General features: G+C 44.7%; 7 protein-coding genes across 7 annotated transcripts; 4 read left to right on the top strand and 3 right to left on the bottom strand.

Annotated features, from left to right (window-relative positions):
• Positions 1-2,641: 2,641 nt before the first annotated feature.
• ints6l (integrator complex subunit 6 like) lies at positions 2,642-12,931 on the top strand. The gene is made up of 19 exons (XM_068740227.1): positions 2,642-2,854; positions 2,991-3,068; positions 5,298-5,447; positions 6,308-6,397; positions 6,487-6,670; positions 6,796-6,924; positions 7,269-7,432; positions 7,525-7,677; positions 8,484-8,616; positions 8,730-8,824; positions 8,918-9,028; positions 9,388-9,603; positions 9,684-9,810; positions 10,452-10,594; positions 10,683-10,914; positions 11,031-11,330; positions 11,416-11,509; positions 11,579-11,668; positions 12,629-12,931. Exons 1-19 carry the CDS (start codon positions 2,744-2,746, stop codon positions 12,687-12,689), a joined length of 2,661 nt encoding a protein of 886 aa, XP_068596328.1. The 5' UTR covers positions 2,642-2,743; the 3' UTR covers positions 12,690-12,931.
• A 589-nt stretch (positions 12,932-13,520) lies between these two features.
• Positions 13,521-15,611, bottom strand: mmgt1 (membrane magnesium transporter 1). Its single transcript, XM_068740503.1, has 4 exons — positions 15,520-15,611; positions 15,139-15,191; positions 14,940-15,043; positions 13,521-14,376 (listed from the first exon to the last, which is right to left on the bottom strand). The coding sequence occupies exons 1-4, from the start codon at positions 15,596-15,598 to the stop codon at positions 14,220-14,222; spliced, it is 393 nt and encodes a 130-aa protein (XP_068596604.1). The 5' UTR covers positions 15,599-15,611; the 3' UTR covers positions 13,521-14,219.
• Positions 15,612-15,910: 299 nt separating this feature from the next.
• Positions 15,911-17,611, top strand: pfdn6 (prefoldin subunit 6). The gene is made up of 4 exons (XM_068740470.1): positions 15,911-16,082; positions 16,269-16,339; positions 16,426-16,550; positions 17,405-17,611. The coding sequence occupies exons 1-4, from the start codon at positions 16,019-16,021 to the stop codon at positions 17,511-17,513; spliced, it is 369 nt and encodes a 122-aa protein (XP_068596571.1). The 5' UTR covers positions 15,911-16,018; the 3' UTR covers positions 17,514-17,611.
• A 2,816-nt stretch (positions 17,612-20,427) lies between these two features.
• On the bottom strand, positions 20,428-21,125 carry her5 (hairy-related 5). Its single transcript, XM_068740103.1, has 3 exons — positions 21,078-21,125; positions 20,904-20,999; positions 20,428-20,832 (listed from the first exon to the last, which is right to left on the bottom strand). Exons 1-3 carry the CDS (start codon positions 21,123-21,125, stop codon positions 20,428-20,430), a joined length of 549 nt encoding a protein of 182 aa, XP_068596204.1.
• A 2,409-nt stretch (positions 21,126-23,534) lies between these two features.
• On the top strand, positions 23,535-24,895 carry her11 (hairy-related 11). Its single transcript, XM_068740102.1, has 5 exons — positions 23,535-23,588; positions 23,774-23,869; positions 23,981-24,074; positions 24,231-24,413; positions 24,495-24,895. The coding sequence occupies exons 1-5, from the start codon at positions 23,535-23,537 to the stop codon at positions 24,893-24,895; spliced, it is 828 nt and encodes a 275-aa protein (XP_068596203.1).
• A 24,743-nt stretch (positions 24,896-49,638) lies between these two features.
• Positions 49,639-50,655, bottom strand: fgf20b (fibroblast growth factor 20b). The gene is made up of 3 exons (XM_068740403.1): positions 50,367-50,655; positions 50,062-50,165; positions 49,639-49,884 (listed from the first exon to the last, which is right to left on the bottom strand). Exons 1-3 carry the CDS (start codon positions 50,653-50,655, stop codon positions 49,639-49,641), a joined length of 639 nt encoding a protein of 212 aa, XP_068596504.1.
• A 587-nt stretch (positions 50,656-51,242) lies between these two features.
• Positions 51,243-67,978, top strand: micu3b (mitochondrial calcium uptake family, member 3b). Its single transcript, XM_068740244.1, has 15 exons — positions 51,243-51,527; positions 53,120-53,267; positions 54,922-54,953; positions 55,071-55,149; positions 57,859-57,906; positions 57,993-58,075; positions 58,169-58,240; positions 60,002-60,043; positions 61,860-61,955; positions 62,428-62,516; positions 62,733-62,904; positions 64,655-64,763; positions 65,272-65,429; positions 65,800-65,868; positions 67,238-67,978. The coding sequence occupies exons 1-14, from the start codon at positions 51,270-51,272 to the stop codon at positions 65,866-65,868; spliced, it is 1,455 nt and encodes a 484-aa protein (XP_068596345.1). The 5' UTR covers positions 51,243-51,269; the 3' UTR covers positions 67,238-67,978.
• The last annotated feature ends 788 nt before the right edge of the window (positions 67,979-68,766 follow it).

The raw sequence follows: 68,766 nt of genomic DNA, 5'->3' as shown, positions 1-68,766 counted from the left end.
TCTTATCTCACAATGCCCTATGTCTTCTAGGGAAAGGTGTCATCTAGTGTAAGATGATTGATTAAATGTTAAAATGTTACATTCAAAGCAATGCTGCCTTCAAAAGGTGTAGTCAGAGCCAGCAGTACAGGCAGCATCTCTACAGCACTTCTATCAAAGGGTAGCTTGTGAAATGGACGTTCCTACTCCTGTATTTGCGCTAACGTTGGCCCTGTTAAATATTTGCGAATATCGTTTTGTACGTCTCAAACATGAAATGGGTGTTTCTTTTGTCCAAAACCTGATTCATATAGTTATAAACAATGTCTGGCTTTTTTAGTTACTGGGTTAGCCCGCGTAACTACACGTGTTCTTGCTGTGTTACAAGCGTTAAGTCAGAGGGATTCATCCTTTACGGCGCTACAAAAGCAACAAGAACAGAGATAGGATACCTATAATGCATGGGAGGGGAGCGAATAGTAGGTAATATTAATTATATCACATCTGTGGAGTCATTTATCTTTATTTTATTGGTATTGTTAAATGTCGATGATTTATGTACGAAGGACTTTCAACTGAAACAAGACCACAAGGGCTTTTTTGAAATGCTCCTCTTAGACAGGATGTTTGACTGTATTTGTACTGTAATACATGCTACTGTGTGACTGTACTTGTACTGTAATACATGCTACTGTGTGACTGTACTTGTACTGTAATACATGCTACTCTTTGACTGTACTTGTACTGTAATACATGCTACTGTGTGACTGTACTTGTACTGTAATACATGTTACTGTGTGACTGTACTTGTACTGTAATACATGCTACTCTTTGACTGTACTTGTACTGTAATACATGCTACTGTGTGACTGTACTTGTACTGTAATACATGCTACTCTTTGACTGTACTTGTACTGTAATACATGCTACTGTGTGACTGTACTTGTACTGTAATACATGCTACTCTTTGACTGTACTTGTACTGTAATACATGCTACTGTGTGACTGTACTTGTACTGTAATACATGCTACTCTTTGACTGTACTTGTACTCTAACATTCTATCTAATAAATATATTCAACATCATCATCATATGCGTGTGTGTGCGAGAGAGAGAGAGAGAGAGAGAGAGAGAGCATACTTTTAAATAAACATCATAAACGAAACAAGAGAAAGCGGAAGCAAATCATCTGCGCCTCGTCATACGCGCTTTGTAATGAAAGGGGCGTGGCCAGTGGACTCCCGGCTCAGCCAATGGCGTGTCGATGTGGGGAACGGGGCGTTCCCCTCGGTTGGGAACAGAAGTTGAACAGCGCGAGCTAACCCAGAGCATTAGTGATGGGAACTATGATTCTTTTTACTGAATCGGGTTTGAATGAATCACTCACTAAAGTGAATCGATTCATTTGAGTCATTTGAGTCACTGAGTCAGTTACCCAGAAGGTACATAGAAATATACTGTGAATACAAGTTTCACCTGCTACCAATTGATGCTGCTAAAATGGCTGATTGAAACAGGGAAATAATAAATGTCATTGAGGGAAAAGAGGGAAAGATCAGGAGTTCTGAAAGGGAAAAAACATATTTCTTTTTTGTTCTCTGCATAAATTAAATATAAATACAAAAGCAAAAAATGTGTTCAAACAGTGCAGCATTAGACTAAAAATACGTATAGTATGCAATACACTTGTGCAAAAGCATTAAATAAAAACGTTTTACATCTTTTTATTTATTGTTTCCGCCAATATTCCAAAAATATATTTTTTAATTTTAATTATATACTGTAATAAAAAGGCGACATTAAATAGTTTCTGTTAAGTCCGGACACTAAAGTTTATCTTCAGAATAATCAGTGGACTCACTGACTGAATATCGATTTTACTTTCGTCTCTTATTGATCCTTGTGAGACAAACAGAACGGGCGGGGCAGCAGCCCCTCGGCTCCAGTGAGGAAGGGCCCCCCCAGGCTCGAGTCGAGTGGCTGCTGCCGCTGAAAGCGGGTTAGTGAGTCCGGACTCAGTGACTCGGATGCGCGTTTTGGCTCAGTGACTCATACGTGAGTCCGGTTCAGTGACTCGTTGTATGTGCTGCAGGGAGGGAGGGGTGAGCGACTCAGTGACTCGGATGCGCGTTTTGGCTCCGCGATTCATTTCGTACGTGAGTGTTTCCGGTTCAGTGACTCGTTGTGCTGCGGGGAGGGGGTGAGCGGTTCATGACTCGTTGTGCTGCGGGGAGGGGGGGGTGAGCGGTTCAGTGAACCACTCTCTTGTTGTGAGCGCAGCTGAGCTGATGCTAGCTTGTAGCGAGTGGGACGGTTCACCAGGGGAATTGGTAGTTCATTAAAAAAACATGAATCGATGCTTTTCTCACAGTTACAGTGATTAACTCGACATGTTTCTACAAGGTATGTTAGGACAGCAGTAATATACTGATTGGTGTCCTCAGTTAGCTGTGCAGCTAACTAGCGGTAGCAGGGACGAGTCACTGAATGACTCAGTGGGGAAGAAGAATCATGACTCATGATTCAGTAAAGTGAATCACGGGTTTTGAACGATTCGTTCAGGAATCGCACAACACTACAGAGCATTAAAGGCAGCTCAGGGACGTAACCGAGGCGGCGGCCCTCTTGTGGCCGGGTGGCGGGGGGGGGGGACTTATTATAACAAATATATATACACATGTGTGAACTGCTCTGCCGCGATATAGCTCATGTATGGATAACAGTTATTTTAGAAAAGCATAAAGTCGCGGCTTTACATTTAAAATGCCTATTTTACTCTTCCTGCTAGACACGTCTGCCTCTATGAATCAGCGCACTTATTTGGGTACGACGTATCTGGACGTTGCTAAAGGCGCGGTTGAGGTCTTTATGAAGGTAAAGAATGATTTTACCCCCGACTTTTCCAGGAAGTGTGCACCTTTTAGAGCGCCTCGGGTTCCTTTGAGCAGAAGGTTGGTCGAAATTAATACATGTTGTTTTGGTTTTCTTTTTTTTTTCTTTTTTTTGACAGCTGCGCGCTCGAGACCCGGCTAGTAGAGGCGACAGGTACATGCTAGTTACGTTCGATGAGCCGCCATACGGAGTGAAGGTAATTAGAAACTGATTTTCTCCTGTCAGAGCGGCTTTTATTGTCCTTTCGCTTTGTAGTCGGTGTTTGGGCAGCTTCCCGGAAGTGGAGAATGATTTGTTTTTTTTGCTCCAAACATCCGCAGACCTGGAGAATCATAGCCTCCGACACGTCCAGCAGACATTTTGCTTTTGTGTTGAGGAAACGTCTCCGGCGCTGAGATGGAGGCGGGGCCATTAATTAATCATCGCTGACGTTGCTCTTTTTTTTTTTTTTTTTTTTGAATGTACAATGATTCTATTGGTCAACAAGCCTGTCCACTCGTTCTCGACTCCTCCCTTTGCACCACTCCCACGCAACCATTGGCCAGGCCGGAATGAAAGTTGGCGAGCCCCGCCCCCTTCACCCACAGGCACTCTGACTGCTGCTTCTGTGAAGGAGAATAAGAACTATTCTTGTTTGTCATTCCTCCAGCGTGGCTGCAGTAAACAGTCCGGTTTTTATCCACACGAAACAAAAGCAGACAACGTGTGAATCACTCTCATCGTTTCAGTGGTTTCGTCTCATCAAAACTGTCCTCATTACGGTGTTTTATGAGCTGGCCCACATCTCTCTGCCCAATAAATGCAGCCCTTTAGTGTCCATTATCATTCCCTTAAGTCCCTGATCTGCTCTCGGAGCGTAGCGTGCGTTTAGAAACATGTCGGTGTGCCTAACTTTGTTTACAGACAACGTTCACCTACTCCCATCACAATAATAATCTAAAAACTTCGAGGCGATACTTCTCACTAGTTACATCGTGTATTACTTTTAGGCATGAGATTCTTTTAAATCAACAAATCCACATCCACATAAAACCGGAGCAGAATAATTGTCAGATGATCGGGCTCTTTTATTTCATTTGCCACTTTTTGGGTCATGGTTATCCTGTCGTTCTGTTGCTGCAGTGGTGTGTGTGTGGAATTAGGCTTGTTACAAAATGTTGCAGGTGGATGATGTCATTCGTGCCGCTTTCATATCTCCCTCAGTCCTTGACCTTGAAGTACCGCAGGCCGGATCATTCATGTTTCCAGATGAAATATTCAGATGACATCATTGACAAGTAATCCAGCCTCGTTTTCTCGTCCTTATAATCGGGTTTCCGTATTAAGTTTTGCCAGGAACAATTTATAACCTTTTGGTGATGATCCACAAAAGAGCCTGGATTCTGGATCCCTTTGAAATATTTGGTAACATTACAGTAAATGGAGCTTCTTAATCTGTTCCTCAATATCTCGGTTGATTATTGACCGATGTTTATGAAATTAGGCACAGTCATGTAGGGTGGGGGCCTCTATCTCACCACCGAATTTGATAGGGATCGGGTCCGGAATGCGGATACTATCGCGATCCAGATTTCCCCATTTACTTATAATGGAGGCTTTTTCAAAAAAAAAAAAAATCACATCTTGTAAAATATGCATTCAATTCACTCACCAATAATCACAGTCGTAACGGGTCTGATATGCACCATCGTGCGAAATGTCTTCTGGATTTGATCCAGAATGACATCAAGAAAAAAAATCTTACATTTTCATTTCATTTTCATTTTTTCATTTTATTCCTGTGCACAATAATAAACATAAACAAAACATTACAAAGGCAAATAATAGTGCAGGAGAGGAAAAGAGGCCGAATGGGCTTATATAAAAATCCTCCCCTCAAGTTCAAATTAAAAATTTAACATTTTAACATTAAAACCCCATTAATGAGGGTTGCTATGGTGACGTGAAGCTTCGAAAGCTCTGGATCTAGATCCAGAAGAAACTTTAGGTCTTCCTCAGATTAAAGTTTGAAGCTGCAGCAGTAAAGTGCGTGACTCCGCTGGAGAAAAGTCCAGGGGCATTTCCACAGCCTCATCATCTCCCGCGGGGGGGGGGGGGGGGGGGTAATCTGTCAGGAGAGGACGGGCTGCTATGGGATGGTGTATTTTTGGATGTTTGTCATGTGTGAAATGAGACTCTTCATTAAACAGCAGCTTCCAGCTCACTGTGGGAGCGTACTTCACCAACAGAATCCTCTATTTCCAGCGCTTGACACAGACAGACTTGAGCCGGTGGCTCGCTCGGACTCAAGCTGCTTTTACCAAAAGGTGGCGGTTGTATATTCGACTGTGAGCAAACATCTCATGCAGGTTCCCTGTCTGCGTGAGTTTGCTTTGGTGTGGGACTGTCAGCCTGCTGTTGTCACTAGTCCCGGTTTGTGTTTCAGGCGGGGTGGAAGGAGAATCATGCCTCCTTCATGTGCGAGCTGAAGAACCTCCAGGCATCTGGGCTGACTACTTTAGGCCACGCTCTCCGCACCGCCTTCGACCTGCTTAACCTCAACCGCCTCGTCTCGGGCATCGACAACTACGGACAGGTATTTAGAGCTGGCGTCCTGCTAACCTTTGGCAGCAGTCGCATCTGTTGTTATCACAGATAAAACTAGAAAACGACAATCAGAGATTGCAGACACCGCCTCCAATCGACTATTCAATCTTGTGAGACAGTAAACAGGGCTTCCGGATCAGAGGGGCCAAACCTGCTCTAGCTTGCTGCTCCGGAACGGGAGAAGATACAACTACAACTGTAACATATATGAAACTAGAATGAACTATGAGTGTTCACACCAAATCTGAAGTCTCTAGCTCCAGAATTGAGGTCAGGATGGACTCCTGAAAAATGCCGATTTTAGAACGAAAATTAGCTCTCAGATCCGGATTGTGATCTGAATCCGGCCGACATTAGTCATGGTCATAGACCTTTAAGGAGTACTTATGTGTGATTTTTTTCAGATCTATACCGCCATATGTTTTGAAGAAATTAAGAAAAATGTCAAAAAAATGTCAAAAAGTGTCCGATCTCGCAATGTTGAAGAATCCTTTAAAAAATTCTAGAATCTGGATCCAGATCCGGATCAACGCCATTCTCGGGGAGGACCAAGCCACGGACAGAACCTTGCTTGTGTAAAGATTTCAAGTCGATTGGGTTACTAGTTTTTGAGTTATGCGCTCGGACAGACAAACAAACAAGCAAACAAAAGACAAACAGACAAACAAACAGACAAACAAACAAACGGACCCAATTGCAATACCCTCGCCTCCCCTTCGGCGAGGGTAACGATATCTCTTCGAGACACAGACCCCCCCCCCCTAAACAAAGTTATTGGGCAGAACCATTAAGAAAGCTGAGAATCATCAGGCGCACGCTTTCTGAGCTTTGCTTCTGTCTCCCTCTCAGGGTCGTAACCCCTTTTTCCTCGAGCCATCTGTGATCATCACCATCACCGATGGGAACAAGCTTACATACAGCTCTGGGGTGCCCGATGAGGTGAGGACACGGACATACGGCGGTGCTACCATGTGCCGTGTGTGTGGACTTTGTTCATTGTGGTTCTCCCTTCGCTGCCTGTCCTCCAGCTGCACCTGCCTCTAAACTCTCCGTTGGCTGGCAGCGAGCTGACCAAAGAGCCCTTTCGCTGGGATCAGCGGCTCTTTGCGTTGGTGCTGCGGCTGCCGGGAGCGGCCGCGCCAGACAACGAGCAGCTCGGCAGCGTGCCCACGGACGAGTCCTCCATCGCCCAGATGTGTGAGGTCACTGGAGGTTTGCTGCTTTCCTACAATGGCACGCCAATCTGTCGGACACCTCGGCTCCCTTTTTCTGTTTTAATGGTTTCTAACTCTAATCCGAATTCATTCAGTCGTATCAGATGCGCCTCCTGTTTCCAGGGCGATCGTATTGTGTGCGGACGCAGAGGATGTTAAACCAATGCCTCGAGTCTCTGGTCCAAAAGGTTCAAAGTGGTGTCGTGATTCATTTTGAGAAGACCGGCCCGGATCCACCTCCCATTGGGGAAGGTGAGTTTTTGGAGGGGGAGGGGGGGGGGGGGGGGGGCGCTTAGTGGACGCGTTCCTTTCCAGAATAGTTATGTTTGCATTCATGAACGTGGACATAAGGAGGACACGGAGAAGTTTACAAACTAAGACGTGTAAAGAAAACTGCTGAACTCATTTGAATGAAATAAGAGACGGAGATTTTTTATTTCTTATTTTAATCAACTCAAAGTTTCTAAACAGGAAATGTAAAGTACGGTGCTTCTTTAGCAGTGATTCTTTTGTGATTCCCATTCGTGGTTAGCGTTGGTCAGGATGTGATTAAATGCTACGCGCCGTTCTGCCCGATGCGGTTCGTCCATTCTCAGAAAGCTCTCTGGAGCCGAGTCGTCCCGTTTCGTCCTTCAGCCAGCAGCCGTGGCACAGTTGCCACAAGCTCATCTACGTACGACCAAACCCGAAGACGGGCGTTCCGCTGGGGCACTGGCCCATTCCAGAGTCCTTCTGGCCGGACCAGAACTCCCCTACGCTGGTGAGTCTGCAGGCCACCTCTCAATGATCTGGGTTTACACGCGTTTTTACGTCCAGCTCTTCCTTCCTTGACCCCCCCCCCCCCCCTCCCAGCCGCCTCGCTCTGCACATCCAGTGGTGCGTTTCTCTTGTATTGACTGTGAGCCCATGGTGATCGACAAGCTGCCGTTCGACAAGTACGAACTGGAGCCATCTCCACTCACCCAGTACGTTTTGGAAAGGAAGTCTCCACACATGTGCTGGCAGGTACGCTCGATATTCACACATTGTTTGCTTGATTCTAACTCTCACCCGTGTTGCCTCCGGGGCTTTTCTGCAAAACCAGAAACAACAAGAGACAATCAGAGATTGCAGACCCTCGCCTCCGATAGACTATTCGATCTTGTGAGACAGTAAACAGGGCTTCCGGATCAGAGGGGCCAAACCTGCGCTAGCTTGCTGCTCCGGAACGGAAAAAGATACAACTACAACTGTAACATATATGAAACTAGAATGAATTATGAGTGTGCACACCAAATCTGAAGTCTCTAGCTCCAAAGAGAACGAAAATTAGAACGAAAATTAGCTCTCAGATCCGGATTGTGATCCGGATCCGGCCGAAATTAGTCATGGTCATAGACCTTTAAGGAGTACTTATGTGTGCTTTTTTTCAGATCCAAACTGCCATGCGTTTTGAAGAAATTAAGAAAAATGTCAAAAAGTGCTCTATCTCGCAATGTTAAAGAATCCTTTAAAAAATTCTAGAATCTGGATCCAGATCCGGATCAACTCCATTCTTGGGGAGAACCTTGCTTGTGTAAAAATTTCAAGTCGATTGGGTTACTAGTTTTTGAGTTATGCGCGCGGACAGACAGACAAACAGACAAACAAACAAACAGACCCAATTGCGTTACCCTCGCCTCCCCTTCGGCGAGGGTAACGAGGCTGCTGTGAAAGAACTAGTTACTATTTGCACTTTATGTTCGCTGGGGCATGCATCTAACAAAAGGTTTTCTGAAGTCTCATTTTGGGGACTCGGTAAAGAAGGTGATGTTGACTTGATCATTTTGCAGGTGTTTATCAGCAGCAGCGCGAAACAAAATGACCTGGGACAGCCGTTCGGCTACCTGAAGGCCAGCACCGCTCTCACCTGCGTCAACCTGTTCGTCATGCCGTACAACTATCCAGCCGTTCTCCCCCTCCTTGGTAAGACAGTCGGTGTCAGAGGTCATATAAATATTAACGGCAGAGTTCATCTTAAATAATGCTGTGCAACAAAGACAACCCGGACGAGTGATTCCTTTCTCTTTCTCATTCAGACGATTTATTTAAAGTGCACAAACTAAAACCCAACCTCAAGTGGCGGCAGGCCTTTGAGGCGTACCTGAAGACGATGCCTCCATACTTCCTCATGGTAAACCAGCAGTTCGTCTCCACATCGCCTGGATTGATGTTGTTTTGCTACGTAACTAGCATCAACTGTTTCTGCTTTGCTTTCTTCTGACAGCCCTTCAAAAAGGCGTTGAGGATGATGGGAGCGCCTAATCTCATTGCTGACACGCTGGACTGTGGCCTGAGCTACAGCGTTATCTCTCACCTGAAAAAGCTCAGCCAGCAGGTAAAGAGTCCCCCCTTCCAGATATCAGGACACCAGATGGAAACGCTGAAACACACAAAGACAGCCACTCAAAGCAACAGCGAATCTTAGATTTGAACGTTTTCACCGGCTGCAAAGTCTGAGCCACGAAGACCAGAAAATAGCCTCAAAGCGCCCCCCATGAAGAAAACAGAGATTTACCTTTTGTCTTAAGGATTCGTTGAATACGTACAATATTTATACCGATGTAGTCAGAATGCGTGGCTGCATAAAGAAACATTATTTATTCACAAAAGGGCACAAATCAGAAAAAAAGTAGCACGAATTGTTTGACGTCGATAAACTCCATCCTAAAAGCATCGTATTTCTCCTCCACGAAGGCAAAGATGGAGTCGGATCGTCTGATTGTGTCTGTGGGGAAGAAGGCTCCCCAGGAAACTGGTATAAAGGTGAAGAACCACTCCAGCTCGCTCTCTCTCGCCCGCCGGCGGGACTTCAAGGAGCTGCTGCAGGGACTCACCGGGGAGAGACCCCTCCGCCTGGGCGACATCAATTTGAAAGAGTTTGCCGGTTTCCAGATCGCCCTCCTCACCAAGGTGAGTCGGGACATCTCTGAAACGCTCAACAGGCGTCGTGTTGGCGGGAGAGTCAAAGGTCGTTTCTCTGACGTTCACAGGAAGTGAAAGCTCAAGCTTATCGAAACGCCTACGACATCCCGCGGCGGAACCTTCTGGACCAACTCACCCGGATGCGCTCCAATTTACTGCGGACCGCGCAGAAACTGATCCGAGGGCAAGACGAAGGTAGAAACTCCTTCAGTTAACGAGGAGCTGGTTTTATTTATGAAAGCAGGAGAAGGGAAGGAAAAACGGTTTCACTGGAACGTGTCCGACGTGCAATAAAAAATAAGAAGTTATAGACACATGTACAAAAAGGAGATTCCAGCGTGAGTGTGTTGTCCAGGAGTCTGGAAACAGATTGGCTAGTTTTTACGTAGCAGAATATTCTTTTGGGTCTGTGTTTTGTTGGTGTTCCACCTTTCAAAAACAGTGTTAGTCGCATTTTGCTGTGTCGCTTGTTGCAACAAGTGTCCGCGCGCAATACGATCGCCCTGGAAACGGGAGGCTACGCTTGAAACAAGCACTTCCAATATACAGAGATGTCCCACCAGTAAAATAGCAGCACTAATTATATAACCACAATAACAAAAGAAAAAAATCTCTCAGATGTTATTTCCTGCTCAGTTTCCAGACCGTAATCCTCCAGCGATGAATGTGTTTGTTTTCCTCCGTGCTCCCACTCTTTTTTTCCCTTCATCTTTCCAGCAGCTCAGGAAAACGGACGTGAATCTGAATGTATCCGTATTGCACATGAAGTACTTCAACACGATACACAATGTATTCGATCACGTGTCGGTGTTCTCATAGCATGCTCCGTGTGTCAGATTATCTTCACAGCATCCCCGTGGCTCAGATGGGAAATTACCAAGAGTACCTAAAAATGATGGCGTCTCCTCTGAGAGAGATCGACCCCGACCAGCCTAAACGCCTGCACACGTTCGGGAACCCTTTCAAGCAGGATAAGAAGGTAGCGGCTCGTCCAGACAACGTCGCGGTCGATGCGTTGAGCTGCGAGGCGGCTTCCTGGGTCCTTCATGCTGCCGCGTTTGACACAGGGGATGATGATCGATGAGGCCGACGAGTTCGTTGCAGGCCCTCAAAGCAAGAAAAGAGGAAACTCCGGCGATCCCAACTCGGGTTTGACTGTGAAGAGAAGGCGGATTATGTCCCCGTTGCTGCGGCGACCGCCGACTCCACCCGCGAGCACAAACCACGTGATGGTGGGAAAGAGCCCAGGGGCCATTCAAGGGCCGCAGCACCTCCTGAAGTCCGTCCCACAGCACAAAGGTTAGCTTCGTTAGATGTATCTGAGCGTAACCGTCCCAATCTGTGTGGATCAATATACACGTATTGAGTAAACTAAATTTGAATGAGTCATTTCAGATTGCTTGTTACGCACACAGGAGCAGAGTGCAACAGCACGACGGTCGCCGAGAGCAACGGTGACGGGATCCTCGGGCCTGAGTCGGGGGACCCGTGGTCCTCTGGGCTGGACTCTGGAGCAGGAAACCCATCCTCACCGAGCATCGCTGGGCAGCTGGAGGAGGAGAAGCTCAGCTGTGGGCGACTGAGTCCACCGAACCAGCTGGACGACTCGGAAGACGTCCCCGCGGTGCCGGAGACCGTGTTCATAGCCCCGCTCGACGGCGGCCAGGCCGAGCTGAAGAGTTGCGTCATCAAGGAAGTCCGCAAACCCGGGCAGAGTCAGTACGAGGCCTCAGAGCGGCGCACGGCACTCCACGGACGCGCCCCTCGGCTCCGGTTTCACCTGTGTCCGTGTTTCCACAGACTACGAGGCGATATCCAGACTCCTGCAGCAGGTGAAGGGATCGGTTAACGTTCAGAAGTATTTCATCCAGCTCGCTATTAAAGAGGCTGTCAGGTAAGAACCAGGGACTGGGGTGGGGGGGGGGGGCAGAGAGATCTTTAATGTCCTTTACCTTCCCGACAGGTTCAAGAAGCGGGGGCTGGTCCAGAGGTTGGAGTTGGCCCTCGCGGAGGTGGAGGAGACGTGCACGCCATCTTTACCGTTTCCCACCGGGTACCACAGTCTGTGATAAACAGAGCTTTGCTTTGCTAGAAGGGGGGGGGGGGGTGGGGGGGGGTGGTAAATGCACTGATAGGAAACGCTCCCGCTGTCCCTGCTGTTGCGTCACAGCCTGTCCGAGGTGGAGGGTGGGGGCTTCAGGACAGACTCACTCTGGATTAGTGAAGAGACTTTAATGACAGATGCCTTAAACATCCACATGGCTTTTGTCTTTACCGACACACACACACACACGCACACACACACGCACACGCACACGCACACGCACACACACTCGCTCTGAAATATACAGTAAGATGATTCATTCCTTATTATTCTTCAATCTTTCTTCAGCTGGTCTGAAAAGTGTAAGACTCCGACCATTATAATAAAAAGGTTACGCGTTCCTGCAGGTTTATGGTTAACAGGGACCCCCCCCCCACCTTCCGTCTTTCATGCTGATTGCAGTTGCAATAAAGGGTGACAGTGATGCATTTCATACATGAGCAAGTGACAATTTTATATTACAGTAGAAAGATATATATTGTAACATGCTGATGTTTCTTAAATTCAATTAAAATGATCGAACGCTTCAAACTTTAACCATGTTAAAATGTCTATACTTGACTAAACCAGTCAAGAAACGTTAAGGTACTGCATCACATTGATGCAAGTATATCTAATGCGTGTACTAAAGGTACTAAAGGTACCTCAGTTTAGTTGGTGTCGAACGTCAAATCAGTGAACCCCAGGGAGAGTCGTCATAGCGATAAGGCCAGTCGCAGCCGTCTCAACCCAGTTAACCGACTTTAAATGTCGGGCCAATGCTAATTTAATTTGACGTTTGTATTAATATTAACAGATTTAATAAACGAACACGAGAAGAATAAAGATGTTCGACTCGTGCAAGAAATGTCTTCCAAAGGACGGTTGTGTTTACTGATTTTTATTTACTGCCTTTTCCTGCCATTACAGCAATAGAAGTCCTGAAAATGCAGCGTTCAGATTTATTCCTCCGACAGACGGATTCCTGTAGATCTTCCTCCACAACCACTCCATTCATTCTCAGAGCCACGACTTAATTCTGAGGAATGGAATTAAGAGATGTTGAGCTCGAGCAGCTGGTGATCTGCCCTCACACTCCTTCGTTTTCTGACAGACTTTCTAACGTTCAGAAGTAACAGAGATTATTTTTTGTCAATTTGTTTATTTCAGAGTAAAATAAATATTTTGAATTCAATCTTTTAAAATCAATTTTGTATGCTGTTAAATAAAAACCTGAAATAAATTTATGAAATTCAAAATATGCATTCTGTTGACTGGTCTGTTTTGTGTGTCTCCACAAACAGTGATATTACAGAGTATTACAAAGTCTTAACGTATTCAAAAACGGTTTGTTTTCTGCTCCAACAGGAGTTTAAAGTATCCGGATTCTCCACCAGTAATTTAGAACTGAAGACGCCTGCTGGATCAGAGCAGAAACGTCTTAAATCTAACTCGGAACAAGTCCAGCTGATTTTTTGTGATGAACCAGAAAAGTCTGTTTAACAATATTTGTCAGTATCAAAAGCCATCCAACAGAAATCACCAAAATTCGTTTTATTATAGATCATTAGCCTCTGTTAAATTTCAATGCAGGTTGAAAGCTTAGCTTCTGCTGCCACCTACAGGTCAAACATGAGAAGTTGCTCTGACTGCAACGTCACGCAGGTTGTTCTCATTTTCATTCGTTTTGTAGTTTTGTCTCCCAGAGGAATAAAAAGTTACCGTAACTTATCAGTACCTCAACATTCACAGCTAAGATCTGACCCCTCTTCTAGCCTTTGAACATAAGATAAAGAAAAAACAAGACATGAACGCAGACACCTTATAAAATTAGTATGTATTTTATTAAATTAAAATTCAGCATTTTACAAATCTTAAAATGTCAAATGAAGGTAAAACAGACTTCACCCAAGTGAATGTACCATTTCTCTGTTTCATCTTGTGTTCACAGTACTAGAACGCCTGCCTAATGGTGTTCGTTCCCCCCCCCCACCCCTTGAAGTGATGATTTCAAGTCATGCAAAAGCTCTTTGATTCATACACAATGTAGAAATGAACTTTTATTCTTTCCAGGAAATCATAAAATGAATAAATGGTCCAAAATTCACAAATGAAAACGTATTTCAGTTGACAAAATCTTGACCCGATAGCTGCTGAAGACTGACGTGTTGGTGAAGCGGAACTAATTCAGAAGACTCGCTTACGTCCCCCACACGAAGACGCTCAAGGATGGGACATCTCAAATCAGTCCAGACAGGACAAAACAAATGGTGGACGTGTATCTTAAGACTCTGGAGTTGTTATATAATCTATATACAAAACAAATTTGCTTGAACTATTGAAGGGTTGGCACGGTTAGCGTTCAACATGGTGGTACCCACTTCAAAGGAGATGGCCGACTGGACAGCGCATTAGTTCATTTACAAATAAAAAGTAGAGGAAGATGAATGCTCGCTTTGTCCCCTCTCGCTAACAGAAACACGTCCGACGTTCTCTACGTTACGGGCAGCAAAGCCCAGTCTCAGTGCAGATGCTCCAGTTTACGTAGCCTCATGGGATTAGGAAGCGCTTGCTGGTTGCGTGCAGAGGAAGGCTCCTCCTCCGGCGTGCGGAATAGCACACGACCGCGGTGGTTGAAAAGGTAAAATGATGGGTGGTTCCTCAGCGTATCAAACGTCCTGGGGGGGGAATAAACAACAGGATAAAGTCATAGCTAATATTTCACATTCTCAACATAGCTGCGTAGAAACAGTATCTGCTTTAAACAGTTTGAACAATGAAATTCGTTCTACAAGACAAATTATCTATTTTTTTTTAATGCCTGCCCTTTCTTTGATGTTTAATATGTACCGTTCTAAATATGGACTCGAATAATGACCTGCTGAGCTCAGGGCACTTCAAGCACATATTCTCTGGGTGGAGGATTTTATACAGGATCTTTTACTAAAGTGAAAAATGTTCATTTTTTTCATTCTAATTTCTGCACAATGTATTTATAAGGCAATCTGTAGAGCCTAATGCAGCCATTAGTCTCACGCTGCATACACTGGAAGCTGAATATCGGCACTGAACTTGTGAGTTCAGATGCAAATGTGATATTTATAGATTTCTCATTCATTGTTGCGAGAATAAATCCTTCAACACTGCTACGATGCATGTGATCTCTCACACTACTTCCAACGCGACGGAGGAGACAATCGTTTATCCATGGAGCGAGGATCTGAACAGGAACGCGGCTTACTTGTTTTTCAGCTCAGAGGAGGCGTCCATGTCTCTGAACTCCCCTGCAATGTGCACAATTCCATAACAGGTCATCACAAACGATAACAGGGTCTGTAATACGATCTGCAAAGAGAAAGAGACACCGGTGAAGAAAGTGATGTTTACAGGGGGTTGTTGTGAAGATTAAAAGCGACTTCAAGACGTTGACTGTAACTTACATCAATTGGTAGTGTCTCGTTTTCCTTCTCTGTGAGGCGCATATATGACCGATCTGGGGGGGGGGGGGGGGGCGAAGGGGGGATAAATGTATGTTAGCCAGCAATTAACTGTATATCATTTCCTTGTGTGTGGTGTTAGCTAAGATGCAAAAACACACGAATCTACAGGAGCCCGTCTTTAAAATACAATCCCACACAGCAAGATCATGTTTGAAAACGAATGAATGTGGACGGGGCGAAGCTAAGCTAGCGCCCGGTTGGCTAGAAAGGCAAGGCCCAACCTCCGGTGCCGCCAACCCGCTCCGCGATAAATGAGTCCCGTTCGAATAAAAAAAAAAGACACCGAGATGTGTTTTTGTCACTCCCCAAGATTAAACTTACGCTGCGCCGCTGAAAAGGCCGCATGAGCTAAAGCAAAAAGTCCTACGCCGACAACACCTTTCCAGAACGACGACGCCATCTTGAATCAGAAGAATTAGCAAGTAAAGCGCCGTAAAACGATGTCGTAAAAACAGTGGTGACAGTCACAACAATCAGAGTCGGAACACGTCGCACCAATCAAATAAAACAGGCAAATACATATTAATGCACATGTACTATATATATACTGAATACTGTATACATACAGCAAGTAAATTGCAAATGAATGTGAAATACACATACTGCGTGCTAGTATGAATGCTCGCTTTATTTCGTGTTCCTCAACTGTGTTGGAATGACTTGAGCTCTTATTTTGAAGGGGTCAGACAAGAGCTGTTGCAGAGCTTCCGTTTCCTTTCAGCTGAGCTAACGCGGAGCCTTCGTGTCATGCTACGTTTAGCATCTTATTTTTTGTCGAAATATTATTCCGTCTGAAACGTTTAACTGATAGAACACAAACATGGCGGACGCCGTTCAAAAGAAACTGAAAGCAGAGTTAGAAAAATATACACTGATTCAAAAAGGTACGTGTCAGACATCAGAGCGTGGTTCTACCTGACCATATGAGGAGAGCTAGCCAAAGGCTAAATGAACGTTTCATCCGTAATGTGTGCTATTCGAGTGTTATTTCTGCTTTCCAAAAAAAGTTGTCATATTGTAAAAGATAAATAGTGAATGTATTGTCTCCTCTCCTCTCTAATAATACTTAGATGTTAGCAAAAGCATGTCAGCCAGACAGAAGCTGGAGGCGCAGCTGGCAGAGAACAACATCGTTAAGGAGGTACAAACATGTCGGGTTCCTTTTTAAAAGGCGCCGTTAGCTTCTTTCAGAGCGTTCTGTGTTCAATATGTTGTCTGTCTTCACAGGAGTTGGACGTGCTGGACAACTCAAACACAGTTTATAAACTCATTGGCCCAGTATTGGTGAAACAGGACCTGGAGGAGGCTAAAGCCACAGTCACTAAGCGGCTGGAGTACATCAATGGAGAGATGTGAGTCAGAAAAGCTGCGGATCAGGCTTCTGTCCGAACAATCTCTGCTCAGTGTGGGACAGCGTGTGTTCACGTATACGCAACATATCATTTTTCATTTTCATTTTATTCATGTGCACAATAATAAACATAAACAAAACATTACAAAGGCAAATAATAGTGCAGGAGAGGAAAAGAAGCCCAAAGGGCTTATATAACAATCCTCCCCTCAAGTTCAAATTAACTAAATAAAATCAATCAATATATATATATATATATATATAAAGCAAAAAAAAAGGAAGTTAAATAAAAGCTGAAAAGGAAAAGATACACGGGAAAAACCCAGCAAACAAAGTGAGCAAAAGAAAGAAAGAGAATATAGAAAATAAAATAAAATAAAAACAATTTTAAAAATAAAACCCAAAATCAAAACAAACAAAAAAACAAGAACAAAGATCATACAAACTACAAATTAATTTCAAAATACTATACATGCCTGGACAGAATATACTTCACCAAATTAGACTTAAACATTGTGTACATAGATAATATTTTTAACGGCTTGTCTAAAGAGTTCCAAAGTTGAGGAAGTTTGATAAAGAATTTATGACTCGATGTACGACAAAGCGATAAATATCCTATCCATAAGGCCGATTGGTGTGGTTCAGTCTCAGATTTAATCATTGCTCAGTACCGTGATAAACTTAATGGTGACGCACAGCTGTAGTTTTTGGTACCTTTGTGTTGTAGTCAGAGTTAAATTATCAATGGGGAAAACATCTCTTCCTCATTCTCCTTTCTGAAACTTGAATGTCTCGGTGTTTGTTTGTTTCGCTTTGTCAAAGCATTCTTTTTTTTTTCTCCTCTTACGACAGACAAAGGTACGAAACGGTCCTGAAAGACATGAACAAGAAGTCGGAGCATCAACGAGAAGTCTTGTCCAGTTTACAGCAGGAGTATCAGAAAGCTCAGGGCAAAGTCTGACCGCGCGATCCGGCGGCACCGAAACACACAGATGAACATTGAATGATGACGTCACAACGTCAACCCGAATACTCCATTAAATTCTGCTGGTATCGTGGGGGGGGGGGGGGGTCATTTACAGTGTTATTACTGTGACTTTGCTCTTGTTACTAATAAACATGTTTTTCATGAAAGTCATCCTGCAGCCTTGTTTTTAATTAAAGCTGTGTGTGCCAGTTGAGGATTTAGGCAATATGAATAATCAGGTTCAGATTACAGTGGAAGCATTAAAGATCACGTATTACTGTATACTCTAAATACTAAGTACTTAAGTACTAAATACTTTTTATTGATTTGTCCCTCGGAGGGCAATTTGGTTTACAGCAGTTACAGAGTAACCGGAGTCTGCTGCTGGTCGCCGTGTGCGCAGGCGCTCTTTTTATTCCCCCACAAGTTAACGTGTTTCCCAGGCCCTTGTATGAAATATTTGTGACAGTTTTTGGTCAAAATAGCAAACAGATGCTGCAGGACAGCGTCCCTCTTTTCTGTCTCAAACAGATGCTGCAGGACAGCGTCCCTCTTTTCTGTCTCAAACAGATGCTGCAGGACGGCGTCCCTCTTTTCTGTCTCAAACAGATGCTGCAGGACGGCGTCCCTCTTTTCTGTCTCAAACAGATGCTGCAGGACGGCGTCCCTCTTTTCTGTCTCAAGCAGGTGCTGCAGGACAGCGTCCCTCATTTCTGTCTCAAACAGATGCTGCAGGACAGCGTCCCTCATTTCTGTCTCAAACAGATGCTGCAGGACAGCGTCCCTCTTTTCTGTGTCAAACAGATGCTGCAGGACAGCGTCCCTCTTTTCTGTCTCAAACAGATGCTGCAGGACAGCGTCCCTCATTTCTGTGTCAAACAGATGCTGCAGGACAGCGTCCCTCTTTTCTATCAGAAAAGCCTCTGAAAACGCAACTAAGTTCATGCATGGGCACGTTCCCCCTTCTGTGACGTCACAGGGGGAGAGATTTCTGCCAGAGGCGTTTCAGTAGGTGATTACAGAACTATGCAGGATTTACTCCACCTTAATAGTGTAGAAACACGAAGAGTGAGTTTTCCCTAATATGTCTCCTTTCAGATTTGCTGCTCAGATAAACCGGTAGTTTTATTTTTATAACGCCGTCAAAGTAAGATGAGAACAAAAATGATTTTCTTCATTTCAAAAGGAAAATTCTGTTTTCCAAGATGTCTGGGCGACGTGAGAGAATAAATAATGACAGGCAACGTTAAATAATTTACACGTGACGTCACGCATTCGTTGCAATGGCTGAGATATTTTGTTTCAGATCATCAGACCCTAGACCAAATACAAGTGTGTTCTTCACACGAATAACTCCGTACACGCGCAATAAAAACACCGTTTCTTCCACGAGCCTGTCCCTTCTGGCGCACGGATAGCGTCAAACGCGTTAACGCCTGAGGTGTGACGCGATCACGGCCCGAAAGCACGTGGCTGCCCGGAGCGTCCAGAATACGGGATGAAATAATCTGACAAAACCGAAAAAGAAAGGAAGTAAAATAATAAAATAACTTCCCGGGAAATTGCTAACGAATAAAACGAAAGTTACTGCGTCACATGTTTTACCGGTTGGAGCAAAAGGCGATTGATCACTTTGTGTTTATGACGCAGGCGCAGATGTGACGAAACCAACAGTTGCGAAAACAACTTCCGCTTTAAATATTTAGCAGCAGCCTGAACAAAACATCTTTCAGTTTAAATTAATTCTACAATTATCCGGGACTGTTTTTAATGACTTTTTTGTATTTCATTAAACAGATCCAATCTAATTTACACAGATCTGACTCTTCACCAGTTTAATCTGCAGTGTGATCTCAGATTAAACCCTAATCTGATTTGTACTTTCAGACCAGTGGAAGGAATTCACCAGCAGGACCGTCCAAACTTTCACAAGAATTAATCGGCACATCGGGATTTATATTCTCATTAAACATTTTCACGTACAGTATATGAACAACGGCAGCCGGTTTGCTTCTTCTTCCGCATCCTCTTAATATTAAATCAAAAAGCATTCTTTTTTTTTTTTTCTGGATATGCAAATTGAGAATTTCACCGAGGAGAACTTTGTTCCACATCAACAAGTTCGTTTTCTGCAATATGAAAACACAGAAGAGTTCATTTCTGAATTTGACTGACTCTGCAGTAGGCTTTTATTTTTGGGGGGGGTTAGTTAACTATTTAACCTGCTAGTAAAACCTGGTATCTCCCTCCCTGCAGAATCGGTGTCCCTAAAATCAGCATGGATTCAGTGATGGGGGGGTTCTTTAAATACCCCCCCACCCAACCCAGACACTCGTCCAGTCTGAAAAGCCTTTTTTGTTGTCTTCCTATTGGCCCATCAGTCTCACTACACACGTCGCCAGATCGGTTTCCACTCCACGCATGGGGGGGGGGGGGGGTGTCTGTCTCACGGCTGAGCTGCGGTCACGCCGAGCAGTCTGATGCTATACAGTGTGTTAATGAGCAGCAGTTCAGCAGACGACCCCCCCCCCGCGTCGTCAATTCAATAACTGTTATCAAGGGCGATAAAGTACGTGCTAACAACCCCGTGGACCCCCCCAGCGCGGCTTTAGAGACGCCTTTCACGTGGCCGATTGGCCACTCTGCATGCGTGAATGATGCAGGAGCCAGATAAGGGTCGGGTAAACTTTTATTTTAATTCCTCATGAACAGGCTCGAGAAACGCACAGCAAAAGAAAAAAAAACTGTTTTACGCAATGCGTAATGCGTAAAACGCAATTGTTTTACGCAATGCGGACAGATCGAAACAAGAAAAAAAATGATGGTGGTGGAGATATGTCCTCTGTATAAACCAGGATAATAATAAAATATAATACATTTCTACAGTCCTTCATTTATACAACGCGCGTCACTGCGGCCAGGGCCTCCAGGGACCGCTGGGGGGCGAGGGGGCTGCCATCCTGTGGGGGTCGTTCACCTGGCTCAGGTAGGAATGGCCGCTCCTGTTCTGTTGGGTCAGACCCGGAGGAGCCGGAATCAGCGGCCCGCGGGCGGACACGGAGGGCGACGGGCGGGCCTGACCCGCATCACCGCCGGGTCCCGTTAACTCCTTGGTGGCGATGAACCGACTAACGCGCAGCATGCAGGACTCCATGCCTTCCCGGTAGCGGTCCCCGCTGGCGCGCGTGGGGCTCGGTTCCGTGGGCCTCGGTTCCGTGGGCTGGCCTCCCTTGTCCGTCTTCAGGAATTGAACCACGCTCTCCAGGATCTCCGCCTTGCCCACTTTTGGGTTCTTCATGTTCAGCCGTGTCGCCTGTGTGACCATTAAGGGGTGTTTTTTACGCGAGCTTTAGCCGATTTGAATGCGTGACGCGCGGCTCTTACCTCGTCGTGCGTGCCGTCCGCCATCAGGAGTCGTAACTTCTCCAGACTGTGGTTGATCCGATCTCGTCTGCGTTTCTCCATCTGAGGTTTGGACACCTGGAAGTTCAAAACAAAAAGATATCACAACGTTCCTCCATCCATGGTGACGTCACGGGGATCTTGGAGCAGCTTGACCTTTCTCACGGTGCGTCTTGGACGCGACTCCGAAGGTAAAGTTTTCATCGTAAAATAAAAAAGTTTCCTGGAGGGGGGATCTTATTAGGATAAACCCCACATCAAAATGGAACAGCTGCGTCCTCGCGGCAATCTGCTAACGCGCGTGCGGTTAGCCCCGCCCCCCGCGGGACACGCCTCCCATTCATTCCGCAGCAAGCGCGGCCTTGACGCCGAGGAGCGTCTGGCTTCCACAAGACGTGCTCCGCGATGTAACGAGGGAACGTGTCAGTTACAATATAATTGTTTTAAATCTACTCAAATCACGAAAATCTATTTCAATTATCTACATTAATTTTTTTTTTAATCTTTCACTTGAAGAAAGCAAATATTAAAAAAATAAAATAAAACACAAATCAACTTTCCATGAACACAAAGACGCGGGCCTGTTTTCAGCTTCGTGACGTCATGACGTTAGCACAAACGTTCCAAATTACAGATTTGTAAAAACGTGATTTTCCTGGAGCCAAACGGGATGGACATTGAAAGCTGGTAAATCGGTCCAGTTGTCAAATGTCGTGGAATAAAAGATGTAATATTTCTCACACCGGAGTGGAGTGGAGTGGATTTTGTTTTTGTTTAAACGCATTTCATTTCCATTTCCGGGGGTATAACAAAGGCAAGGAGTAAAACCTCATATCCGTGTATTTTATTGCTTTTGTTGTCTAAGATAATTTATATTTTAATGGCACCTTTACAGAAAATGGTAAAGTTAAGGAATAATCAAATAATTAATGAATTCAACATCTGTAGGATAAGAGAGACTTGTCAATGCGCTACAGGGATGATCAATAGACTATCTGTAACTGTTTGAACCCACTTCTCACAGACACGCACGCACGCACACACACACACACACACACACCGATCATTCTCCCTCATCGCCTGTTGTTGGAGCCACATTGCGCCATTCACACCTGAGCGCCTCATGCTGGGAATAAGAAGCTCCTTAATATTCAGTGGGCGTGGTTTCACGCAAGACGCACAAGGCCCACGGGAGCGCGTGAGATTGACCCCATTTCTATGCAAGAGTCCAAAGTTGGAGTGGGAGTGGGAGTCTCCGCTTGCCTTTATGGATCAGCCTGATCCCCGTAATAGGCTCACGTGTGGCGATAACGCTGGGATGATCGGATCACGGGGATCCTGCATAGATTAAGCCTTTCAGAGGCAATGATACTTCCGTTTCAAAGAAAGGGTGATTAGAGGAGGCTTAAAGATCACTCGTGTAACCATGGCAACTCACTTTAGTGCTTCTTACGCAGCCTTAAGTTTCCATCGTGGTCCCATTGCAGGAATGTGATGACATTTTAAGTAAAAAAAAAAACATGTTTTACTTTGGTAAATGTTATATGTTATAGTCTCTCCATCCCTCTCTCCTTTGTAATTGTGTGTGCGTGGAATTTAAGCCACGTGGACCCGCCCCGCAAATAAATCCTATATAATGTGTTCGCCTGAGCCCCGTGAAGGAAACTAATTAGCGGCGAAGAAGCGAACCGTGCCCGTCTAATATCGTGCCTCGTCGGGGCGTGTCGTCCACACAAAGACTGAAACGTGTTGAATGCAAAAGGCCTGACGGGGTTGGAAGCAGGGGAACCACCAACTGGGCCGGTTTTTAGAGAGGGGGGGGGGGTCCCGTGTGAAGCCCAAACAACAGAATCAGCGCACACTTAACACCCAGATGTAATAATCATCCTCACACTCCATCCCATCCCACGCAGGAGCGAGCAGCCCCGTTTGCTCCAATGTAAACCCCGCATTTAGATGGTTTAAAAACGCGTTTCATGCGTTTTATGCACGCGAGATGCGCTTCATAACAAAAATCTGTTTGCGCGCATTGGACGTGAAGCGATAGAAATGACGTTTGGTCTTTTTTCCACACACGTAGCAGAAGAAGCTCACACATCATAAAAGTCTTCATCTGCTCAATTTCTCACTTCACTTCTGTTTCCCACGAGAAAAAGAGAAGTTTCCCATCGTCTCACCTCCGTGGGCTTTCTCTTGAGAGGAGTGGGGCGTCGTGGAAGCGCTTTTCTCATCCAGCCGAATGAAATTGATGATGCGCCAGATTAACGCAAGAGAATACAGATCCATACTTTTACGCTCACTGAGATGCGGCTGATGCAAAAAAATAAATAAATAGGAAGACGTGATGTTGGATAAACTGCAAGAGTTCAGTGAAAACATTTATGAAAGATAAGTTCAAAACCATTTCTACACTGATTTATTTCGCACGTCATTACCTTTATTTTGTATTTTTTTTAAATATATTTTCAACTGTGTTAGTTCTGATAATAAAACTAAAGTCACTTGTCGTCACTCACACCTGCCAGCCAATCAGAGGCAGGGCGCAGTCTCCTATATAAAAGCCGACGAGCCACTGGAGGTTGTTCACTGTGCTGCGGTGGGGGACTCGACACCATGACAAGGAGACTGCAAGATCCGAGCCTGGAAGATGGTAGGAGGAGAAAAAGGGTAAGATTTTAATTTTTTTTTTAATTTATTCAGGACCATTTAAATCAGGCACAATTTGAAGCTGCCCTCTGAGGAATGAATTACAATGTTTTCAACTGTAAACATGACAAAGAGGATGTGTGTGTCACAGTTTTTACGCTTATCTTTACACTGCAAAAAAATGGATATTATATCTCTTTCTATAGCATCTGAAACCAGTTGTGGAGAAAAAGAGAAGAGATCGAATAAATCACAGTCTTGCAGACCTGAGAAGTCTGTTGTTGAAACTTACGTCTGACCCAGTGAGTCACGTGTAAAGAAAATCCCACCCAGCTTCTCCACCTATACTAAGAGGACCGCAACCTTAAAATGATGGGATGCATTTCTCCCCGTTTCACTGCTTTCATCCACAGCGGCTACAGAACCCTAAAATTGAGAAAGCAGAGATCCTTGACTTGGCTGTTGAATATCTCCAAAAGTGGGCAGATGGGGAAAACCTGAACGGAGGTGAGTCTGAGAAATGATCTCCCACTCGCTTGAAACATCCCGTTTTCACCTGTTTTAGTCCAACGCTCTTCATCCCTGGCCCCGGACTCTTCTCATTCCTCGCAGGCTCTACCGATACTTACGTGAAGACGCACGCTCCGGTGGTAAGCCACCCAGCGTCCGGCGCTGCTTCTCTCGTCACCGTGGAGAGTGCAGGATTTCACCAGTGTGTGGCCCGGCTGTCCAACTACATGCACAGAATCGCACCGGCACAGAGGACCAGCCTGATGGAGGGGCTGAAGCATCACACGGAGAGCCTTTCATCAAATAATAGGAAGCCAGACTTCACCCAGAAGGCGGCTGCGTCTGCGTCTGCGTCTGCGTCTGCGTCTGCGTCTGCGTCTGCGGCCGCAGCCGAGGCTGAGGCGGCTAAACGGCTGCATGCGGCTGCTGCAGATCTGATTTACACATCTGAGAGGAGAGAAGAGTCTCCAAAGTCGCTTTTCCCGTCACACTCCCCGTTTCAGCCTCACGCTTGTTCCACACCGTGCCACGACTATCTGTCTCCTCCTCCCTCTCCTTGGCTCTCTCCCACTTTCTCCACGTATGCCACCTCTCCTTCCTTCCCATCATTTGCCTCTCACTTCTCCTTCCCCCCCAGCCTGTCGCCTCTGTCTTCCAACACCTCCTTCTTGAGTTTCTCACCCACTCTCCTTCACTCTGGCCCTCCCGCCCTCCCCTGCCCACCTCTCAGCGTGTCGAGAACTCCTCCGCAACACCCCGCACAGAGGGGGGGGTCACCATCAAACTCTTCTTCAGCCACGTGGAGGCCTTGGATTTGATTTGGATGACCAGCGAGACAATGTGGGAGCAGCGGCGCCCCTGGTGGGAGGCAGTGTCTGGAGAGGATGAAAAGCTTGCCCAGCAGGGATGTATAGTGTACATATCATTCAAATGTTTATATTTTTCATTCGGCGTGTAATAAAATGCATTTTTTAACTGAAGCTCTGCACATTTATCATCTTTATTTCTGTTGTCATGCAATAACCTTCAATCATAGACCTCCCGGATACAAACGCATGAAAAGAAAAGAAAAAGAAAGCTCCGTCAGCATCTTGCATACAGTCCACGCCCCTTTTTCACAAGGTAGATTCTGAAAGTCAGGATGAATAGGAGAATCTCAGAGCCGTAAATATATTCCAGTTCTAATAGAATACCCAACCCCATAACCGTGTCTTCTATGGCGTTCTCAGAGGCCCGGGCTGAAGTCAAGCTCCTCGGTGGCTGGACGAGATCCGCCCTGAGTATCTTAAGTCTCTGGATGTGCAGGGACTGTCTTGTTTGACACGTCTCAGTAAGACCGCATGGCGGTCGGGGACAGTGCTTCTGGACTGGTAGACCGGGGGCGGTGGTTCCCCTTTTCAAGAAGGCGAACCAAAGGGTGTCCTCCAACTACAATAGAGTAAAACTAACAAAACAGAAAATCACCACAGAATATCCTCCCCGAGTTCGATATACTATTCTGGCCATTGCTCCCGTGGTCCCAATCATTGGGTGCATGTACCCCCAGGGCGATGCAGAGGTACTACACGGGGTATTTGAGAAAAAGGGGAAGGGGAAATCATCAATGGCTCGACTCACTGAAATGTACGGTATTAGATCGATCTGCTTGGGAGGCCCTAATTGCAACTTCTTGACTTCTTCTCTTATCATTTATAATATTCTAATAAGGATTATCATGATAATTAATTCATACAGTAAGCTGCGGTATTTATATTACTGTTTGCCATCACCATGTTACAGATCAGTCGTTAGCACTGTCGGCTCACCACAATAGGTTTTGGGTTCGATCCCTTTCTGTGCAAGTTTTTGTATGCGTGGTTTCTCCCCCCCTCCGGGTTCCCCAGCTTCCTCCCATCTCCAAAAACGTTGCTTCGGTGATGTGATAACTCCAAATCATTCAGCTACTTCTCAATCTGGGGCCCATGACCCACCTTCTTCCTGGACATTTTGCTAGCCTAAAATGGCTCACTGTACTCATCTGGATCGAGCTCTATATATACATGTTTGGCAGCATTCACCTGTCAGGTAACCAAACACACGGTTTGATTGGTTACCTGAAACTCCTGAAACTTCACCACATTGTGTGTGTGTGGAGCCATGCATAGTACATACGTAGTACATGCATAGTACATACGTAGTACATACGTAGTACATACGTAGTAATGAAATTTTGGTTTCTAAAACTTAGCCAAACCAATGGAGAAAAAACAGCAACAAATCCAGTGGGGTGACGTAAATTGATCTTCTTTTTTATGCGGTTGCCATGGTGAATCGTAGCATCGGGGCTCCATTGATGATGGCTGTTTATTGTCATCACATCGCATGGAGAACACACTTAGAGCCGATTGAACTAACTCATGTCGTCTGTTCTGGAACCAAAGACTCTGAGTTTCTAATCTCAGGGTGAGACTCCGGCTTTTTGGAGCGGAACCAGCCCACTAGCTCTGAACACACAGCGTCACAAACGCTGTCCTCTCCCTGAGACAGCCGATCTCCAGATGAGTTGAGTTAGCATTGACAGAATTTGCTTCAGAGTATCATGAAGGTCTGTATTTTGTGTGTGTTTAAAGTATTATTTGCCAGCCCAGGATTAATTCAATATTACTATGAATTAATCTTCATTCATTCATTCATTTTCCAACCGCTTCGTCCGTTATCGGGTCGCTGGTCGGATTCGAACCCGCAACCTCCTTGTTGTGAGGCAACAGCGCTTACCACTGGGATCACCGGGCCACCTCTGAATTAATCTTATATTTCTTTAAAGTTGGTTTACAGCTCTGATTGCTACATTAGTAACTCTGCATTATACACCAGCTTTACTGAGGCGACATGTATTTGTTATTTTATTTATAGACAAGTGTCTGTAAATCTGTGGTACTTTACTGGATCATTTACTCACTATGTCTTTTTACGATTCCACTTCTGCACTTTATTTATTTTAACATTGAAGTTACTTAGTAAATCCAGATTAGCAATACAAAATACAAACAACAAACACAAAGCAGCATACATGATACAAGGAACATGTGTGCAGGCATTATTCTGTGTACTCGTTACTCGTTATTTTTTACACTGTCGTGTTTCTCTCTTTTTCTTTTTTAACGTGAGAAACAGGTCAGGGTACTTTTACTGCCTCTGATAATGAGTTCATGTGTGGAAGCTAACATAAAGGCTCATTATGAGAGGTGTTACCAGAAGTCTTTTGGTTGTGAGCGGTAGGATCTGTCTTTGGCCAGCAGGGGGCTGCATTGAGCCAGTAAAGCTGCTCTCACTGCTATCTGTGTGGAATGGGAAGCTCCTGATGATGATCAAAGCGCTCCACTTCTCCCTCTGATGATCGATAGTGCGTGCCTCTGAATATTTGAGCAGTGAGGCACCAAAAGATTTATCACATGATAGAACCTGTCTGGGGGGTAATGGATATTTTTCTTCTTCCTTTGTGCTCTAAAGAACTTCTCCCTTACGAGTGTCATTATTTATGATGTGTCCATTGTTCTCTGTCAGAGAAATGAGAGGGCAGGTCCCATCACTGCGAGCTGAATCCTCCGCGCTGTCTCCCCCTGAAATGTTTTCGATGGAAAGCATGAAAGCAGAGTCGCTCCAGCTGGAGAGGAAGATTGCTGCGGCACGGCACATAATGAATGGGGAAAGGGATCATTGGAGCGAGCTGACAGTGGCTGAAACACTCCTTGTGATGTTCTCAGATCCAGTTACTCTCTTTAAGAAGTCTGTTTTCGTTTGCCCACGAACGAGCCCAAAGTGTTGCATTCTCCAATTTTTCAAAAATTCAAATTTGGGGGGGGGTGAGGGGGTGAATCCACGGAGCTGCAAGACAAATATCTCCAGTTTTTATTGATTTATTCAGCTAAACTTGTCCTGATTCAGTCAATGGCGACAGAAATAAATGTGACATGCCTATATGACATTTTCCAAGTCTCTTCCTCTTTCAATGTCTTGATAATATATTAAGCACTAACATTAATTCCAACCCTTAAACCTAAAGTGTTAGATTCGAGTAGAGCGGACATGATTCACATTCTCATGTGTCAAATGCAAAAAAAAAAAAGAAAATTCTCACATGACAAACTGACAAAACGCTTTCCTATAAGCCTTGAAACAATAGGAAGAGCATTTTTCCGTCTGTTTGTACAGGAGTCGCTGTGAATTCTTCTGGAGTCGAGTCAGTGTGTTTGACCGGGCTCTATTTCGGAGGACAGGCCATGGGCACAGCGTTTGTTATCAGTCCGATTGAAGGATTGCAGGAGGAGAGGAGGACTCCTCACTCAGATCGCATGTCAATACTCAAGAATGCAGATCTGTCACTACCCACAACCAAATATCATTTTTCCTCCCTTTCATTTCTTTCTCCTGCCCTCTCTTTGAAGTCATCGTGAAAGGATCCCAGACTGTAGCAAAATTACCCGAGGATTGAAACATTTTTGACATAAAGTCCTGAGAGACGGGACAAGCCACTTTTCCTGGCGGCCCCTTTGGCGTTTTTAATCTGGGGCTGAGGGAGACATCGGCGCTGACAGAATGATGGGACAGCTGGACATGCTTCCAGGGCAACAGCACCGGGCAAAAGACAAGGCAAAAGACAAGCCAGGAGAAGGGCCACTGCAGGGGTCCCCCCCACCCACCCCCCCACCCCATGGAGCCAGCCGCTCGGGACAGACGACCAAGACATGGCTGAGCAAGACAAGTGTTCAAGGGAGGCACCGCCTCGTGCATCTCCGTCCTGATTGGACAGCGAAAAATGTGGATGACATTTTCAAAATTCGTAAAAGCCGCAGGATGAATGTTCATATTTTGCACACCTGTAAACGGCCACGGAGGACGCCTGACGCTCGCCTTAAGCTAGAATGGATTGAAATGAACTCCAGTGCAGCTTGTTACAGTGTTTTGATCCTCTACCTCATCACCTTGGCAACTAGGCCTAACCGGTGGCAGGTTGGGACAGTTGCTCTTCCTGTCGCCTCACAGTAAGAAGGGTTTCAATCCACTTTCCTGCGTTTGCCCTCATGTTGCCCCTCCGGGTTCTTTGGCTTTAAACCCTCACCCCATCGCGTGCTTTGTGACGGAAAGCAGAAGATTGCAGCTACAAGCAGGCTAAGCGAGCTCCTGCCTGGGCTGCCTGAGGTAGGAGGAGGCGAGAAGACCCCAGGATGGACCCGGCCGTCTCATGAAGCCATAATGGATCGTTCATCTAGACGGGGAAACACCTCCGGATCGCCCAGGATGGGCTGTGAAGTTTAACGGGAGAGATGGATGGAGGGATGGATGGATGGATGGATGGATGGATCATTCCTCTACTGATTTGAGTGGTATGGTTCTGATAGTGATGCTCAGATAAAAGTTGAAGAATAGAGGTATTAAAATATTGAAAATGATTTTGGGTGGCTCTTTAGAAATTCAGTTTGACTTCAACTAAAGAAATAAAACAAAATATGAATGAGGAAGTCACGGAGTGAATCCAGGGCTTCGGTGAGACAAACACGGTTGAAGCAGACGGTTTGGTAACGTGAGCCCGAACGGGAGGAACCAAGTCAGACATTGCTCGCCGTGCTTTTCACGGCACAACGATTATATTTGACACAAGGCGCTTTTCACTCACGCTTCAGTGCTCTCCGTTTTCACGGGCTCCTCTCAATATCCAGCGGTTGGCCTTCCTTCCACAAACGCATTTATCGCCTTTATCTTTTAAACCTTTAAATGAAAGCGGTTCTGAAACTCTTTGTTTTACAGAAATCAGAGCTTCCTTGCCCATCTGCCAGTGTTTTCCTGTGTTTTGTGTTTGTGCTCTGGAGCTATCTACTTCTTCTCTGGGAACATGCATCCAGCCTTTGTGACCTCGTCCCCCCCCACCCCCCCGTGGGTGGGCTTTGACCCCAAAAATCCTGCAGCTACTGCAAGTCTCAAACGCTCGCCCTGGAGCACTTGTAATCCAGGGGATGCACTTCGGTATACTTTATGCTCTTTGGCCCTTTCTCGCAGAACCTCGCAGGTCACAGGTCGTTGCAAACCAAACAGAAGCTGCAGATAAAAATAGTAACTGATACATAGGTCATCTAAAAATACGAGCTGCTGTCCATTCTCATTTAGAAAACCATTTCCTTTGTCGGCAATCTTTCGGGAGCTTTTTGACATTTTGTCCCGAGTTAAAAGTTGTTTTGTTCAAAGAAAAGGAGACTTGATGATGTAGACGTCCTTTTTCCTCGTATGTAACTTCATACTGCTGAGAAAATGTCAGAGTGCAGGATAGGGAGCGTGGACATCAGATTCTCCCGGCCCTTAAGGGGCCCCCCCTGCACTGACAAATAGAGCGGCCTGTCCTTATCTTTCCCATGTAAGAATTCCACCACTGCTGCCGGAGACTGCAGCGTCTGAAGTCGCCATGTGACCGATGGAGATCACGCTTAAAACAATTAGTCCCGTCTGTAGTTGTGTTTCGCTCTTTGTAGAAGTTTACATTTAACGGGGGGGGGGGGGTTAGACATTGTTAGACATTTAGCACTCCTCTTCCTCATAATTAATTATGCAGATTATTATGCCCCAACAAAACCCATTGTTTATCCAGCTAAATATATTCAAATTCAACGACTCAGTCCATCTCAACACAGCTGTGGTTATGTTTAGGGTTCACAATAAAAAGCTCCCTGACTGTATCCAAGAAAGGTTCAACCCCAGAGAGACCTGGAAAAGAGAAGCGAGAACAAACAACAAATGCGGATCCATCTCAGTCAGAGGAGTAGATTTATGGAATGACACATTAAAGAACTCTACAACAGTAAAGGCATTTAAGAAAATGTTTAAATCTAATGTTGTTAGGGGTTACGCAGTACTAAAACTAAACAACATCTAAACTCTGTCTGTTTCGCGGTTTTTGCTTTTTTTGCTTTTTTTTTACATCATGATTGATTGGAGCAAAATCTACTGAAGAAATGTGAGTAAAACTAAAATGAATTCATTTTGTAAAAACATTGAGCTTTAAAGAATATATATATATAGTTTGTTTATTATCTTGCTGATTGTTGCAAATGCCGTACATCCGGAGCTTTTAATCACGGTGGCGCAGTGGTTGAGAGGGTAGTCCTATGATTGGGAGGTTGGTGGTTCGATCCCCGGCTCAGGCACATGCGTACACTGTTGTCGTGTCCTTGGGCAAGACACTTCACCCACATTGCCCGGGCGCGTGCACGCTGCAACCCACGTTGCCCGGGTGCGTGCACGCTGTGACCGGCAGCAGGCTACGGTTAGAAAGTGTACCTGCTGTAAACCAGATTGCCCTCCGAGGGACAAATCGACAAAAAGTATTAGTATTTATTTTTGAGTTAACATACTGACTGAAATACAATTACTACTACTACTTTTGTACATATCTATAATCAGAAGCTACATTTCTTGTGCAGCCAAAAACAATGAACAATCAAATCAGCGTTCAGATTATTCGTAGACTTTTCACTGCAGCATTGCAGGGAAGGGAAAAACATGTTGTTTTATTACGCTGTCACAAGTCGACACCTGGCGCTCCAGTTGCAGAGGAGCGACGCTGGCTCCCGTGTGGAGAGTTGGAGTTTCCCCGCTGCAGCTCCATGCACGAACAGGCACCAAGCAAGAAGTACAATAAAAGAGGAAATTACATACCGTCACTGCCAAATACCTGCAGCCCTCCCTGTTCTGGTCGCAGCATCAGCAGCGCTGGTTACACAGGCTGCTGGGTCTAATTCTGCTTCATTGTTATGAGAACGTGCGTGATCCCCAGAGGATGAATCCCAACGACTCAGGTGTACTGAGACCAAAGATTATTCATTCATTCATCTTCCTGAACCGCTTTGGTCCTTCACCGGGTCGCGGGTCGTGCTGGAGCCTATCCCAGCAGACAACGGGCGAGAGGCGGGGTTACACCCTGGACAAGCCGCCAGTTGATCACAGGGCCACACACAGACAGACAATCATTCACACCTATGCAGTGTTGGGCAAGTTACTCAAGATCAGTAATATATTACTTATTACTAGTTACTTGCTGGAAAAAGTAATTACATTACTTTACTTATTACTCCCTGCCAAAAGTAACTGGTTACTTATTACTTTAAGTTACTTTTTTTCTGCTCGCCTGCAATAATTGCATCCTTTCTCCCCTAAAGTCTCACTTTGCATGTTCAACATTACCGGATGTTTCTTCATTGTAACTTCTCATTGTTGGTTTAACTCCAAACCGGTTCCTGAACACACGACATGATGAGTCCTGAGTCAGTCTGGACCCTCATTTGAATTAAGTGAACACAAACACTTTTACTTTGTAAGAATTCATAAATTGCTGACTAAATGAAACCACATCTGGACTCAAACTGATAATGAAACACACTTTTTGAACAATTTCAGTTGTTTATTAAAGCAGGCAACACTCCGGCGCAGCCATGACGACAGTGCTTCCTTATGTTTCTTTTGGCTGGTGAGGGATTTTATTCTTGACTTGTCCTGCTGAGACTCGGTATCGAAGCAAGAGAGCCGACATGCTGCATTCAACCACCGACGTTAAAGTTTCATTCAGTTTGCTGAGCAAATTTAAAAAGGGACAGCTACCAGCATTGCTTTCTGCACTGAAGGTAAGGGTTGGATTCAGTATCAACTTTAAAACCAAGTTCCCTTGAATCCTAAATGAAAACAAAATATAAAAAATATATCTCTGGGATTGTTTTTATCTAAATGATGCTGCTCCGGCTGCTTCATTGACCCAGAATCCCCAAATGAAACAAAAATGAGTCTTTATCAGGACAACAACCGTCATGCTGATGCCTCTGGGTGTGACAACGTGCAGTCAAATCTAACATGCGTGTTGAGTCTGATTGACAAAGCGCACCTTCTGCACCACAGCGGTTGTCGTAATCTGAGCAGCACTGCTTGAACTTCATGCACTGAGCATCGCAGCTGCACCTCCGACCTCTTTTGAAGGCTTCCCCGCATCTTTATTTATTTATTTATTTATTTCTGGTTTATTTGAATATGGACAAAGACAAAACATAGACACACGTAGCACAAGTATCTGATGCCTGCATTATAGCGCTTATAGCTGAAGCTAATTTGCAGCACCTGTCCACAGATGGGACAGGTGCTTTACACGAGTTTCCTGTTGCACACAAACACGTCTGAGGACCAAAGACGACAAATATTTTATTATTACATAGATCCAGATGGCATCTGAGAGTTGGCTCTCTGATGGTGAAAATCAGTGCAGAGCATTTCTATTAGTACCAAGGTATCAGCATCTACACTGTTGACTCTGTTTTTCTACACCGAGTGGCATTATTCAAGATTCAAGATTCAAGATTCAAGATTCAAGATACTTTATTGTCATTATGCAAGCATAATAAAATCGTGAGAAGGCCCACGGCTTATTCGTACGTCAGGAGAGAAAAGGTCTCAGTGGTGCTGCATTGAGCTGCGTAGTCCTTGCAGCACTCACCATAAACCAGGCAGTTGTGTCACACGGGCACATGAAGCTCCTGGAGAACGCCGCACCACAGCGTCCTTTGCAGCTTGTTGTTAATGACAAACAACATAAACTGTATCTTTAAAAATGTCATACATTTTTAACTTAATAATTCATGTATGTTTTCCAAAAAATAATTGCATAAAAGTAATATAAGGAAGTGCGTTTTGTGTTTGTTACACGGGTACAAAATGGTAGTAGCAACCAAAGGTAACAAATAGCTTAGTGCTTTAATCTTTTCCTTTGCTGTTGGGAGACATTAAAGCAGGCCCCTGCTTTGATCTAGGCCGAGGTATAAAAGCAAGTGCTTTGTGGTGCAGGATTCAGACCTTGAGCAAATGACAGCAGTGAAAGATTGGATGAACAAGAACCCTCAAATGAAGCCACAGCGTGAGACTGAGACCCAGCGGACCTCCGACTCTGACCGCAATCTCTTCAGACAACTGCGGGAGATGGCTGCAGAGAAGCAGGCGCTGGAGTTGAAGCTGAAACAGGAGAGATTGGAGAACCAGGCGCTGCGCATGGCGTACCAGAAGCTGGAAGAGGAGCACATCGAACAGCAGGAACAGAATTCGGACACTGTGGAATGGCTGCAGGCGTCCAGGGAAGCAGACCTTCAGAGAGCCAGCAAAGGGATCGATAAACTCCGTGCTGCTCTCAAATCATCGGAAGATGATTGTAACCGGCTCCAGCTGGAGAAATGCGCTCTCTTAGGAGAGGCAGAGGATGCCAGAATTCACCATGAACATGAGAAGGTAGGCATTACAATACTGCCCCCCCAAGGGTGGGGTCATTTATTGGTATTTTATTGGTACTGTTAAACTATTGGGACTACCATAAATTGTAGTCCCAATAATTACTTCTGTCCTTCATGGTTTTTTGTTTCATAAATTCCACATTCTTGTCATTTAATCCGGGTTCTTGTCTTTTATTCCGGGTTCTGGTCTCAATGTGCCGAAGCAGGTTTGAACCCTTCATTGCTCGTTAACGGAGCGAATCAGCTGTTAATACCCGAGTTTTAAGTCTTAGTCCTGGTTTCTCTTCTTGGAGGTTCTCACCTCCTCTTCTTCCTCCTCTTCTTCCTCCTCAGTAGGACTTTTCTCCTTAGCAAAGAAGCTCTCCAAAGACTTTTGTTTCTTTTTGTTAATTTTCGTTAATGTTCATGGCTGTTTTTTTTTCGCAACGTATCAAGACGCGATTGTTACGTTGGAGAAAATCCGGCCGTTTTTCAAAATAAAACACCTTTTAGACGCTAATAATCGATACAACGGAAATTGTATACATTAGTTATTCTTTCTTTGCGGCCCGATAAAAAATGCCTCACGGACCGGTACCGGGCCGCGGCCCGGTGGTTGGGGACCCCTGCTGTAATACATACTACTGTTTGACTGTACTTGTAGTAATACATGCTACTGTTTGATTGTACTTGTACTGTAATACATACTACTGTTTGACTGTACTTGTAGTAATACATGCTACTGTTTGACTGTACGTGTACTGTAATACATGCTACTGTTTGACTGTACGCGTAGTAATACATACTACTGTTTGATTGTACTTGTACTGTGATACATACTACTGTGTGACTGTACTTGTACTGTAATACATGCTACTGCGTGACTGTACGTGTACTGTGATACATGCTACTGTGTGACTGTACTTGTACTGTAATACATGCTACTGTTTGACTGTATGTGTACTGTGATACATACTACTGTTTGACTGTACTTGTACTCTAACATTCTATCTCATACATATATTCATCATATTCTTCATCATCAGGTGACGCTGGCTCAAGAAGCGACCGTTGCCAAGGCAGCGCTAAAGGAGCTCCAGCTTCGCTCGACGAAGAATCACGAGATGAAGCAGGAACACCACGAGCACCACGATACGGAGGCTGTGGAAAAGCTGCAGGCGGAGAAGCAAGCAGAGTTTGAGCGGTTCACTGCATCGATCGCTAACCTCCGAGCTGCTCTCAAGTCATCGGACGATGAATGTAACCGGCTCCACGAGGAGAGTTGGCGTCTCTTAGAAGAGGCAGAGAATGCCAGAGTTCAGCACGAAAATGAGAAGGTAGGCATTACAATACTGCCCCCCAAGGGTGGAGCTGTTTGACTCCTGCCCTCAAAGCATGCACCTCTTTGGCCTCCTTCAAAACGCATCTGTGGAGTAATTTATTGGTATTTCATTGGTATTGTTAAATGTCGATGATTAAGGACTTTCAATGGAAACAAGACGGCAAGGGCCTTTTTGGAACGCTCCTCTTAGACAGGATGTTTGACTATACTTGTACTGTAATACATGCTACTGTTTAACTGTACTTGTACTTAACATTCTATCTCATAAATATATTCATCATCAGGTGAAGCTGTCTCAAGAAGTGACCGTCACCAAGGCAGCGCTGACGGAGCTCCAGCAAGATTTCAGGAGACAGGAGAGCCACAATACGGAGGCCGTGGAAAGGCTGCAGGCGGCCAAGGAAGCAGAGTTTCAGAGATACCGCAAATCGATCGCTAAACTCCGTGCTGCTCTCAAATCATCGGACGATGATCTTAACCGGCTCCAGCAGGAGAAATGCTCTCTCGTAGAAGAGCCAGAGAAGGCAAAAAGTTTTGACGTCCAGGCGCTGCATATGGCGCACCAGAAGCTCAAGCACGAGCACATGAGACAGGAGCAGCGGAATAAGGAGGCTGTGGAAAGGCTGCAGGCGGCCAAGCAAGCAGAGTTTGAGCGATACAGCAAAGGGATGGCTAACCTCCGTGCTGCTCTCAAATCATCGGACAATGACTGTAAGCGGCTCCAGCTGGAGAACCGCTACCTCTTACAAGAGGCAAAGAGCGCAAAAACCAGAGCCTGTTACTGAACTATATAGCTTTCTGGATTTATTTCTTATTCATTCCTATTTCTTATTCTATATATGTTATTGTTGTGTGTGTGTGTGTGTGTGTGTGTGTGTGTGTGTGTGTGTGTGTGTCCTTGTGCTGATAAAGGTGCCTATAAATAAATTTTTTGGTTATTATTATTATATTTTGTGTGTTTGTTTTCTTGTTTTTCGATAGTTTGAGGAGCAACATCTTTGCATTAAGCCTATAGCTCTGACACTGCTTATTGACAGCTCTGTGAATTCCCCTCTCCACCAATCGCATCGTCTCCATGCTGAACTGATCACTAATCAATAGCCTGTTGGTGTAAATACTCCCTGTTCAGCACAGCGACGTTCTCACAAAGGATTGATCCTGCTATTCATGGATGCTGCAGGTGCTCTTTCCAACATGGAGCCCTTGTTTATCTCTTCTCCTTAGCGGTGGACTGAGGGAAAACTTTTTTATATTCCTCTCTGAAATAGCTGAATAGTTATAGTCAGTGAACAGCCTTGTAGCTAAGAGGAAGGGAGATCTCATATTCTTTGCTTGCTGAGACACAGATAGAGACACAGATAGAGACACAGTTAGAGACACAGTTAGAGACACAGTTAGAGACACAGTTAGAGACACAGTTAGAGAGAGACACAGATAGAAACACAGTTAGAGACACAGATAGAGACACAGATAGAGACACAGTTAGAGACACAGTTAGAGAGAGACACAGATAGAGACACAGATAGAGACACAGATAGAGACACAGTTAGAGACACAGATAGAGACACAGATAGAGACACAGTTAGAGACACAGATAGAGACACAGATAGAGACACAGATAGAGACACAGATAGAGACACAGTTAGAGACACAGTTAGAGACACAGATAGAGACACAGTTAGAGACACAGATAGAGACACAGATAGAGACACAGATAGAGACACAGTTAGAGACACAGATAGAGACACAGTTAGAGACATAGATAGAGACACAGTTAGAGACACAGATAGAGACACAGATAGAGACACAGATAGAGACACAGTTAGAGACACAGTTAGAGACACAGATAGAGACACAGATAGAGACACAGTTAGAGACACAGTTAGAGACACAGTTAGAGACACAGTTAGAGACACAGATAGAGACACAGATAGAGACACAGTTAGAGACACAGATAGAGACACAGTTAGAGACACAGATAGAGACACAGATAGAGACACAGATAGAGACACAGATAGAGACACAGATAGAGACACAGTCAGAGACACAGATAGAGACACAGTTAGAGACACAGATAGAGACACAGATAGAGACACAGTTAGAGACACAGATAGAGACACAGTTAGAGACACAGATAGAGACACAGATAGAGACACAGTTAGAGACACAGATAGAGACACAGATAGAGACACAGTTAGAGACACAGTTAGAGACACAGATAGAGACACAGTTAGAGACACAGTTAGAGACACAGTTAGAGACACAGATAGAGACACAGTTAGAGACACAGATAGAGACACAGATAGAGACACAGATAGAGACACAGTTAGAGACACAGATAGAGACACAGTTAGAGACACAGATAGAGACACAGATAGAGACACAGTTAGAGACACAGATAGAGACACAGATAGAGACACAGTTAGCGCGTCGTCAGTGAGACGGTGCAGGACGAGAGAGCGATGCGTCTTCAGCTCCATCTCTGTCGTCCAAAGGATTGTTCCCTTGTCTCTCCTGGTGTTAAATTCTCCCTGGTCATGTGTTTGTGTGTTTGTTTGTTTCCCCCCTTTATATGAACGATCACTCTGGGGGTGGGGTGGGGGGGGTCCCTCTTGACTTCCTCCTCGAGCTTCAGGGACGTGGCGAGAGCAGCACGCTATCTCCGCCCGGGAAGTGTCGCGTGAGACGATGTGTGTGCAGTTTATCAGAGCGTTTGACCCTTTCCTTTCATCCAGGTCCTCACAAAACACAGAAATGTCCTCTTGAATGAGACCAGGCTTATCTGCCTTCTCGACTCCCGCTCCTCGTTCACTGTTCTCTGCACGCGTGGACCACCAACCTCCCGTCTCCCCCTGAGCACTCAAAGCAGGAAGACTTGATGACTTGATGTGCAAAGCTGCGGGACCTGGTGGTACTTTGTCTCGCCCATCTACGTCGACCCCGATAAGGTGACGAGATAAGAAACATGAAAGCATCCTGTCATCAGCTTCTTCCTTCTCTGCTTTTCTGCCTCAGAACATCACGGCGGGTAGAAAGCTGCGCGGCGTGGAGGAGAGACAATGGCTTCGCATGTTGTTGTTGTTTTTTTTTGGAGGCTAAATAGAAAGATGCTGGTTTTAAACAAGCCAGGGAGGCTGTGCAGGCATCTGCTCCCGTGTTAGCCGTGTTAGCCGTGTTAGCCGTACTAGATTCAGAGGTTCCAGTCTCTGGATCCGCCATGCCAGGACGGCCACATCCAGTCGACTAAAGTTTTCCCCACTATCCCAATTAAAAAGACACAAAATGGTTGTTATATATGTAAATATATATATATATATATTGTTATAGATAAATAGGTAGCTAGATAAATGGATGGATAGGTGATAAGACTTCACTGATTGTCTAACAGAGTTTTGCAAACTAACTCACAGTACATAAATAAATATATTTAATCTTTAAATACACATGTAATTATTATTATTACCCTACATTTACCAGCTGCAGTATTAAAGTTCTGTAGAGCCGCAGCAGTAATCATAATTGAAATGTATATGAAAGCAATATTGTGAAAGGTGGCATTCTGAAAACCTTTATCTTTTGAACTTCTGGTGTGTTTTCATGTTAACATTTCGCACGCATGACTTCTGCCTGCCTCGTCCCATGAGGTGTGATTGAGCTTCCTCTCTGCTCAGACGTACAATGACAGGAAAAGACACTCAGCGGGCAGCCGTTCTCGCCTCGGCGGCCGCTCGCCGTCCTCAGGAACCCGGTTCTGAAGACCTTCTTCAGCTGCACCTTCAAATCAGAATAGAGCGTCTTGTGCTGCTTTGTGTTTCGCTTTTCTTGGACGTGCTTGAAATGAAGATAACACGCTGGCAGCTCGCTTGTTGACACAGCAGAGGCTGAGTGAAGGTGCAACGTCTCTTCTCCTATCAATGCTTCTGTGATTACACACGACATCCCTCTGGGTCCGACCAAAAGGAATGAGGCGGTCTTTCTAAAAATAAACATTACCTGCAAAAAAAAAATGTATGACTCCTGATTGTAGACCCTCCAGCAATGACAACATAAACCCTCACCTAGCTCCCTTCAGGGCTCGGGATTGGAGCTGCTGTCATGATTGGTCACCACTGGTGAGGTGTGTTGAAGGCAGCATGCCTCCCCCCCCCCCCAGAAAACTGTCTTTGTTTGCCTCTGACAGGGGGAATGTGTGGCTGAGCATCTATGTGGCACGTTGAGCGCCTGAGATGAGTCCCCTATAGTTTCCGAACGTGCACAGAGGAGCCCGCTGATCCCTTTGAGCAGGAGGTGTCAGCTGTCTCCGAGGAGGTGCTGCAGCGCCTCCTGCTCATTCCTCCAACAGATAACATCGAATCCAGTTTTCAACTCAGTAACTTGGTTACATTCACAGTCTGCAGTCGCCTGGACTGAAGCTAATCAGATCATGTTTGATCCAGATTGTTTTACTTCCCCAATCCGACGTTTCCACCACAATGAAACCACACAAGTGTCTCAGAGAGGTTGAATTGCTTGGTCGGCTGCTATCCCCCCCCCCGCCCCCCCCCCCCCCGATGTCCTCACTGATAAACTTGAAACCCATAAACACACACCTGGTTTAGTCAAGGGTTAGAGCCGATCAGGCTGCATGAATGGTCCTCCAGTCAAACCGAGAGCGGTTTCGATTCCCCGAAAGCAATCTGCAAAGTCTCCAGCTTTTCACGTGTGATTTTTTTTTTGCCAACTGAGGCACACAATGCTGGTATCTTCTTGTTTGAGGCACGGGAAATGAAATTGGGAAGCACAGGTGAAACTCTAGAACCCTTGAATATGATATTTCCTGTGTTCAGCCACTCTATTCTTGGCCAGATCTCTGCGATGATTAGTTGCTGGGATGTGGAGAGGTATGCGTATACCTTATCAGTAGGAGGAAGAGGAGGAGAAGGCCATAGCCTCACACAAACCCCTGTGTCTTACCACTGCTAATCCGCGTGTGCTAGTTATAGCGGGCACTGGGCTGTGAAGCTTTCCGCTCAGGCCTTATGCAGAATAAATCGCTGTCATTCTTCTCATGGAAGGGGCCAGAGGTGTTTCCGTGTAATTTACAACAGCAAATGTCTACATAAAGGACAAGTGCTGCTGACGCGATGAAGAAAGAGTTCACATTTATAACGATTAGAGGTAAAAATACTTTACTTCTCAAATTATTTTATTCCAATGAGGTGAGATTTAATCTCTTATAGACAGAAGCACCCCCCCCCCCCCACACACACACACACACACCCATCACTACCGCGCCAGCCTTACTAAAGCCATTCAAGGAAGGCTTTTTATTTTTTTTATCCATCTTCCACTGCTGTGATGATGATTTAGATGTCACACATTTACATCCACGGAGGATTATTTCACTGTGACTCATGCGTTCTTCTTCTTCTTCTTCTGTGTGGCTGTTTTTAGTTTCCCAGGAACTGTACTCACTTTGGTAATCATAGCTGTTTCATTGAGCTCCACAATCAAGGTAAAACATTTGAGGGATAACGCTACATTTTCATCACGTACCTAGAAAAAATAGCGTTGCCTGCATCAACTGTACTTTGTGGTTGGTGCTAATTAGCATGCCAGCTCTGCAAAACCAGACGTTTACCTGCCGGGGTGATCTTGGCTCCAGCAGACCCCCCCCCCCCCCCCACCCCCGGGCGAGGAAGGATCAGCCAGGAGGTGTCCAAACTAGTAATAATCAGCTGACGCACAGCAGCTTGAAGGAGGCACACTTAGGGGGTCCTCGGGTGGTTTGGGTTGCTCTTCATGGGAGGTTTTGAAGCACTTTATCGTTGTCTTTTTTTTTTTTAATATGCCAAACTGAATGGCTATTCAAAGCTGGTTTGCGTCTCCTGATGATGCACCCTTGATAAATATAAGGATTAACAGCATTAGTACGGCTTTGACATTTAACTCAAAGCACTGCCTGCACAGCCTCACAGCAGAGGAGAATCCATATCCGGAGCTGATCGCTAATCATTAGGCCTACGGCTATAAGAATAGATGATGCTAAATGCTATTCAATTCTTTAACATTTCCTTGAGACAAAAGTATTTGTGTCAAAAGGTTTCCTTGGTAGGGTGAATCCATTTTTTCTTTTCCCCCTGCAGCTGCTTGCTCTGGTTTTCTGCCTTTGAACTGGCAGCCACTGAAAGAATAAATGTCTGTTGAAGGTGTGAGTGATTAATCGGTGATAAGGGAAATTGGCCGTCGTCGGCAGCGTGTGTGGGTGTGGAACTATGTGAAGCCTGTGCAGACTGGGCAGGGCTTTCAATGTGCACATGTTGACACTGTCGTTTTAGGTTGTTGACGTGAACCTGGAGTCCGGTCAGTTCTGTCTGTACTGGAACAGCGACCGATAATCTGTCGCTCTTATTTCTTCCAGTGTTTTTATTTTATTTTTTATTAATGAGAGGTAATCTTTGGGGGACAACAATTATTTGTCCCACAAAATGTTTGACTGAAAACTGGATTTTAAAGCGCCACACCACCCGGCTTGTTGCCTCTGGAGTGGAATGATGGGTCTTTCCTGGCCAGGGGATTTCCTTCTTCAGGCAGTACTCAAGGTTCTTACTGTGGAGGAGGATCCGAGCTGTGCTGGAAAGTCTGTTTGATGTGCCCCCCCACACACACACAACATCTCGCACTACTAACACACCCAGAAATCGCACCACGGGCTCTGAAAGTTGATCCAATCTCCTCCTGCTACTTTGTAAAGATCCATTCTGAAGTTAATCTGAGATTACAGTCATCATCAGAGTTGTGTAACCCGTCTGATTGTCATTTCATTCACCTTTAACACACATTCTTATACGTACAGGCGATGCAGTCAGAGATCTATAAATGGAGGATTCGATCAGTAGCAGGTCTATTGATACGCACTGATTCCTCACGATCGGCTGTCTGTTTTGGCACCGTCTCGTTTTCTGCTCTCCAGAACGACTTGGACTCGGCTGGCACACTTGTATTATGCTTCGCAACTCGCCGGGACTTGTTCGCGTTTAGGATTGTGATTTTTACACAGTAACTGTGGAAGAAGAGCTACAGATTAAAGTGCCATAAGAAAAGGACTTGTTTAAACTAATCTGTGCTGTGATCTTGTGATAGGACGCACCGTGTTCTAATCACGCTCCCGTGGAAGGGAAATGAAAAGGATCTTTTTGATGATTTGTCAGATTTACGGATTACTTAAGAAGAAGTGCAGCTTCCAATTGATGCTGTGCAACAAAGAAACTAGTTCTTTAATCACCGCCGTTGTCTGTTAGAAAGATAACTCAAAATGTTCTGGATGGAAATTTTCAGGAAATGTTAAGAATGTTACCGGGGGAACAGATTATTATTGGTGATGATCCAGAAGAGATCCTGGATTCAGGATCACTTTGGAATCATTGATGTCAGTGGAGCTTCAGAATGTGTCCCTCAACATCTCGGTTGATTATTGACCGATGTTTATGGAATTTCACACAGTCATGTAGGGTGGGGAGCTCTTATCTTATCACAGAATTTCATCCGGATCGGATCCAGAATGATGCCAGGAAGAAATATTACATTTTAACATTGAAAACGCCGTTTACGTATTCCAAAATCAGTTAAAAATACACATAAACTCTGATTCACTTTTACTTTTCATGGTTGGTGTATAAAGATACCAAGAACAATTTAGAACAGGCATGGGCAAACTAAGGCCCGGGGGCCATATGCGGCCCATTGGGCTATTTAATCCGGCCCGCCGAACTTGTCCAAATTATATCATTAAATTAAGTTTTATTATAATTAAACCCCAATCTTTGACCTTTTCCCTGTAATGCTACCTGTAAAAGGCCAAATCCTTTCATGTAATGACTTTTACATGTCATTTATATTAGTTCACACAAACACTCCATCCATCTGTTCCTGGCCCCGCCCCTCTGGCTAATTTTAGAACCCATTGTGGCCCGCAAGTCAAAAAGTTTGCCCACCCCTGATTTAGAACCTTTTGGTGATGATCCAGATCACCATGTGGACGGTGTAAATCCAATTAGGAGGGGAATGAGCTGCTTGGCGGAGGTCTGCGCTCTCGGAGTGCTTTTCTAGTTGATGATGAATACATCTAATTTTATTTAACTCAACACACTCAAGGCTTTTACCACTGGCTTGAAATGACTTTTACTGGAAGGTTTTAACACATATTGTCATCTAACTGTCTCTGTTCGTCTTTACATTACCAATGCACCGTATTTAAACCCTTAAATGTTGCTATAAAGTAAAAGAATATGCTAACACGCTGCAGGTTCAGAACCAGTGTGGTGGTGCAGGTATGTCATGGTATCAGAATGTATGTCATACCCAGTTTACAATTATATTATAAAAGGTGTAGCAAGGATCCATGTTTAATGATGATGCCTAACCCAGCTACTATTATTATATACTCTATATGTATATGCACTCTATATACAGTATGTACTGAGGTCCCATCAAGCGTTCAATCATGCTGTGAAAATGTTTTTGTTCCCTTAAACGACGCAGTTGCTGCTTTAAAAGAAAGGAAACAAAAACAAAATAACATCCTTTACCACCTGTAAGAATGTTCAGTGGTCAGAGACGGGAATAATTAGTGGAATTCTCCAGGTTTGGACGTCGGCCAGAATCCGAATTTCCTCTGCCACTGTCTGCTGAACTTATATTGGGTTCAAATAAGCTGAAATGGCCAAACGTCGTGCAAGGTTTCACGGCAAATTCTTCTAGCGTATCGTTTTTCTCCCTCCTGTCTTTAAGTCGCTCACTCTAAACCTGCCTTTCTCTCTCCCTCCCCCCTGTTTTGTTGTTTTACCTTGAGGTGGCAGGTGTGAAAAGGTGAGGCTGTGGAAAAACAGCGGATTCCGTAGACTTGTCATGAAGGAATCCGTCGACTGACCTTTGCATCTCGGAACACAATGACAAATGGATTTATAATTTTTCCACCTGACTGAAGGGCAACAAAGCACATTTCTACTTTGGCCAGGATGCAGCAGTTCCCCTTTGCCGTGTTCTTTAAACGGGTCGCACATAGCTTCACTTCAGTGTACGCAGCTCTGTGGTCAGCGAGGTCGTCTGTTGACTTAAGTCACATTTTAATATATTTTATTTAAAAAAACACACACACAAAAAAAAATATCAGCGTTTGTCATGATTCTGTTTTCATCATTCATAGATTTTCTTGATTTGTGGATCTGATGTGTTTTTGATGATATATTTTGTTATTAAAATGAAAATACTTTTCATTTATGTGTACGTCATGAAAACCACGTAAAAAAAAAGTCAAAGCAATAAAAAGAAAACTATGAAGCGGTCATGGAACTCCTTTTATAGCTCCACTCATATACAAATTATTTCAAATTCTCATCACTTTTTTTTCTATAACATTCAATCTTGGCAGTAAACATTACAACCGTTAAATGCAATGACGTCTGTCTCCGTGTTGCGGTTCTACGTGGGATATTCCGTCCTGTTTATGAGTGAGCTGCGTCGTTAACCACGGCTGCTAACCACTGTTTGCACTGCTGATTGAATTGCTTCCAAAGCCTACAAGAATGTTTAAAGTAGAAGCTATGGAAATGAACCAATTGACCTTGTCTCTGACCTTCAGGTTCTCCACGCCCCTGTGGGAGCAGAAACTATCGGTCGGCACCGGAGTTAGGAAATCAAAGGACCGATTATTAGTGCAGCCACTGCTCACGTTCACATCTGTCACACAGCCATCGTGCAAAATGTTCATTTAGTTCCATGATGAGAACATATTTTAATCCTTTCTTGATTTAGTAATTATTTCTAGAACATCTTACCACGGTGTTTGTCGTGTCTTGGCTAGATTACAATCAAAATGAATACTGACTGTTGTGTGCGTGTGTGTGTGTGTGTGTGCGTGTGTGTGTGTGCGTGTGTGTGTGCGTGTGTGTGTGTGTGTTTGGGGCAGGGCAGTACAGCAGGTTGGTTATGTCCTGTAGGGATAACCTGTCATGTTGCTGAGAGTCTAATTGATGCCTCATGCTTTTCAGGGGGTAATTATAGCACCCAAATGTCAAGGCCTAATTTGTGACTTCGTGAAGTGGACACATGGAGGGGGGGGGGGGGGGTTGGTCAGCAGATGTGAGGGGCAGAGGAGGGGGGCGTAGTCAGAGTTAACTTGACTTAAAGCAATTCAGCAACGTAATGAAGCAATAAAAGTACCAGTTATCACAGATGCTTCCTCTCAGGTTGTCTTATTGCATGTTGAACAAACATTTAGTGTCTTTCAGCAGCTTGTTTTGGTTCGACTTGACTTCAAATAGATGCTTATGTTGATGCTGACACATTTGCCACGATGGCTTTGAAAGGTTTTACATGTAACGGCCTTTCAATGTTGTTGGTGAATTTGGTGCTAATTTAAGCTACTTTGAATACTCCTGAGTAAGATCTTCAAAAACATCATATTATTGTATTTGTCAAAAGAATGATGCGTTATCTATTTACAGGCTTTATCATTAAAGTAATGGGCAGCTACACTTAGCAAATCATTGTAGTGGAGAAAAAAGTCAGACAGACAGGTAGACAGACAGACCGACAGACAGACAGACAGACAGATAGATAGATAGATAGATAGATAGATAGAGAGAGATAGATAGATAGATAGATATACAGATAGATAGATAGATAGATAGATAGATAGATAGATAGATAGATAGATAGATAGATAGATAGATAGATAGATAGATAGATAGATAGACAGATAGATAGATAGATAGATAGATAGATAGATAGATAGATAGATAGATAGATAGATAGATAGATATACAGATAGATAGATAGATAGATAGATAGATAGATAGATAGATAGATAGATAGATAGATAGATAGATAGATAGATAGACATATAGATAGATAAATAGACAGACAGACAGACAGACAGACAGACAGACAGACAGACTTCCCTGCACGATGATAAAACATGTTCAGTTTCAGGTGAAACACCGTCGTCACCCTGTCATCGTGAAAAGTGCATGTTTTGCTGTATCGTATGTCGTGTAATTACGAACATACCCCGTTCGCCGCCTGTTGACCCGTCCCTGTATCTGCGTGTTGCACTGGCAGCGCTTTCATCCTCCTCCAGGTACTGTTGTGTGTTCAGATGCTCCCAGTTCTGACTGGCAGGCTCTCCAGACACACCACAGCCTTGTTCATTGTGTGAGCCTGAACAACGCTGAAATGACAGCGCCCTGGAATTGTCTTCATCTCCTTACCCACATCACCAAAAACTTTATTGTTTTCTGCCAACATCTCCACGGAGATGCAAACAGAGGGGCTTGTTTTCCACTCTCTCTGACAGCTTGCGATGTGCAGTGTCAGTAAATCTCGTACGCTGATCTAATTGCTGTTTTTTGGAAGGTCGACTGCAAATTCCTCTTAGCTATGGCACACAAAAAAAATATATTTGTTTCCTCAGGCTACACTACATGAATATTTAAAGGTCAGATGGATGTTATGTGGGACCGTCGTCTGCAGATTCATCTTCTCTTTCTGGGCTGGCTATCAAGTGGACAACTCTATACTTAAACCTCTGCTTTAATCCCTGTAAACACGCACGCAGCTCATAATTTGTGCGCACGGCAATTTACTAGGGAATGAACAAACAACAAAGAGCCTGAAATAAATAGTTTGCAGTTTTCAAATGACACAAAGGTGCAGACGCCATCTCTGCTCAAATGCACTCTTGGAAGAGGCCACGGCTTTAAAGCAACAGGTGAGCTTCTGGGAACCTCCCGTCTTCCTCCCCGACACAGCCTGCTGAATATAGAGATTATGCTCTCTGATAATCGGGGGGGGGGGCAAAGATAAAATCCAGCTCTGCTTCCAGCCCCCTGCCTCTACGCTCATACGCTGAGATCAGAGCGTGAGATGGCGAGCGCTGAGGGAACACGTGCGCTGTGAAGATAGACGCAGAATATCACTAACGTTCACACCTGCCGTGGATCACAGACCACCTGGACGAGGCAGAGTGTGTGTGTGTGTGTGTGGGGGGGGGGGTCAAACGCACCCATCCCATGACCGGGCCGATTCTAAAAATAATGGTCAAAACAAGCGCCACAGGTATCAAACGTCAGGATCCCCAGGTGGGCGGGGTTACGCACATTTTCCCACGTCCTTTACATTTCATGTCGATAAGTGAGGAATTTCAATGGCAAAAAAAAAAAGCTGCAGGTAAATGTCAAGGTTGTCTTTGCGACAGATGGGATGGATTAAAACACGCCCGTCCATCAATTTCAAACGTCAGCAAAACACGTTGGAATAGGCTTTTACGTGCGTCTGTCCAGCGGACTGGGGGTGTCCACATGCAGGGACGTTGTAAGACACTCAGGGACGCTGTCTTTAATGGAAGACAGGAGCGTGTTGATGTTCAAGGTGTACAAGATGGGAAAGTCCCAGTGCCCCCCCCCCCCCCACTGTCCCACCCACACCCACACACACACACACCAAGATCACAGGATGAGGTTTCATGCTTGAACACAGAACTCCCCCCCCCCCCCCCCCCCACCATGGAGGAAACGGCACAACACAGCGGCGCTGTTCACCATCGAGCTAACCAACGCTAGCTCGGCAGCAGAACAGTCTTTACACTTTTTAGCACAACACTAATAGCGTTGTAAACATATATTTTGTCCTTGCATTATTTCCCGAGGCACCTCGTGGAGCTTTCAGAGGTTACTTCATCCTGATTGCTCTGACCTCCACTTTTAGGTGCTGGGCCCAAGCTAAAGGTCACATTTTATTTGGGCCCCCGATGGTGTTGTTGCGCAGCCGCGACTATACGATTCAAGAGGGAGCCTTTGAAGTTTTATGTAAGCATCAGGTATACGACTCATCTCTCAGCATAGTGGCGTCCATAAAGAAAGACAACATTAGTCTCGTAAGGAGGTTTATATGCGTAAAGCCTAAAAGACAAAAGCAACCACTTTAAAAATAAACGTTGAATTGTGTAGATTCTAAATGTTTGCCTCTATAAAGGAACATTTGACACATCAAAAAGATTAACTGAAAACATGAGATCATTATCTATACAAAAAAGAAAAAAAAAAAAAAAGCATTTTGACCATATTTTAAGGAATTTATTGTTTATATTATCAGCTTTTTTTTTTTTTACTTCGGATTCCTCCTGCAAATACATGTAACAGTAAATTAATTACAATTAAACGTGTCAACATTACAGAGATTCAATTTAAAACTGATTCACAGCCGACACGCCGTGATTAAATGCATTTCATTTCATTGCATAAGCGTTTTATATTCGCGGTCGTATAACAGGACGTCACGAGCTGAGCTCTCTCCAGAGTGAGACACAATACAGCTTCTACTGGTTTCACTATATCCCACGTATCTAACTGTAAAAAATATATTCTCAAATAAATATATATATATATATCATAAATATATGTATCTAATATGAATAAATAAATCGTTACATTTTTGCTCTTTTCAAACAGGTCTCGACGCACACACACACACACACACACACACACACACACACACAAAATATTCCTTCAAAGTCCTTCCCAACAAACGCCGACTCACTACCCAGACTGGAAGTACCATTTGATGATAGTACAGCTTCTCACGGTCTCCATCAGCTGCCGCCGCCGCCGCCGCCCGAGCGGAGGAGAAGCTCTCTGAACCGTCCGTCTCCGTTTCCCATTCGTCTCGTATTCCACGCCGGTGCTCTTTAAGGGGTCGCCTGTCCTCCGAAAACAAACGATCCCCTCATGCCGACTGTGCAGACATTCTAGCCTGTCTTCCTGGCTGCTGAGAGATGGCCCGCGCATTCCTACAAAGAGGCCCCAGTGCCTTTATCCCCGCTGGTTGGGCCGCGCACCTTCCCTCTTTCTTCTCCTCTCTGTTCCCTGCTTGTCAGGGCTTTAGAAGCTATTCCTGAACTGAACCGATGCTCCAGGTCTCAGCTGTGTCCCAGGATATCCCTGTACAGCTCTGGCACGCGATCGGGGTCCACAGGTCTGGGTAAGAAGTGCGTAAACTTCTGGTGGCGCCTGGATTTAGTCCCGTCTCTTGGCGTCCCGTCTTTATTTAACGCCACAAAATAGCGCATCCCTTTGTCCCCGTGCTTGTAGAGGTTGGAGGAGTACGTGTTGTACCAGTTCTCCTCAAACTGCTCCCTGAAGACGCATTCGGCCGTCAGCTTCTCCTGAAATCATAAGAGAACACGTATTTAAAAACACTTTGCGTCGTGCGTCTCTATTTTTCCTGCATGTCAAAGTCAGCAAATGCAATAAAAAAAAATATATTTATTTTCTGGAATCATCACATGACAAAAACGAAAGAGCGTATTTGGGCAGCGTGGATGAGCAGAGGCGGGACTTACAGAGCCGTACAGCTCCCCTTTGTCATTCATCCCCAGGTAGCGGCCGCTGTCCACCCCTCTAATGCTGATCAGCCCAACAGCAAGGCTAATGAATTCCAGAATACCTGTGGAAGAATGTCACAGTTCAGCACAATAAAATAAATATTATTATTATAACAAAATAGCATCTGAAGGATTTTAAATCAGCTTTAGACGTTCTTCCTCGTTGGTGATTGATGATTATTTATGATATACCTTCTTCTTATAGCTTTTAGTCACTTTGCGTTACCAAAAAATATGTGAAAATACTCTTGTCAAGTATTTACCGAAACGACTGTGGTCCTTCCGTGTGCCCTGCACTGCGCCGTCAGGAAGCATCTCCAGATGGAAACCAGTCCTGCAGTATAGCTGCCTCCTCCTGAGGATCCCCTTGAGATGCGTTAAATCCGCCGCGGTGCTCCGGGAGAGCCGGTCCCCGGGTACGAGCTGCTCCCCCAGCAGCAGCGTCGGGCTGTCCGCCAAAGGGGTCAGCAGGAAGTGGGACCCGACCTGCGCCACGCCGTCGATGCCGTGCAGGACGCCCCCAACTTCCCCCAGAGAAGAAGCCGCAGCCATCGCGCGTAAAGTTCAAGGCAGGAGGTGCAGAGGGAGCGCTCGGTTGCGTGTCGCGGACTACCTGGTTGCCACCGTTACTGAGTGCGCGTTTACGTCCCCTGACGGGAAACGCTGAATCTCAGCTCCTCCTTTATTCCTCTCCTTTTATTCCTGCGTTTTCTTCCTCCGCTTGCATGCCTGTTTGTCTCACAGCGGGTTGGTGCGGCTCATCGGGGGGGGGGGGGGGGGGCAGTGGAGGGAGGATTCGGGGAATGCGCGCTGCGGCGACGCGCGCACGGGAGCTCCTGGGACGCGTTTGCGCGGCGGAGGGGTGGCGAGGCAGGTGCAAAACCACAGGACGACTAATGGGCGGGGCCGGCACAGTTCAGACGTGCCCCCCCCCCCCCCCCCCCTCACATGAAACACGCAGAGAGGCGTTCGAGTCCTTCACGTGTTCATTATATCTGACAGAAACCACGTTCAAAGACTCTCAGCGCTCTGACGCCTTTTAAATCCCTGAAACACGCGCGCGTGCGCGCGCACGTCTCGCGAGCCCGGAGCAGCTTGCGTCGCGCGCCGCACCGCGCCGCGCCGCTCCGTTAACGCTCACGCCACCTCCGCGTCGCCGTCCCACGATGGCCGCCCTGCGCACGCTGATGCGTCTTCTGGCTAACGCGGCGCAGAAACAGAAACAAGCGTCCTCGAAGGCGGCTAAAGCGGCTAAAGTCATGGCGGGCGGAGCCTGCGTCGCCGCGGCGGGCGGAGTCTGCGTCGCCGCGGCGGGCGGCGCGCTTTACCTGTGCTGGCCGTACGTCGGTCGGCCCGGCGTGAAGAAGCATGTCGAGGCTCGAGTCTCCCACCTGCTGCTGCCGTCGGTGTCCGCCACCGACAAGGTACGCACGCACGCACGCACACGCACACACACACACACACAGGAGAGGAACCACGACGCGGCACGCTGTGTGTTTATTTGTCTTCCTTCGGTTCTGCGTTCATTGTGAAGCAACGGTGACGTCATGCAGGGCTTCTCGCTCTCGGAGCTGTCCTCGGCCTTTGGTGCTGAAAACGGCAATTCGGTCAAAATCCATACGTCACGTGACCCAAACCGCTGCTGACGCGCAGGGTTTCCTGCGCATATCAGGGTCGACAGGAAGACCTACGTCACCGCCAGACATGGTGCTGGGTTCTCATGATGATGATGATGATGATGAATATATTTATATATTTTTTTTCTTCTTTTATTTTTTTTAACAATGTCGTGTCTTATTCTTTGTAACAATGGTTACAAAGAATAAGACACGTTTACTCAATGGAACGATTGACTTCACAATTACAGTTACAAACGCCTGTCTTTGAAAGAAAATGGGATTTAATCAAGGACTTTCTGAATAATGTCACAAACCAGCCTTCACTTTAAGTTATTGCAATGGCAATTCATTTGTGTTGTGTAAAGCCCGGTCTTTATTATTATTATTATTATTATTATTATTTATTTGTACCTGTTGTTTCGTTTTGTTTGTTTTTCTGTTAATAAAGTTCAAAAAAAAAGAAAAGAAAGGGCTTTTATGATTGAAGTGAAACAGGAATAGAAGGTCAAATTAAAGTTGATTATGGACGTTGGCTTACGAGGGACGCGATATAAACAGCACGTCTGGATCCTTCCTGCGTAAAGGCTGTACACGCAGAATAATAAATTACAATGTAACATCAAGGCTAGTAATTACAGACAATTTGTTAGATTGTATCTGCAATTTTCAAACGCAGTTTATGACTGTGTATTAATACAAACCTCTCTCCTCTATCTTTATCGTTACGCTCACAGGCGAACGTAGACGTCTCTGTTACCGCTGATTATAAGACGTCATTTTCAGCATTCAGATTAACTCCATGATGAATCATGTCGCAGGGCAAAATCCAAAATAACTGCCTCTCTCTCTCTACGCCACCCTTTCTATAGTAGGTCTGTTTAGCGTAGACATGTGACCACATCCTAATTGATCACAGGGGATTAAAAACAGTCTGGTTTTGCTCGTCTCTGTAATTTGACTGGTGTCCACAGGCAGCAGGAATCCAGGGACACGTGAAACCGGACACTCAGACTTGGTTGGAGGGGCTGACATCCGATGAGAGGTGGAGGTGGTTGGAGAGGGTTTAATGGTTAAGCAGAGAGGGGGGCACACATTCCCTGGGTGTTTGCACTGTGCCCGTTGGACCTGGCACCGTTCCACCTGGTGGAGAGATCCACTCTGTCTTCACCGATCGCGCCGGCTGATCTGGCTGTTTGAGCAGTTGCAGGGACATTACCCGGTGCACAGAGATGAAACACTGAACACTGAAACTCTGAATTAAAGCCTCGGGCCCCTTGCGAGTGACAAGAAAGGCTTTTGTGGAGGGTTTAGTGTCTCTCAGGCAGCGTTATCACCGTTGGCACGAGGTAAACGCGTTCACGACGGTGTGTGTTCGTACCTCCTGTGTGTGTTTGCAGGCCAAGGCCTACGGCCTGGACGACGGGGACGTGTACATGTCCGCCCACGAGAACAGATTCCGCCTGTTCGGTTCGGTGGAGTGCGAGGGCCAGCTCTTCCTCACGCCGCTCAACTTCATCGAGTCCATCACTCTGAATGAAACCAAGAGTGAGTAGTCGGCCTCTTCCACAACGCTGAGCATCCTTGTGAGGGCTTTATTTATGCATTGATACGATGATTATTGATGCTCTGCATTAGTCGCGCAGTGCATTTTATTTTTTTATTTAATCAGCAAAAAGTGTGATAGCTTTGAATGAATAAATATTGCCATCGTTGTAAATGAATATTTTAACCTCTTGGGGACATCCTCCCCTTCCGAGGACACATTCTACTCCACCGCTGATCCGACAGTACCTCTACAAACTATAATCTCCATTCAGAGAGTTGCACCGGAGCCATCGTCTTACATGTCAGGAGCTGGTTGCTTAATGACACCCCCGGCAAACAAACTCATCCCCCCCCCCCCCGAGGGCCACATCAGCATTATGGTTGCCCTCAAAAGGGCCAGTTGTAACCGTAACAGTGTAAATGTAACTTTAATGTAATACAAAAATACATGGATAGCTTATTGCTGTTATTATAGCAGAAATCATTTCAATTTATCAGGTTAAGAAAACCACATCAACAATCAAAGTTTTTCAAGTAAGGTTCTAGTAAATAATATTAAATCATAAATAAAGAAAAATAACTTTGTTCAAAACTCTTTTTGAGGGGCCGAACTTCAGCACGACCAACAATTGCGAGCTGCTAAGAACATGTGTGACGGATGCAGCATTTTACAAAAACAAATGGCAGGGACACCGCTCTCGTGGGCCACAAAAAATGACGTGGAGGGCCGCATTTGGCCCCCGGGGCCTTGAGTTTGACACATTAGGACAGACCCTGCTCCTTCCAGAGCTGCTGTCGTGTCCTGGACCTTGTTGATGAGGGCCTGCGAAGTGTCATCGGACAATAAATTGTGGCTTGAAGAGCTTCAGTCATAACACCTGCATAAAGATAGACATCTTTACCAGCAAGCCCACTTTTAGGGCCCATTTATGTGGCAACAAACTTGCAGAGAACCAGAGAGACCAAACAACTTAGCACAGGTGTCATAAATATGATAAGAGGTTCTGATGAGTAGCGTTTACGCTGCTTTCAGGTGTGTGGCCTGCTGTAATCTTTTAGATGTGGCTTCATTGGGATTTAATGACGAAGGAATACTAGAAGAACTGTTGTGTTAGCATATTATGTTTTTGTTGCTGTAAAGCCAGATGTTTTTGTCATCGTCCTGGATGGATAGTAAGGCCTTGCGTGTGCGTTACTGATGGTTTCATTCCAGGAGCAGATCATAGAGGAGTTATGCTCTTTTAGAAGCGACTCCACTTTAGTCAAACTTGTCAATTATTCATATCAGATCCATTAATGTTTGACATGACACATTCATAGTAAGCATCAAATTCGTGCCTACATGAAGGGCACTCTCTGCATGTGTTGATGAGACGACTGAATCATGACCCCAGCCTTTAAACCGAGCCAGGAGAGGGTCACTCTCACCACTATGTGATTTCTCGGTCAGCTTTATTCATTTTTTTTACAAGGTCTCATGTCTTATCTTCTGCTTTATTGGCTATTGGAATGCATCGACAGAGACACACGGCTTGTGTAACACTTGTTTTCACTTTTGTTTCCTGGTTCTACGTTCCTGATACGGGAACTCACCGTTTGAACGCGTTATTGTAAGTCAGATTCCACGTATGATCCAACCACGTTATGTTTGCAGGACGAAGAACGTGGAAGTCTCTCACGAAAAAGGTGAGCGCAGTTTCCTCCTCCTTTGTGTAAATCCTGCAGCAAACATTGCTCTGCGTTTGCGTTTACCTGGGATTTAGACACGAGTGGGTGATTTGGGATTTTCTTTTATTCTCACAGGAATTAGAAAAGATGATGGCTGACACTCCGCCTGTTTGGAAAGGATCATCAAACATGTTCAGGAATATTGGTGAACGAGGTGAGGTATTACAGCCCAAGCACGTAGAGATGCCCTCCACACACGTCTGCATATTTTCAAAGGAATAAGTAACATTAGAATCCTTAAAACGGCACCTATTCTGTACCCAGAATTTATACAAATCTAACATGATTAGGAAAATATTTATTTTTTTAGTGATTGTTTGCACTAGCATCTCTGTTTTAAGTGGACTGGAGGCGTCTCCTCAGTCCACTGTGTTTGCCGAAGCTGGACTTGGTTGTCACAGGCATCGGATTTAATGTGTAGAGTTTTAGTGATGGTTGTGTAATCTTCCAATGTCAAACTTTAACATTAGTCGTTAACTTTAACTTTAGGAAGAAGAAAAAACACATTTTTGACTGAAGGGGAAGTTTCTCCTTTGTGTCTTCATTTTTTAAAACTCCTCCACTTCTTGTTTCCGGATGTTTCGTTGTGTGTTGCCCTTGTATAATCATAAAAAACGATCTTATCTCTCCATCAGTCTTGTATTCTGTAGATTTATTCCTGTAGAGTAACCTCTGCAGGATGGGTGTTTGATCGTACAGCTTATGTCGTTTATATGACATATGTTTCCGGAATGGCGGCGCGTACACACGTTGCAGCCCGAGGCTCCCGGCCACACGATTTTGTTATAATAATAATAATAATAATAATAATAATAGGCTTTATTTATATAGCACTTTTTTAGAAATAAAATTCACAAAGCGCTTTTACAGACAATAAAAAAATAAACATGAACCATACAAACAAAAAATACGTAATAAACAAACATTCATCAATGCAAAACAGATGTTAAAAGCAACAGTGGCGTTATGTTAGCATAATGACAATAAAGAATCTTGAATCTTGAATCTTGAATGAGACAAGTATGAGCTTTTCTAGAAAGAACCCTGTGCTTTCATACTGGATTTTATATTTCATATAACGTTATTATATTCAGTAAAAGCCCAACTAAATGCATCTTTTTATATGAAGTTTTTTTCAAACCTCATGCTTTTGTTTTACAAACTTCTTATCTTTACATTTGGCTGAGCTTCTAGAAAACTCCAGGTTGCTCCGGCACTGACGGAACACAGTCTGTAATCGTCCTATAATTGATGCCAAATTGTTCTGGCTTTTTCTGGAAATTTTGAGATAGAAATTCAATGACTAAAATCAGCAAATTCTAAATATATGGCTCCTCAAATAAAATAAAAAATGAACTGATTAGACTTGAGTGAAGGTTTCGTATAACTTACGTAGTTGACATTCACGGCGGACGTTCCGGAATGTGACGAGAACGCAACCTGTGAAATATCTGCACCGCTCACCTGCAAACCTCCATTCACGGTAACATTGCATGACGAAAACTCAGGTTGTCAGCGTGAGCAAAGATTTTGAAACTTGTCCCACCTGGGCCTGCAGCCTCCTGCTCAGTAGGTCATAGGAGCCAGTGAAGCATCGGATCTCGCTGTTGCTTTAGCTAAGTGCCAATGCTGCGATGCGGGGCTTTTAATCCTGCTGTTAAACGTTGCGGCTTTGTCGGGGGAAGAAAGGACTGGATTGATCTGTGAACAAAGCGTTGCTCTAGAGAATGAGGGAGCTGTTTGAACCCAGCTATGTTGAGACACGTCCCCCCCCCCCCCCCCCCGATCACCACGGACATTATGAAGCTGGAGAATGGCATTGGATTACATCTCTGGGACCGCCACTCCGTATGAAGTGTTTCTGTGGAATTCTTTGTATTGTCTAACAACAACTTACTGGAGCTCAGAGGCTCAGAGCGAGGAGGAGGAGGAGGAGGAGGAGGCGGAGGAGGCTGGCCCCTCCAGGACTGAAGGTGTGTGGTATTGGTGAAACACGGCTGGAATCTTAAAAGTGTTTTCCCCTCTTTAACCCATTTAAGCTTCAGAGGCTTTGAAGCTGCAGATCTGTTGTCATTATAGGGTCGTATCTTCCAAACAGAGCGCTGTGGTGAGAAGGTGGAGTGCTTTTCTTTTTTTTAAATGGCACCATTCACTAATTGTTCACACCTCAGTTTGCACATGTGGTTCACTTACATTTGTGTTTCCTGGATGGCAGCAACTTTCCAGCTCTTCAGACATCAGACATCTTGGTTTGCCAGCTTTGTTTTTCTTTCCCTTGAGTATTCCTCTGTCTGGAAATATCTCCCTGCAGCAAATCCTGTACCTGAATTCTTTTCCCATAACGCCAGGTCTAGTCACCCAGAACTATCTGTGCTCGATTCTCGAGATTCCCAAGCAAACAAAAGCTTGGGAATGCTTTCAGAGTCAGAGGGGAGAAGCCTCCTGAGTTGTCTCCTGACACTTACTCTTCCCGTCTCTGTGTCACACAACAAAAGGAGCTGAAGGACGCGACACAAAACCTGAATCGGCCATTCTCAATCAGTGACAGATCACTTGGGAATGAATTACACCTTGTTACCCAAACACGGTCAGAAGCCGCAGGGCTTAGATCTGTTTGGGTTTGTGTCCCGATAGGTCAGCTCGGCTGTAAAGCCTGTTTGTGTGAGGGGAAACACCAAGAGTGGCGTAAAAGGTAAGATGTTATCGGTGCGAGCCAGAAGATTACTCGTGTCTGTTTCTTCGCATGGCTTATCCAGGCAGGTGACGTTGAACATCTGTAAACACCTTCAGCTCGTTCAGTGTGAAAAAAGAAGGGAGGCTTTTAGTTTTTGGTCTTTAGCTTGACGAATGTCTTCTCTTCCAGGAGTCATCAGTTACACGGAGTACCTCTTCCTGCTCTGCATTTTAACAAGTGGGTGGATATTTAACCGGCACGAGCAGAATCGTCTCCAAAATAATTTAGAAAATAAAAGACAAATGTGAATATTTGGATTTCAGAGCCCCACGCCGGATTCAGGATCGCTTTCAACATGTTTGATGCAGATGGGAACGAAATGGTGGACAAAAGGGAGTTCTTGGTGGTACGTGCCTCACCTTGATAATCGCAGAATGACGTGTAACGTATTGATCCGAGTGCTGTTTTCTACTCATTAACCCATGCATGTCCTCTACAGCTGGAAGAAATCTTCCGCAAGAAAAAGGACAGGAAGGACGTTGCTGAAGACGTGCAGAGGTTAGACCAGCAGGTATGGATTTGCTTTCAGATGCCTTTGAACAGCTATTATGCTTACTTTAATTACAGCTAATATAGATCTAATATATCGAATATACTCGAAATATCGCGGCTTGTTCCACGTGCGATGTATGAAATGATCATATTGTTGATGTTTTAACACATCGGTACGTAATTCTCTTTGGAGTGTCGCTCCCTCGCTCTCTCCTGGTGGAACCAACCAGCCCCCCAGCCCAACTGGAAATCCTTCCTGCACGCATGCGTGTTTTTGTGTTAGAGAGAGAGCGAATAAAAGTTACGACCCCCCAGGCGAGTTTACGAGTTCCTGAGGCGTTCATTGAAGATGGAGATTTGGTTCCAAAAAAAAAAACACAGCACTCGCTCTATCATCTGGCAGTGGCTCGGGTTCCGCCAGGAAGATATGGAACAAAGTACGGTTATCCGCAAAATATGCAAAGTATTGCATAGTGATTTAGAGGAGTAATCGGAATATCGCGATATATATTGTGTATCGCGATGAAGCCTCAAAATATCGAGATATTGGTTTTAGGCCATATCGTGCAGCTCTAGCTTTAATCAATATTCTGCATATCAGCAATGGCAACATTGACTATGCATAATGTAAAGGGCGTTTCTGTAACAGTGTTTTTGCTGCTGGGTGCTCATCAGCTGTGTAGTAATAGATCATCAGAGCTTTGTCTTTCACCTTGTTGAGGCGGCTTACATCATTTCATACGAAAAGATTAAGGCAAAGCACGGAGCTCAAACAGACTGCAGACAAATTACCTGTCAGGTTCACGTCACACACAGTTCTTTCATTAATTTATAATGTTTAGTGGTGCTTTACCGAATCCGATGTCGAACATGACATGACAGGACATTACACGCAGTTGTTGCTTGTCGTGATCCCGGCGAGACCGCAGGCTGCACGGGGGTAAATGCGGTTGTACAGGGTGCAACATGCCTGAGACTTTCATCTCTCATGGGCTGCTGTGTGCTGCATGCAGGTGGATGTAAACAGGCAGCGCTGAATGGAGCGATAAGACCAAGTCTTTGAGGTCTTATCACATAAACACGACATACAGGCCATCTCCAGATGGTTTTGCATTAATCTGTGGCCCTTATAACCTTCAAAAAGATCATTAGAATGGGTACTCGAGATTTAGAAGTATAACGCTGCTAGAAGATGAGGCTGGAGATGAGGACGATGGGTACGTTAGCGAACTAAAAAAACTACATCTGGTAAAGACGCATCATTTAACAAACTAGGAAAATGCAAACCTCCGCCAAGCAGCTTGTTTCCCTTATAATTCTATTTACACCAAAAATTATTATTATTTTATTCCTGCATCAACATGGTGATCTGGATCGTGATTAAAAGGTTCTAAATTGTTCTTGGCATCTTTGTAGACCAACCGTGAAAAGTAAAAGTGAATCAGAGTTGATGTGTATTTTTAACTGATTTTTGAATCCATAAATGGAATCCAGATCAAGAAGATATTTTGCATATCGGACCCCTTTATGACTGCGATTTTTGGTGAGTGAATTGAATATAGATTTTACAAGATTTTTTTTTGTAAATTTAGACCAAGACCCATCTTCAGATTTATTTTCATCAAGATTCATTCAGCAGTTTTTCGCGTAATCCTGCTAACAGACACACGAACGCAACCAAAACCAATAACCTCCTTGACGGCGGTAACGATGACTTTAGCAGAAAACTAAATCTTATTTCCTGCTGCCTTGACTCTTTCATTCTACTTCTGTATTTTAGAGCCTGCAGCTCTACGGTCCTCATAAATCCCAGGCACACGGTGTAAGTATTGTTCTTTTCCCCTGAAAGAATAAGAGGTGTTCCGCTTGTTGCATGTATTTCTGGCATGCACACCCTCTAACCTGAATCTGTACCTGAGCATTGATCTGGCACAGAAAACACATGTGTGTATCTCAGAGGCCGACACCACCTGCGTTTGTGTCTGTTAGCACCAGATAGCTTCATTAACAGTCACTGGAAATGAGACACACCACTGTGTACTACGACGTTATGATATGTACGTGTGTGTGTGTGTGTGTGTGTGTGTGAGCGCGCACGCGTGCCTTAGATGATTTATGAACTAGTCATTTGTCAAGAGAGAGAGAAAGATTCCACCTGAAACAGCTCTCACCTGAAGACTGGTCTGTAGCCTGTCTGTCTGTAGCCACGTAGACCGCACGAGCAAACTCCCCTGAGAGGCGGAAGACAAGAGGGCGAGGAAAGAAGTGACCAAATCGCCGACGAGAGGAGCGGTCTTTAGTCCGCAGCAGCACTAAATGCTGCCAGAGACAGTTTGATTTTCTCTTTATGATAAGTCTCAAGTCTCTGTGATTGTAGCGTAGCTTGAAACCATTTGTAAAACACAATCATGTTCAGGAACAATTACTTAAAGCAACACGCTCAGACGTACGATGCATCCATCACACCTTTATACTTTCATGTCATTTTTATGGTCCGGGACAAATAAATGTCTCTCCGTGAGTCCGTGTCCCTTTGAGCGAGGTTCCTGAAATTTACTGAGGAGATGAATCCTATAATTCTATGACATGATTGTGGTGATCGTTTTGCACATGACACAAATAACTTTAGCTGTAAACTTCAGAGCAGGGAGCAAAGCAAACTGCAATCATTCTTATTTTAGTTAACCTTTATTTAACCAGGAAAATAACCCGTTGAGGTTAAGAACCTCTTTTTCAAGGGGGTCCTGGCCAAGATAGGCAGCAGCAGATACAAAAACACACATTACGCAGTTAAAACACAAGCAAATACAAATAGTAAAACTGCGTAAATAGCAAACATATATAATATGTTTTATTTATAATAGACTATAAAAAACAAGTGCATGTTGTGGAATCAGCCTCAAGAACTCTTAATTTAGATTTAACAGTGCTCATTGGAATTCGATTAGTGAGTTTCCAGTCTTTCTGTAACCTGTTCCGTGCAAAAGGAGCAGAGTGGCCAAAAGCCTTTTTAGAAAACAACAAACGATCATGTTTGTATCAGCAAGTCGTATTTCCTTGATTGTGAACGTGTAAAAATGATGACGATTGTCTGGTCTGAGCTCACCTCATTGAGTGCTTGGTTCTAGACGCCATTGAGCTAGAAATACATGCTTTTTTTAGCACACACACACGTTCACCATTATGCCTTATATTTATCTCTGAAAAAGGTCTAAACTGCTCCTAGCTGCTGGCTATCTGAGCAGTAGGTGAAAGGCACTGGCTAGGCTCAGGTGCAGAGTTAACTCGGCATGAACCTCCTGCCCTGCATGCTTTGTGCATGCTTTGTGCATGCGTTGGGTGTGCTGGCTCAACGTCCTGCCAGAAGGCTGCATGCATCACTGCAGAGCGGGCCCATGTCAGGTCTGACGTGCCCCTCGGATACACCGGTGTCAGCTGCCCTCGTTCTCTAGCTGTCTGCCCCCCCCACCCTGTCTGACTTTGTTGTCTGTCTCTTCGTCTTCTTTCTAGTCTGTGCATCGCTATCCTCCCGGCTGCCACAGAATCCACTTTGGCCTTTAGTCCCTTTTCCCTAATCTCAGTAACATGTGCACGATGTAATTTGTCTTTTAACAGCTGTGCTTCACCTGCTGCCACAGGTTCTTAAAAAAGACAGCCAGCATGTGGAGGCCAAGGGCATGTGGGATGTTCTCAGACGAGGCACAAGTCAAGTTCTGTTTTCTGATCTCTCCGAGGTAGCCGTGCCGTCGTCGCGACGCCTCTCCGTTACTACGCGAAAGCTTCTGACGGCCCCGTTTGTCTTGCAGGAACTGCTAGATGCCGTGTTAGCGAGCATTGTGGAACATGCATCCACCTCCTTGTTTGTAAATCTATATCCTCTGGTTCTTGTTCTGAGCATGCCGAAGTAGGAAATGCTGGTTTGGTGCCAGGCGCTGTGAGAATTAACCATTAACTCTGAGTCATTATTCAATAGCAGAATGTGGGCTTGGGCATTAACTAAAATCTTTACTAAGAGCCATCAGCATGTCACTGTTAATGTTTACCATGAAGTGTAACTTTGAACAGCGATTTTGTGCAAAATTGCTCAATGTTTGATGTAATCAGGTTTGCACTGTGGTTCGGTCGACACATTTATGCAGAGCGCCTTTCGTCTGAGGAGGGTATTTACGTTTAAGAAGCGTCCTAACGCATTTCCCTCTACGACAGCACGTGGACGAGAAGACAGAAACAACACTGCTGGTGCATTTCTTTGGGAAAAAGGGCAAAGCTGAGCTGAAATTTGAAGATTTTTACAAGTGAGTTTAAAAAAAAAAAAACCTTGGTGGTAAATCGTGCTGCTGCTGAGGAAGTCATCATGTGCATTAGTTATATTCAAACCGCACTGAGCCTCTATCTTCATGTTTGTGGGTGTTCGTTTGTGTTTGCGAGCTTCTGGAAGTCCTGCTGTCCGTTTCAAGATTCAAGATTTATTGTCATCATGCTAACATAACGAAATTCTGTTTCTCCTCCAGGTTCATGGACAACCTGCAGACAGAGGTGCTTGAGATAGAGTTCCTCTCCTACGCCAAAGGCCTGCCCACCATCAGCGAGGAAGACTTTGCTCGCATCCTCCTCCGCTACACCAACGTGGATGACGTGACCGGGTATTTGGAGAATGTGCGCCACAGCATACCGGACGAAAAGGTGCGGTTTGTTTCCCCTTCGGATTCACTCTGTCATCACAAGGCTCCTTGTCTCAACAGAGCAGCTCGAGTGCCATTCAGTATCATGCAATTCAATGCAATTCAGCAACGAAAGGAGTGCAAAAAATGGACTTTCTTTTTTTTTACGTTGTGCTTTTAGATGAAATATGTATTCGGCTATTGGACACTTATCTCTGCCTGTTTCATTGGGATGTAGGCCGTAGACTTTGATGTTTCATCTGCCTCGGAGTTTAGGGAGGCTGGTTCTGTGGCAAATGAACCGGAGCATGTGTAAACCGACACACAGGTGTTGAATAATGACAAATCTATAGGATATGTCTTTACTACATGAGATAATGAGAGGCCAAACTGCAGCGAGACTTGCCGGTCCTGACCACACGTCACTCGCTATTGGCTGCGTGTACAGGCACGATGCGTGCTACACCTGGCACCCTCATTGTGATGACAAAACTTCAGGAAGTCAGAAGATATTTTCAGCGTGTAACGTCAAGCAAAGTCGCAAACAGTGCGATCCATTCGAACACTGTAAATGTGTGAATTATTGTGCTTCGGCTGAGTTATTCTGGCTTCTACTTTGAAGCAGATTTTAGAATCGCAAACTCCACAGGTTGGCCTCGGGATCAGGAATCATTCGTTGAGCTGTCACGTTCAAGGGAGGCGAACGGCATCGATAAACCCATCCGAAACCAAAGCAACAGCAGGAAACCTTCAAATCCACACCGAATGCGATGCGCTCACAGATACCAACCCCCCCCCCCCCCTAAATATGCACCAGATCCATACTGAAATCCAATGAGGTCTCTTCAGGCCCCAGATCCACCCTCCCAACAAGTTTAACCGTAATCCGCCTGCCGACAGACCAACGCACCGACGGGCACGGATGAAAGCGTAAACACTGTTCAGCCTCCGCTCCCGGGAGACGTCCGGCGCAGTGCCGTTGCTCTTTGTTTGTTTTAGTGCGGCTACTTGTTTCTTTGCATACTGATCTGTGAATGAAGCCGCTGAGTGAGACATCCTCATTTGAGCTTTGATTTGTTTTCACCTCTTTGGCACGCTGACCTGCCTTTCAGCCGGCTGGAGTAGCCTGTTGCTAGACGGCCATTGATCGTCAAGTGGCTCTCGCCATCGGGCTAAGCGATATTTTATGGCTCTCACCTTGTTAAAACAGCAAAGCGTCACAGATTAGTCATTACTCCGTTTGTTCGACTGCGTGTGTGTTGTGTGTTGGGTGGGGTGCCCCCCCCGTTGGTGCAGGATGGTTGAGTGGACATCAATAGGCTCAGTGTTTGAGTCGTCAGCCAAGCCTGAGATGTTTTAGGGATTCATGGCTTTTTTGTTTTTGCGTATTCAAGTATCAGGTTAATCTGCTTTAGAATCGTCTGCAAACAGCCTGACCTCTTCCCAAAAGCTACAATCCTTCCCCCGCTGTCGACAGCTCGGCGTGTCCATACGGCGCAGGGAGAATCCAGCAACGTATACTTTGTGTGTTTGGAAGTGTTATCTGTCTGTTGACTTCAAGCCCCCCCCCCCCCCCAACACACACACACACACGCACACACGCACACACTGAAGGATTCCCCGCAGGATGAAAGGAAAGCAGCCTGTGTGCTGGGTGGATTGCAGCGCTACCCCTTCGCTGGAGCGTTGACACATGAAAGCTTTTTCTCATGTTGCATTTCTCAAGCTTTATGTTTCTTAAATCAAGCCATTGTTTTGTTTCCCCTTTGCAGGGAATCACCTTTGAAGAGTTCAGGTCCTTCTTCCAGTTCCTCAACAACCTGGAGGATTTTACCATCGCCATGCAAATGTACAACTTTGCCAACCGCTCCATTGGTCAAGGTGAGGTCTCAGAGTTCGTGGTTGGACTCATTTTACACAAGCCTGCTGTAGAACCAGCATTACATGACCAAAAGTGTGTGGACGCTTGAATGTAAATATGCCACCTATATGTGACTATCCTGTGAGCGTAGTGCTGATGTAACAATCTCCAAATATGATTTCATGTCATAGAATTATAGGATTCATCTCCTCAGTAAAGGAACCTCGCTCAAAGGGACACGGACTCACGGAGAGACATTTATTTGTCCCGGACCATAAAAATGACATGAAAGTATAAAGGTGTGATGGATCAGGTCTGAGCGTGTTGCTTTAAGTAATTTTTCCTGAACATGATTGTGTTTTACAAATGGTTTCAAGCTACGCTACAATCACAGAGACTTGAGACTTATCATAAAGAGAAAATAAAACTGTCTCTGGCAGCATTTAGTGCTGCTGCGGACTAAAGACCGCTCCTCTCGTCGGCGGTTTGGTCACTTCTTTCCTCGCCCTCTTGTCTTCCGCCTCTCAGGGGAGTTTGCTCGTGCGGTCTACGTGGCTACAGACATCAAGCTGAGTCGCCACCTGGTCAACACTGTCTTCAAAATCTTCGATGAGGATCGCGATGATAAACTCAGCCACAAGGAGTTCATCGGCGTCATGAAGGACCGTCTGCACCGCGGCAAAAGGGTGAGACGGCACCAGTTAAAGGCCGCCAGCCTGTCTTTGTCTGCCTCTTCTTCTCTTGTCTGTTTGGTAGAGCAGCTTCACCCAGCATGCAGACGCCATCCTCCTCATCCTCATCATCACTCTCTGTCAGCTCCTTCTCAGTCATTTTCAGGGACGCCGTGTGCACAACGTTCTTCTACATTTTAATTAAGACTTTTAGCTTCTGCCTTGGTATCATAAATACTTTCACATCATCATATATATATTACGTTTCTGCAATTTCTTCATGGTGAAACGCCAATCAGGTGTGAAATTATACTGCCATCTAGTGGAATGCCATGAAATTGTTTTTCAAATTAATTATTTCTCTCTCTCTCTCTCTCTCTCTCAGGGAGTCAAATTGGAGGAGAAGTTCACCTCTTTTAAGTCCTGCATGAAGAAGGAGCTCTCTAGAAAATAGGTGAAACATTTTGATTTTCTTCTTTTGAGATAGAGCGCCCCCCTACATGACTGTGTCAAACACCATAAACATCGGTCAATAATCAACTAAGATATTGAGGAACATGTTTTGAAGCTCCATTTACTGCAATGTTAACGAAAGTTTCAAACTGATCCAGAATCCGGTATCTTTGGTGGATCATGGCCAAAATGTAATCATCTGTTCCTGGAAACATCCTCAACATTTCCTGAAAATCGTATCCAGATCTGTCCAGAACATTTTATCTTACTAACAGACGGGCGGACAAAAACATAACCTCCTTGGCGGAAACGACAACTAGTTAGCAGTTTAAGGAATAGTTTGGCATGTTGAGAAATGCATTATAAGAAACATTTGACTCTTATATCTCATACAGTTTATCCAGACAAGATAAAAAACGAGTAAAATACCAGCTCCCTTGAATATCACAAACCTCTTATTTGCTTTGTTTGTTTGTTTAATCTCTGCCGCATAAAAACCTTCATATCTTTGCTTCTAGCTAATCCATTTCTTAGCTAAGGTGGCTTCACCTGCGTTCTTTTAGACTAATCCTCTGTCGTTGTTTTTTTTTTTGATGCAGCATATAATCTGCATCCTGTTATTTATAGAGAGAGAACTTGCAGTTTGGGATAACTGTTGTCGGCTCCTGCTTCTTCCTGTGCAGTGGAAATACACAGCTGCAATAAGTCCTGCTGAGGAACCAGATTTAGTTCTGCATACCAGCAGAACCTTCTTGCTTCACGACTGTTTGATTAAGAGGCACAAGAGTTTTTTGTTTTCTGTAGTTTAGCCTAATGCATAAACATTTCCACTATTCAATGTACAAGAAAGACTTTACTGCAGTTAGGATTAGAAAGAAATATGCAGATTATTTACACTTGTATGATGATGATGCATATATTTATTAGATAGAATGTTAGAGTACAAGTACAGTCAAACAGTAGCATGTATTACAGTACAAGTACAGTCAAACATCCTGTCTAAGAGGAGCATTTCAAAAAAGCCCTTGCGGTCTTGTTTCCGTTGAAAGTCCTTCGTACATAAATCATCCACAATTAACAATACAAATTTAACAATACAAATAAAAATAAAACCAATATTCAATAACTTAATTGATGCAACGTAACATTAGAAAAATAAAAATAAAATGATTTTACACCGCCGATGCAAACTAACAATTAATCTAAAATAAATTACACCACTGATGCACAATGACAATGGATGACAATAAATTACATAAATTACAATAAATTACTAAGGCAATTTACAGTGGCGACGCAGTGCGTTTTTTTAAAAATCTACACACCAGACTGGATTTGTGTTCATCAGTTTGTCTCTGTTTTGTCACCAGGTGGAATTCCATCATCGGTCTCCAAACGGGATGCGCTGCCTCCCCGTGTTTCCAGCCGGGGACGATGAGTTCAAAGCCCGTTCCCTGTCAGCCTAATGAGAAGCTGCTGCAAAGCATAAAACTAACAACCACTCCCCATTAATGACAACTCTGAATTATTTTTGTCTTGCTTGCTCAGAAGATCTATTTATTTATAGTTATTTGTTTGTCTATTTATCTATCTCTCTATCTACTTGTAAATATATTTATCAGATGTTATGAAACTCGTATTTATTGATCACATATTCTTATTCCTGCTCTGCTAATGAGACACGATTTAGCAACAGGCGGCTAACGTTTTTTGGCTGATAAAAACAAGAGCTCTTTTCACGCCACTGACAGAGAACCGCTTCATAAAAAAAAAAACAGGAAGAATACGGACTCTCTGTCTTTGTTCCACTCTAAGTTGGAACACTCGGCTTAAATTAATATTTACCCTTTAGACTCCTTAAGGAAGAGTTTACGCTTGATCTTCTTTGAATCTTTGCTGCTGCCAGTGTTTTCCTCACGCGTTTACTTTGAACTGAAAACTGCGCTGGCTGATGATGTCACCCTCGTTACATGTTGGACTATTAAACTCATGACGAATTAACACTTTAGACTACTTTATATTTGAATATTGGATGTCTGGATAAGTTTAGTCTGCCTTTGGTGGTTTGGGAAAATGTTATTTTAAATCAGGCCTTGACTGTTACTATTACAAATGCAATTATAAATACACAGAGGAACGAATATACAACATTGTAGTTCTTGAATATGTTTGCACTCTGGCTTCCACATTGTTAGTCTTTATCACGATACGCCATTTATATCCACGATAGGGCCAGAACTCTGCTGTTGTTGTTTTTTAACCAAGCCCTCCATCTTCAATGAACGCCTTAGTAACTCGTAAACTCACCCGGGGTCTTAACCTTTAGCGAGAATTACGTACCGATGTATTAAAACATTTATGGACCAGTTTCTCTTCATATTCAGGACATCCAGGAGGCAGCGGGGCGAAGTCTGTCTGAAAATCAGTTTCATTTTAGATGTATAGTTCATCAAAGTATTGGTCTATGTACAGCATTGATAGAGATGCCCCCCCCCCCCCCCCCCCCCCCCCACTGGGCTGAAGGCACGCAAAAAGAAGCGTAATAATTAGGTGAAGAAGATTGGTGGATGAAATCCTGATCGGTCAAACGAATACATTATTGATGAAATGTAATCAATGATTTTTTTCCCCCCTACTTGGCAAAAGAGAATGTCTCAACATCTTTATTTATAAATGAGAAGTTACTTTTCATTTGACGTATACCATTGTGTGTCTGTGTCACGGAGTAAATATGAGTACAGTTAAATCCTGCATGAAGGGGATTTATTTATTTTCTTAACCCCTGCTTGTACTGAAATCTCGTTTTATTTAGCGAAAGGATGCGAATAATCCATTTTGGCTGTAACCTTGACGATTTGCAGATCCATGAACTCCCTGCCTGCTCAAATAATAATTAATA

This window comes from Brachionichthys hirsutus, chromosome 6, assembly GCF_040956055.1.
Source record: "Brachionichthys hirsutus isolate HB-005 chromosome 6, CSIRO-AGI_Bhir_v1, whole genome shotgun sequence".
Classification (NCBI taxonomy): domain Eukaryota; kingdom Metazoa; phylum Chordata; class Actinopteri; order Lophiiformes; family Brachionichthyidae; genus Brachionichthys; species Brachionichthys hirsutus.
Note: the sequence above shows the minus strand (reverse complement) of the source record. Positions and strands in the feature narration are given on the sequence as shown.

What these genes read in the sequence shown, in the direction of transcription:
- ints6l (XM_068740227.1), top strand. Translation starts at nt 2,744, where the DNA reads ATGCCTATTTTACTCTTCCTGCTAGACACGTCTGCCTCTATGAATCAG. An exon ending in CTCCACACATGTGCTGGCAG is followed by an intron (nt 7,678 to 8,483) that starts GTACGCTCGATA and finishes ATCATTTTGCAG; the next exon opens with GTGTTTATCAGCAGCAGCGC. An exon ending in AGATCGCCCTCCTCACCAAG is followed by an intron (nt 9,604 to 9,683) that starts GTGAGTCGGGAC and finishes TGACGTTCACAG; the next exon opens with GAAGTGAAAGCTCAAGCTTA.
- mmgt1 (XM_068740503.1), bottom strand. Translation starts at nt 15,598, where the DNA reads ATGGCGTCGTCGTTCTGGAAAGGTGTTGTCGGCGTAGGACTTTTTGCT. An exon ending in GGCCTTTTCAGCGGCGCAGC is followed by an intron (nt 15,192 to 15,519) that starts GTAAGTTTAATC and finishes CCCCCCCCCCAG; the next exon opens with ATCGGTCATATATGCGCCTC. An exon ending in TCCTCTGAGCTGAAAAACAA is followed by an intron (nt 14,377 to 14,939) that starts GTAAGCCGCGTT and finishes TTCCCCCCCCAG; the next exon opens with GACGTTTGATACGCTGAGGA.
- pfdn6 (XM_068740470.1), top strand. Translation starts at nt 16,019, where the DNA reads ATGGCGGACGCCGTTCAAAAGAAACTGAAAGCAGAGTTAGAAAAATAT. An exon ending in ATATACACTGATTCAAAAAG is followed by an intron (nt 16,083 to 16,268) that starts GTACGTGTCAGA and finishes AATAATACTTAG; the next exon opens with ATGTTAGCAAAAGCATGTCA. An exon ending in GAGTACATCAATGGAGAGAT is followed by an intron (nt 16,551 to 17,404) that starts GTGAGTCAGAAA and finishes CTCTTACGACAG; the next exon opens with ACAAAGGTACGAAACGGTCC.
- her5 (XM_068740103.1), bottom strand. Translation starts at nt 21,125, where the DNA reads ATGAAAACTTTACCTTCGGAGTCGCGTCCAAGACGCACCGTGAGAAAG. An exon ending in CAAGACGCACCGTGAGAAAG is followed by an intron (nt 21,000 to 21,077) that starts GTCAAGCTGCTC and finishes TTGAACTTCCAG; the next exon opens with GTGTCCAAACCTCAGATGGA. An exon ending in CGGACGGCACGCACGACGAG is followed by an intron (nt 20,833 to 20,903) that starts GTAAGAGCCGCG and finishes ATGGTCACACAG; the next exon opens with GCGACACGGCTGAACATGAA.
- her11 (XM_068740102.1), top strand. Translation starts at nt 23,535, where the DNA reads ATGACAAGGAGACTGCAAGATCCGAGCCTGGAAGATGGTAGGAGGAGA. An exon ending in TGAAACTTACGTCTGACCCA is followed by an intron (nt 23,870 to 23,980) that starts GTGAGTCACGTG and finishes TTTCATCCACAG; the next exon opens with CGGCTACAGAACCCTAAAAT. An exon ending in AGACTTCACCCAGAAGGCGG is followed by an intron (nt 24,414 to 24,494) that starts CTGCGTCTGCGT and finishes CTAAACGGCTGC; the next exon opens with ATGCGGCTGCTGCAGATCTG.
- fgf20b (XM_068740403.1), bottom strand. Translation starts at nt 50,655, where the DNA reads ATGGCTGCGGCTTCTTCTCTGGGGGAAGTTGGGGGCGTCCTGCACGGC. An exon ending in GAAGGACCACAGTCGTTTCG is followed by an intron (nt 50,166 to 50,366) that starts GTAAATACTTGA and finishes ATTCTTCCACAG; the next exon opens with GTATTCTGGAATTCATTAGC. An exon ending in AAGGGGAGCTGTACGGCTCT is followed by an intron (nt 49,885 to 50,061) that starts GTAAGTCCCGCC and finishes TTATGATTTCAG; the next exon opens with GAGAAGCTGACGGCCGAATG.
- micu3b (XM_068740244.1), top strand. Translation starts at nt 51,270, where the DNA reads ATGGCCGCCCTGCGCACGCTGATGCGTCTTCTGGCTAACGCGGCGCAG. An exon ending in ACAAAAGGGAGTTCTTGGTG is followed by an intron (nt 58,076 to 58,168) that starts GTACGTGCCTCA and finishes TGTCCTCTACAG; the next exon opens with CTGGAAGAAATCTTCCGCAA. An exon ending in TGCAGAGGTTAGACCAGCAG is followed by an intron (nt 58,241 to 60,001) that starts GTATGGATTTGC and finishes TCTGTATTTTAG; the next exon opens with AGCCTGCAGCTCTACGGTCC.